This window comes from Episyrphus balteatus, chromosome 4, assembly GCF_945859705.1.
Source record: "Episyrphus balteatus chromosome 4, idEpiBalt1.1, whole genome shotgun sequence".
Taxonomy (NCBI): domain Eukaryota; kingdom Metazoa; phylum Arthropoda; class Insecta; order Diptera; family Syrphidae; genus Episyrphus; species Episyrphus balteatus.
Genome location: NC_079137.1, coordinates 50,542,324 through 50,614,412, shown reverse-complemented (window position 1 = coordinate 50,614,412; position 72,089 = coordinate 50,542,324). Strand labels below are relative to the sequence as shown.

The following is a 72,089-nucleotide window of genomic DNA, read 5'->3' as shown; positions in this document are numbered from 1 at the left end:
AAATAGAAAATGATTGAGGGAAGTTACAAAATTAATTTTTGAGTAACAAATTTTGTTTTTCAAAGGTACATATAATTTCTACAAAAGAAACAAACATTATAAATAAAACTTTTTAGAAAATTTTGACCATTACATATATTATAAAGTTTTGTCTTATTTTAGCGGAATCTTGAATAACAAAATAACTAATCGAACTAAAAAGTCGAAGTTTTAGCATTTGTGATAACCAATTTTTTTTTATTTTGAAAGCTTATTTTTGAGCTTACTTTTCTAAACAAAACTTGAATATTTGAAAAAGTGTTTGAGCAACAAAATTGGGGTTTGCACTAAAAAATTTGTTTTCAATTTACAATTAGATATTAGTTTTTTTTCAATATTTTTGAGCATTTTGCACGGTTTAAACTTTAAAGTCATTTTTCATCCAAAAACAATGTTTCTATTGGTAGCAATTTTGCTCAAACATTATAAACAATTTCCAATAATTTATTTGACTTTTTTTTTTAAATCAACAAATTTCGATTTTTTTTTGCATTATTATCGTTTTATTGTGTTAAGGTGGAATAATTCAAACAAATTACAGCTCCGATTTTGATGATTTTTATTTTAAAACGTCGGTAATTTAAAAAAATTTAACCTCCATTGGTTAAGAATTACGGGTGTTGCCGTTTTATTTTTTTAAACTAAACATTTTTTTTGAATTTCATAAATTAAATGATATTAGAAGATGATCTTCATTATTTAAAGAAAAAAGTAATATGGGAGTGATAGAGTCCTCAAACTTAGAATTTAAAAAAAAATAATATTCAACAAATTTTACTTACTTGTCATTGTTTTTAATTTTTTTCGCAATAAAATATAAACTTATCTTTCAAACATTGTTGGACACAATTATTATAAGTTGACTTCAGAAAAGTTTGTGCAGCAAATTAGTACTAAATATCTAATATCACAAAGATTAAGTTTTTGTATTCCTCAAAGTAAGGGACGTCAAAATTTCTGATAATCTCATTTCCTTCAAACTTATTGCACTTGATTTCAAACCTATTTCTTTTTTTTATGATTATCGCCTTGTCTAATTTAATTTTCCACCATGCTCTAACTCATTGATATTTTTCAGAACTTTTAAAAATCGTTATATAATTTTAGCCAAACTGCTATTTCGTATTGCTGTTTCATCAGCACACAAAAACTTTGGTAAAAATTTAAGTAAGATTCAAAAATTATTTAAAAAATAGGACCTCCTAGAACACTATCTTGTGGCACTTCAGCTTTATTTTTAAATTCTAAAAACTCTCTTTATGTTTCGTAGACTTGCCTGGATACGAATTTGAAGGTGTTAATGCAATTGGCAAAATATTTTTATGAAACCAAAATACGTCTTTATTATTTTCATTCTAAACAAAAAGACAATGCCTTGAGGGATATCAAATAAATACAAAAAAGCTAACTTTTCAATTTAAAAACTGCGCCAAAGTAAGATCATCATTTTGAGTAATTTAATTCAAATATATTTGTATTAAAAAAAAAATAAGAACGTTGAGATAGAACTGAATATTATGAAGTCTCGTAAACGTAAACAAAAAATAAAACAAAAATACACAAAGTTTAATGCGGAGCCTCACAAAAAATGTTATAATATCGTCTATCTTTATTGTCCAAAGTGACAGACACAAAAAGAATGTGACAACAAGCAAAGACTGTCCCATTATCATCGTACAGTGGGAAAGTTGAACAAACATATTGGCATACAAATAATTTTCAGTAGTGGAAAAGTATCCTTTTTTCCTCAAAATTTTATCTATGCCAGAATTTTGTCAATAAGAATCTATCAAACACCCTACTGTTTAAGTGTTTTGAAACAACAATCATAATAATTTTTCAAACTCACTTTAATTCAATGTGGAAATTAGCATTAGAACCTTAAAAATGATGATGAAAAAAATGAACAAAATATAAAAAAATAAAAAAAGGTTAAGAATGAAATGAAAAAAATAAAAATATATATAATCATTGGTGAAATTTTTTGTCTTCCTTTTGTATACATTTTCCTCCTTTTGAATTACTGCGAAAAAATATAGTAAAATATAAAAAAAAAATATAAAAAAGGCAAAACTCTATTAAATTTTATTTGTTAGTAGTACATTCTTTGTATCATCTGCTTTTTTTTACAATTGCCGTATCACCCTACCTCCCACTCTCCTTCTTACAATGATGGGACGCATACTACTTTCACAACAAACTACTATAAAAATACCCGGTTACCCACAACGTGAATTGAGAAAGTGAAAGATGACTTGCTGCTGTCTTGTTTTTTTTTTTTTTTTTGTCTGTGTTGTGAATTTTTGGCTTCCTTGCGGCCAAGGATGATTTAAGATTATTATGGGATGAATTCAAAACCTCAAATGGTTTCCTTCAATAAAATTTTCATCTCAAGAAGAAAAGTAAAAAAAAAACCAAAATAAACGAAAATAATAACAAAATGAAATTTGTTTCGTCTACGTTCTTTACTCTTGAAAATCCAATGTTGATGTTTTATGTTTATACGCGATGAAAGGTTATAAAGAGTCTTCTTATTATTTTATTTTTACTTGCGATATAGGTACTATATATCAAGTTATGCATTCGTACAAAAAAAAAAAGTTGAGATAACATTTTTCCATGACATTACGATGGTAGACAATGCCAAAAAAGTGGGTCCCGGAAGTCCGTCTGTCTGTCAGTCTGTCTGTCAGTCTGTCTGTCTGTATAAGGAGCTACAGCCTAAACGGATGGACCGATTAATGTCAAACTTGGTATGTAGCGTTATTTGGCGACTCTCCAGAGGGGTTTTTGGAATTAATTTTTTTGGACCAAAAATAACGGTACTTGTCATATACCGATTTTAGTAAAATTAAAATAGCTCGAAAACGGCTCGGACGATTTTGTTTAAAAAATTCAAATGTTAGTTTTACGCTAAGGTCTATATTTCAATGAAAAATTTTTTATTTGAAAATCATTATTAACGGTACCTGCCATAGAACCGTTTTTTTAAAATTCGAATATCTCCGAAACTTTCCAAAAAAATGATTTTTGGATTTTTATAAAAATTTTGAAAATTTTTTTTTGAAAAATGAAATTTTCGAAAACGGGACATTGAATTTTTTTGAAATTTTGTTTTTAGATGTTGATTAGTGATTTCTACAAAATGGCATTACAATTTTATTTTTAAACTTTTTTTCCAAAAAATTATTTATAAAAAATTGTTTTTTTAAAAAACGGCTCTAACGATTTTGAAAATTTTTTTTCTAAAAATGCACGTTAATATATCAATCAAAACTGCATACTTGTTTTGGAGGGCAATTTAATTTCAGATTTTATTTTATTTTTTTTTTTAAACGAATTTTATTTTTTTTTCCAAATTTCTACATAAAAAGTCTTAAAAATTTAAGCAACTTTAACTCCAAGAGCAAGTTCGTGCGACCCAGTCGTGCATTTTATTTTTTTTGCAAACCTAATTGAATTAATATACTCAGACCAAAATGAGGCAATTGAAAAATATTTATTGCTTGTAGTTGAAGCTTGACGATTGAATGCAAATTTAATGATGGCTTTTCGGTTGGAATGAGATAGCATGAGTTTGAAAAAAAAAAATTTTTATACAAAGAGAGTACTGAGTAGTGATGGGAACTATCGAATAATTTGAACTATCGATAGTTAGTAACTGAATGATTTGAACTATCGAATAGTTTATTCATTCATTCATTTATTCATTTGAATAAAAACTATCGAATAAAACTATCGAATAAATACTATCGAATAAACTATCGAATAAACTATCGGATACAAACTATCGAATAAACTATTGAATAAAAACTATCGAATAAACAATCGAATAAAAATACTATCGTATAAAAAAATTATTCGAATAAAAAACTATCGAATAAAAATAACTATTCGAATGAAAAAACTATCGAATAAAAAACTATCGAATGAAAAAACTATTCGAATGAAAATAGTAACTAAATAAATGAATAAATGAATGATTTCAAACTATCGAATAAATGAATATTTTACAACTATCGATAGTTTGATAGTTTTTATTCGATATTTCCCATCACTAGGACTGAGGGGTGATTGTATTCCGTTCTTTCAAGACCATCCATTTTTAGAAAATTAAAATAAGTCTCAATTGGAAATATTCAGAGCACATGCTAAATTTTTTAATTTTTTTTTTTGGCTTTGATTTAAAAAGTCAATGAAATTCTTATCGTTAGTGGTTTTATAAAATTTCAACTTCACCTAAGTAAGGAATTCTGAATTTTTGATATCAACAGACTTTAAAAAAAGTGACGTCAGCTTCGATAGTGTACAAATGGGGTGTTATGACTTTTTATATTTATCTTGAAAAGTTTTATGACCACTATAACTTTGAGCCGTTTTCGAAGTTTATAATTTACTTTTTGTTTGTTAAAAAACCTTAACCTCAAAATTTCCCGGACATCCAACAAAAATTCGGACTTGGTATTGAGACTATGTTAATTATAATGTTTTTTTTTTTTTTGTTGATGAAACCGAATCTCAAGTCCATTTTACTTACATTTCACAAAATGTTCAAAGAAACGCAGTAAAAGTAAACCAATGTTTGAAAAAAGTACAGAAAAATAATGGACCTACCGAGAAGTTTTTTTTTTTTTTTTTTTTTTTTTTTTTTGACGGGAGGAAATCTTCAAAAGACACTTGGCAGTATTCGACACCAAGTAGTGTGGGACTCTTAACCACTAAAACCACCTCTTTATCAGAACCAATCTTGAGAGATCGACATCAGATTTTTCTTTCTTAACTTTGTAAAATCACTTTGGGGGAAGTTTAAACTTTTAATACTTTCCCATGTTTTTTTAGACCATAAGCTCATGAGGCTTGGTTCTTCTTAATCTCCGAACATGGTTTCTTGTATTCAAGACGGACACCATTTCAGAATTGGTATGACTTTGCAGTCTCTGATTATGCGATACAGCGTATTTTTTAACAACTTCTGTAACCGTTTCTATTTGTAGGTCACGATGTAGATCGCTATTTCTTATGTACCAAGGTGCATTAACTATTCCACGAAGGACTTTGTTTTGGAATTTTTGGATGATTTCGGTATTTGTTTTCTTTGTACAGCCCCATAATTGGATACCATAGGTCCAAACAGGCTTTAGTACTTGATTATACAGCATTATTTTGTTTTGGGTTGATAAATCAGAGTTGTTACCAAGTAACCAGTACATTTTTCTATATTTCAAGTTTAGTTCTTCTCTTTTCTTTTTGATGTGCTCTTTCCACTTTAGCTTTGCATCCAAAGTCATTCCAAGGTATTTGGCCGTATTGGCGTAAGGTACAGCTTGATTATTAATGAATATTGGAATATTGTTTATCTTTTTATTTGTAAAGTTTATATGTGAAGATTTTGTTTCATTGAGTTTGATACGCCATTTTTCGGTCCAATCTCTGACTGTGTCGACGGCATATTGCAGCTTTACTGCTCCCCTAGAGACACATTTGTCGGGTACCAAAATTGCGGTATCATCTGCAAAAGTAGCCATTATGGTGTGATTCCCAACTGGGATATCCCTTGTGTATAGTAAATACAGGGTAGGACCTAGGACACTTCCTTGTGGTTTTTATTTATTTATTTATTTAATATGTTAAATGCTAACATTAGAAATAAGCTTAAATACTAACAATGGAATCATTTAACTTAAACTCAATATAAGAGTAATAATTGTCAATTAATAATTTAATTGTACTATAATTTGAAATAATAATTTCATAGTACTGTCTGGGAAGATCCCTTTGCAGTTTGTACTCAAGTCCCTCATGCCAAACCTTGTCAAAGGCTTGAGCAACATCTAAGAAAATAGCTGAACATACTTGTTTTTCTTCTAATGCTTTTTCTATTACATCCGTTATTCTATGAACTTGGTCTATCGTGGAATGTTTATTTCTAAAGCCATACTGATGATTTGGGATTAACCTTCTTTCTTCTATAATTTTGCTAAGTCTCTTCAGAAGCAGTTTTTCAAAAACTTTTGCCATAATTGGTATAAGCGATATTGGTCTGTAAGACGTCACTTCTGTAGGTGGCTTAATTTGCTTGGGTATGACAATAACTTCAGCAATTTCCAATGGTGTGGAACATACCGTTGCTTAAGGCATGCATTTATTATATATTGGAGTTTTATGAAGGCTTTCAAAGGCATTTCTTTCATAACCTGAGCAGTAATTAGATCGTAACCTGGTGATTTTTTATTTGATAGTTGATGTAAACACATACTTTTTATTTCTTTTAATCTTACAATTGGTATTTCACTTTCATCTATCTTATCAACTAACTGTAAGCTATTTTCAGCCGCGTTTGTTGGGTATGGCTTAAAAACATTCGCAAGATGCTCCGCGAAAAGGTTAGCTTTTTCTTTTGGGTTACCAATCCATTTCCCATCTTGAGATTTCAAGGGTTAAATAAAATGTGTTAAAAAAAAACATAGTCTTGGTTTAAAACTACCTTGTTCTCGTTGCTAAATCAACGTATAGTCGCCTCGGTTAAGCTAAATTGTTTAAAATTACCATTTTAGAAGGTTATTTTAACCGATAAACTTGTTTTTATTGATCAAGAAACTCGGTTAAAATTTGAGAATTTACTAAAATTTAACCGAGAAAGTGGGTAAGATTAAACAATTTTTAATAACCGAGTCGATTAGTGTAATAACCGGGGTTAGTTTGCAGGTGCTATATTAACAATCTTCTCTTTTAACCTTACACGAGTTTTACGTTATTTTTAACCGATCATTTATCTCCGTGAAGGACATACATACCATTGGGGCAGACGGGCAGTGCCCCGAGATCCCAACGCATGACAGGCCCTAAGGTAGGTTATATGAAGAAGAAACTTGTTAACATAAACAAAGTAACGAAGAAAAAAGATCTAATGTTCACTAGGGTGGTCCAATTTTTTGGTTTTTACATTTCCGTTGTTCCCCACTCAAAAATTGGTTGCATATGTGTTTTGTATTACACACGTGAAATTTCAGCTTTTTAGGTGAAGTGTAAGTGGGCGCTCAACAAGCTCAAAGTTTTTGCTCACATGCTGTTATAGCTGGGTCCTCATGCCTAGTAATTAACTCTTGTTTTGATTTATCAAGTGGATTAAGTTATGATGTGGTAAAGTTTTTCATAAAAAACCAATAGTTTAGTGATATTTTCACAGATAATAGTTTTTGTTCATTTAAATTCGTCTGTAAGTATTTTTTGCTTAAAGTTAACAAAACAGAATTAATCAATGAAATACGAGCTAGTGACTCAAAACCAAAGAAACATGAAAATCATTTACATGGTTGTCGGGAACATGCGTGCTTATCATGTTTAAGCCAAATTCCAACCTCAAGCCAAGTCCTAATACAATATAATCAGATATTAAGGGTAAGGTAAGGGTAACAAAGTCTAATATTCCAAAGCTGATGAGCGCCCTCTTCCTTTTACTTTTGAGGGCTAAAACTTTCAGCATGTGTTGGTATTGATGTCTGTAGCAAAATAATGCGTGGGGAACTAATGAATTATATGGTTTATTTTTTTGCCTTATAACGTGGACCACACTAATGTTCACCCAGGTTCCTGATTTTTACTTAAGATACCTATGTTAAGGATATGAATAACAATGAACATATGAAATACAAATTCGCGTTTGCTTTTTTTGCTAACTGAATCATAGTGGCTGCGCACATTTGAGGACAAAAATTTCTATGGCTGAAATTTTGAGAAAAATTACCATAATTATTTTATTTAAAATATGTATTTTAATTAAAATATTCAAGGTTTTGTTTAAAAAAGTAGCTCAATGCTACAATCAGTAGCAAGAAAATTGGAGAAAGTCATTTTTAAACTTTTCTGCATTGATGCAATGAAATGAAAGTACACTTATTAAACTTCAAATTGGCAAGAAAACAATCGGGTAAAAACTACAAAATGTCGGTCTGTCTGTCATTATGTTTGTCGGATGGTCCGTTCCACTTCAAACTTGGTAGGTAGCAGTTTTTGGATTCTTTACAGAATATTTTTTTGGAATTAACTTTTTTAGACCAAAAATATCATTATTTACCTACCTGTCATTTATCAATTTTGGAAAAGTTAAATTTTCTTTGGTTAAAAAATTCAAATACCTATAGCCCAGTCATTTTAGTCATTTTTAAGCAGAATCTGCGGAAAAATTCCTACTGGGCTGAATTTTGGTATACAGCTTAATGACGGCTTTTTTATGAAGATGTGAAAAATCGACATTGATATTGTGTCCGCGTTAAGAGTTATAGGGGTCAAAAGGTCACGAAAAGTTTTTCGCAAATATCTCGCGACCTATTGATCGGAGGTCATCAAAGGTTATATAAAAATTGATGGTTGTGAAATTATCTACAACATATGATCAGCACATTTTTCTGTAAGATGAACCGTTTCGCGAGTAGAGCGCAGAGAAGTTGACTAGATTGCACTCACATACGAAAAAATACATATTTTTGGTTTATTTTGCTTGATTTTTGAGGTTTTTATCGAAGTAGCTTAAATTTTTTTAGTTTTATTAACTTATCTTAATACGTAAATACGAATTAACTAAAAAAAAATAAAAATGTACACATTGGGATAAAAAATATTATGCAAAAGGGGGAACCATGTTTTTTTGAAATGTTGTATGTTTCCCTTTTTTGTACAATAAGTGCCTTCATTATTAAGAATACACTTTTTGAACATGGGTCAATTTTAGTTTTGACTATCACCAAAATAACTGGTCCAATTTTTTACCCTTTCGGACCCAGCCTTACTCTCATATACCTAACATATTTTTAAAAATTCCATCAAATAATTTTTTAGGTTTCGATGGCTTAATTGAAAGATAATGATGCCTGGTTACTGGATTATTACAAAAAGTTAGTCAAGTACACTTAAGAGCAAAAAAACGGAATCAAAAAAGATAATTTTTATTTAAAACAAAAATTGCAATGGATAAAATAATGTTTCTTCAAGTTTTATGGTCTCATTTAAAAGCTTGAATTTTTTACTTTTAATTGTTGGTAAAAACTTCAAAATGCATACGATAGTATCATAGCTATCTGTCAATAAATTGCACTTCATTTTTTTCTAAATGTTAAATTTTCTTGATATTCTCTGCTTCAATTTCAGTTTTTTTTTCCTACCGTTCCTATTGACGTTATCTGTCAATAAATTGCACTTAATTTTTTTAAAATGTTAAATTTTCCAGATACTCTCTGTTTCAGTTTCAGTCTTTTTTTGCTTACATGCTTCATTTATGTTGATTGGATCCTTATAAAGTGAACGGGTTTTAAGGTTTCTAGTATTGATTTAAAGCCTTTGTTTCAAGCTTTTTAATGGTGCAATTAACATTCATGTATGTCAATTACATCCTGGCCAATTAACGTTTTAAAAAAACGCAAATGTTTGATTCCATTTTTTTGCTCCTAAGTGTATATCAAGAATTATTTATTATTTAGGAACATAACTTTTTGCTATTCATATTTCTTAGTAGTGATGTTTTTGACACGATAAAGCTGAAAAAAAAAACATTTTTTAATATTGATTTTCATAGCTTGGGTTCGAAAGGGTTAACGAATTTTTCATATGAAACCATTTTATATTGGCTTATTATGAACCAAAAACAAAATTTTCAGATTAAAAAAAAATTTTTAATTGTTTTTTTTTTCTTTTTTTAAATCGAATTTTGGAATACCTGACATTGAATTTTTGTAAAGTTTTGGTTTTATTTATTGATTAGCTGTTACAAAATGACATACCAACTTTATTTTTATTATTATTATTAATTTTTTTTTTTTCAAAAAAATATTAATTATTATTTTTTTTTTTTCAAAAAAATATTTATTAGGTATTATTTTTTTTCAAAAAAATATTTATTATTTTTTTTTCAAAAAAATATTTATTATTTTTTTTTCAAAAAAATATTTATTATTTTTTTTTTTTTTTTTCAAAAAATTATGCATTAAACAAAAATTTCGTGTTTCAAAAAACCACTCCATACTTTTTTTGGAGCTCAATTTATCTGGTTATTGAAAAATCGGCTCAAATAACGAATTCTGTTTTAACGAATAACGAATTCTGTTTTAAGAAAAAATTTTATTATTTTTTTCGTATACTTCAACCAAATTTGTATCTTAAAAATGTAAGCAACTTGCGTTCAAAGAGTAAGTTTGTGCGACATGCTGATAAATTAAAAAAGAAACCTTAAAAAATTTGTGTCTTATCAGTTCAAGTGTACTTGTTGAACGTAATTTTCCACCTTCCAATAATGTTTACTACCTACAATAATAACCCTGCGAATCCTGTTTAACAAAAAAAAAAATTAAATTATTTTATTTTATTTTCAACTTATATTGATAAATTTTTCCTGTCAAGTGTTAAATGTTAAATAATAATAATAATAAATTTAAGCTGATTAAAATCAAATTTGCATAATTTAAAGTCATCATCACGCAGTTGATGGTAGATAGGTGACGGTATAATAATAATAATAATATTTTTTGAACAGGATCAATATAATAACACACAAACGAGAGAGAGTGATGAGAAACAGTCGCCTCGTTATACCTTCACACCGAAAATAACCTCATTTTTATATCCAATTTTGAAAATTTGAATGCGTAATAGTGTGCGCTCATTAAAGCAAAACACAATTCAATCAAAATCATGCCAATTTCACATTTGGCAAATATATATGTATATAAAATGTGGATGTTGGTTGACGACGACAAGTGACGTTTCTGACAAAAGCGTGTGTTGTGTTGGTTGACGGAAAACTGAATATCATATACACCACGATACAAGCGAAATGATGAAAGGGGTAGAGGGGAAAAGCGTAGTAATGTAGGAATCGAAAACATCTCATCTGACTCTCTGGTTATATTTGGGGAATGCCATCAGCCATCAAACAGGAGCACAGATCAGAGACGAAAAGGGAGAATTACAACCCCTCGACTGAATGTTCGAATAAGGATGGCAATTCACAGCGCTTGAATTGTATCAGAATACCTCACGTACGATGTATCACTTCTCGCGTTCCATATTTCGTGCATTCACATCAAAGCTATACAAAATCCATGGCATGACTATGATGATGACGATGGAGATAGAAATGGGGTCGAAAAAAGGGTGAATGGTCGATGAAGAGCCATACTATGGTCTGGGGCCTTGTTGTAATTTAATTAATTGACTTTATGAGCACATACACACCTTTAATACAACCTACTCGTACATCATAAAATAATTATTTTGTACAAACTGTCTGTGTTTGTAAACAATTCCATTGGGTAATCTCTGTCTGTGGACTTGAGTTTGCTCTTCTATACGAATATATGTTGTGAATGTAGGTAAAATCTTTAGCTTAAACAAATATAGGCAACAATATTTTGTTTAAGGGAAAATTCTCTTCAAGAGGAAATAACTAATGCGATAATTGTATCGTCATCTATCCAGAGGATAATAATATTTGTTTCCCGTCATTGCTTCTAGCTGGGAGCATTAAACTGATGTACTATATATGCTGGAGGAGGTTATATGATGTTATTTTGAAATTTACAAGAAATAGAGCAACCACCTTTAGATTCAATAAAATTTTGGATGATGTTATGTTGCTAAAAGCTATAAAATTTGCTCTAGTTTTAAAGTTAAAGATATTTATGAATTTTTATGAAAATTGATGATTTTTTGGCAAACAGTTCTTTAAATAACAAAAATAAACAAAATTTCATAGGTAGGTACCTACAAATCTAATTGGTGTGTTTTATTCACCGATTAAATTTTATAATAGAAAAAAATGTTACTCAACCGCCATAGTGACCCGATTCTATACCTAACGATCTTTATGATAAGAAATCCTTGAAATTTACCTATGAATTTTCAAATGAATAGCTTTTTTTCTACATAGGTCAAGAGAGGTAGAAGATAGAGCCAGAAAAATGCAATACCTAATAAATTTGCCTTTTTTTAATGCATTTTTTTCCATCACCAAATAAAAAAAATATTTATTTTTTTTTTAATTTGTAATTATAATTTTTTGCATTAAAAAAACTATTTATATTTTTTAATTTATAATTTTAATTTTTAGCATTAAAAAAAATATTAAGGTAGGTACTGCAACTGAAAAAAATTGCATTAATAAAAAAATTTTAATTGCAACTGAAAAATATTTACATTGAAAATTAAATTTTTATTCCAAATTAAAATATTTTGCATTAAAAAAAGTTTGTATTGCAAATAAAAAAATTGTGTGTTCGTCGAATTTGTTACAATTTTGACTATTTGACCATAGATTTGCTATTTCAACAATAATATTGATCCTTTTGTATGGTCAAATAGCTAAAATTGTAAGAAAATCGATCAATTAAAAAAAAAAACATTTAATGCAAAAGTTTTATGTTGTTTTTTTTTTTAATGCAGAAAATATTCTATCAGCAATAATTTTTCTTTTAATGCAAAATATTTTTATTTGCAACATAATTTTTAATTTCAATGCAAATATATCTCAGTTTCAGTTTTTACATTCATTTTTCTAATGCAATTTTTAATTGCAATAATTTTCACTTGCCTTATTTTTACGTATAAATAATAAATATTTTTTTCTAACGTAGTTTTTTTTTTACAATTATGTTTGTATGATTGGTATCAATGCAGAATTCAACCTTATTTCCCCTTTATTGGAGTTGATGCATTGACCCTTTATTGAAGACAATGAACAATGAACAATGAACAATGATCAATGAACAATGAACGATGAACAATGAACAATGAACAATGAACAATGAACAATGAACAATGAACAATGAACAATGAACAATGAACAATGAACAATGAACAATAAACAATGAACAATGAACAAAGAACAATGAACAATGAACAATGAACAATGAACAATGAACAATGAACAATGAACAATGAATAATGAATAATGAACAATGAACAATGAACAATGAACGATGAACATCTACAACCTTTTGTAAACTGTTCGAAAGCATGCAGCCGAAGTTAAGTAGGCTTTTTTTTTTAATTTTATGAAGATGTCAAATATATTTTCCAAGGATTTCAGTAAAAATAATTTCTTTGGGTGGGTTGTATCCTTTTTCTTCATTTTCCGCAAATATGTTTACGGTGCCCTTTTAAGAATTGAATAAATGGTTCTCTTGCTACTGCAAGAAAACTTTACCACTTTTAATTAATTAAAGTTATCGATTAGATAACAACTTCAATGCAGCTTTATTTAAAAGTAGAAACATAATCCTTTTGTTTTCTTATTCTCTTTCCACCAACCGTTAACTTAAAAAGATTCCAAAGTATTTTACGAGTATATTTATTATAATTAAGTCGAAAAGTTTTAAATCATCAGGTTGCTATGCGCTAGAATTACCAACACCGAAAAAAAAATTATACTAATACAGCAGCAGTAAATTGTACATTTTACTGTATAGGTAGATTTGTAGGTGGGTATAAATTCAAACAAAAATTCATTTTATAAACACACACCAGCTCAACTATCAGCGAAAAAAACTAAACAAAGGATATAAGAACGATGAAAAAAAAAATAATGTTATATCTAAAATTCAAAAAGTTTTTAGTTTTCTCTTCTTGCAACTTTCTCGTAGAAGCAGCACGTTATTCCCAGACCTATAACTCTGGCCACAAAGTTGAAAATCGTAATAAGTAAAAATTAAAAAAAAAAACGAAGAAAAGAAAAAGAAGAAGAAAGAAAAAAAAGAAACAAAATCATCCAAAGGAACGGGTAACACAAACAACTTACACCGATTTCCACCATCATCCTAGCCATCTTTTTTCGTTTTTCGTCCTTGTTCTTTTTTAAACATAACTTTGGACAGCACATAGTGAAGCGTGAACGTGATGTGAAAGTTCTCGCGAGTTTATAAATTGAGAATAATGAAAAAAATAAAAAATACAAACAAATCAGCTATCAGCCATTCTTTCTATATCTTATATCTTTTTTTCTTCAACTCACAATGAGGGCAAGTTATGGGTTCATACTTTTTTGTACTAGGTACTTAGTCGTCAATAGACACAGGCGTCAAATTTTTTTTGCGAATTAATAGATATTTTATGATATTTTAAGAAAAAATGTCTTTCTTTACTACTAACGGTTTTTACATATTCTCAGAACAATTTTAATTTGACCTAATTCTTATAATCTTTTAAATACAAATTAAAAAAAAAAAAAAATAAATTTTTGTAATTTGAAAAATAAAAATATTTTTTTTTCTTAGGTAATCAGTTTTTCGAAAATTAGAAAATTATCTACTTCTACTATCTACCATCTACTTCTCGTTCGTTATTTAAGGGTTTTCGAATCAAGTTCCTAAGAAGTATTTCTTAATATCTTACAAAAAATCGCCCAATTTTTTCAGATTTTTATTTTGACGCTAGATGGCGTCCCACGATGGTTAAATTTTGAAGTAGGTATATACATATATTGACTTATGAGGCATGAAAAATAAAATAAAACCCAAGAGAGCATGCATGTCCTAAAGGGTCCTCTGGTCCTAGAAAAATGGTTTATAACTTTAATTTGTTAAATCCAAAAAATCTGCCAAACTTCTTTGCCAAGAAAATAAAGGCCTGCTGATGATGAGTAATAAAGTTGAATTTTTTAATTTTAAACCATTTTTAAATTTAAAAAAAATCTCAATTGGTTCCTATCAATAATGGTTTTAGAATTTTGGTTAATATTTAATAATATTTTTCAAATAACTAGTTAAATTTGAACGATTTTTTTTTTTTAATCGAAAAACATTTATATTGCCTAAATATAAATAAAAAAAAATAATTATTGGATTTAAAAAAAAGTTTGAATTTTTTTTTTTTTTGGAAAATCAAATTTACGAAAACGTGACATTGAATTTTTTGGAAATGTTGGTTTAACGCGTAGATTATAAGTTTCTACAACTTGGCATACCTATCAAAAAATTTTTTTTTCAAAAAACTATTTATAAAAAATAATTTTTTTAAGAAACGGCTCTAACGATTTTGAATTTTTTTTTCCTAAAAATGCATCTTTATAAAAGAAATTAAACTGCATATTTTTTGGTGCTCAAATTGATTTAGAGAGTTGTTTTTTACATTTGAAGAATAAGAACGAATTTTAAGTTTTTTTTTTATACATTTACCAAATTTTTATACAAAAAGTCGTGCATTTTGTTTCTTTTAAAAAACGGCTACAACAATATATAATTTTTTTTTTTAAACCTTTTCGTTATCCGAGAAAATGAATTGCATCCATTTTTTTTGTGTTCTAAAGATTTTTGTGCAAATTTAAGAACAAATTTTATAATATTTTTTAAGATCTTATGAAATTAATTAAAAAATATACTTTTGTGAATTTTTAAATAAAAAATTTAGGTAAGCAAACTTTTTTAAATGAACAACTACATGCGACCTGAAAAATTAAATTAATATAAAACTTTATTTTTTTTGTCTTAATTTCAATTGATTTTTATAATCAAGAACATACGACTCTTACATCTACTTAATTTTCTTTTGTTTGTAGGTATATTTACATTTTATTTTAAATTTTCTTAAATATCTGATTTAATTTAAACGTTCCTATCCTTTGGCTTATTGACTTTTTTTTGCTTTGTTTTGTGTCGAACATTTTTTCTGGTTAATTGCTAATCAAGTGTTTCCTGTACAAAAAGCTTAAAAGATTTTACTAAACATTATCAATTGCTGGGAGGCCAACTGCAGTTATTTTCACTGAATTAGGTTCGTTTTAAGCGTTCCTGGTAACATTCATACATTATATCAGGGTAAACTTGTTTCCGAAAAAATCTGAAAATTGAATGTCTGAGCTGCAATGTTCAACACATTTTAGTTGAATAACTTTAGGTAAATGTAGAAAAGTAAATATTCCAAAAATTTTTATTTTAATGTAGGGCTCTGAATACTTGGGTTCGAAATTCCTGGACATTTTCAAGTAACCCAGCCTAAGTTGACTATGTTCTTGTTCATGAACCTAATGCACTTATTCCCACATTATTCATCTGTCTTTAAAAAACCCTGACCTTAAGTTTATTTGTACCACTTTCAAGTTATTTCCCTTCCTAGAAACCCTCATATTTAAATTTCATTTCTTGAATTTATCTTTTGCCTTAATAGCTGTCAAAAGGGTTCAAATATGTAGTTGACACAAGCCTGCAAATATTTCTTTATACAATTTTTCATAAATTTGGCTCATATTCAAAATCGATTGAGTTAGCTTTGGCCTTGTCCGCACTTATCTAAATTGTGTCCTTTTTTTAGGACCCAATAACACAGTAAAAGAAAATTCTTAACCCTCTACTGCATGAATTAATATTAGCGGACGAAAAAATTAAAAAATGCTTTACATGGGTTCTTTGGGTTGTTTCAAAACGGTTTTCATTAAAAAAAATTTTTTTAATTAATTTGTTTAAAAAATTTGTTTATAAGCCAAATTTGGCTTCGTATGCATTAAGGGGTAAGAAATTTTACTAATTTTATTTATTCAGATTATGTAAAGAATACAATTAAAAATATCAAAAGATAAATATTTATCATTTAAAAACAAAATAATGTAAAATAAATACATTGCAATACAAAAAGTTAAGAATTAATTCAAATTTGGCTCATTTTAAGCCATGGAACCGAGAAAAGCAATTTGTTTTTTCCGTTAAATATATTTTTTTCTGGTTCACATTCTTTCCACTGTCGAAGTAAGTCTTGCTCCAACATTTTCACCCACTCCCAGATCTTACAAAAGTTAAGAAGTAATAAAATTATTGAAAAATATTATAGGTGAGCCCCCCTTTCCCTGAAATTTGTGTGGTTACGCCGCCGGAAATGGGGTTAACATGTGAAAAATGTCTCTAAAAGCGAAGGGACTCCATTTCTGAATAAAACATAGCTTCCAAGCAAAATAACAATGTAAAGGAACAAAATTTTCCAACAAAAAAGTTTTACATATTGTGTAGATTTATAACCCCTGAATGCATACGAAGCCAAATATGGCTTCCCTACTTTTTGCCCTCCCAAGACCAGGCCAATAACTTTTTTTCAATAAAAATTGGTTCATAGCATACACAATTAGACAATCGATCCTAAATAAATTTTTAATTCCACTTTACTTTCCAAAGAAACGCAGTAATTAACACTTAAAGTATGAATATATTCTACACTTTCGATTTCAATGCACACGACTGATCGACTCACCTGTGATCATAAAATATACCTATAATTTGTGGCGGACACACGAAAAAACTATCTCTATGGGTTCTCAGAAACACAAAGAAGAGGATTGTATTGAATCTTTACCATTTTTTTGTGACAGAGAAGAGAAAAGTGCTTTCAAACTGACAAAACCATATTTGGCTTCGTATGCAGTAGAGGGTTAAAACGAGCTCTTCACTTATCTTCACTATACAACAACTTTTTTTTTACTTTCTCCACTTTACTAGATTTTTTATCAAAATGACATCACAAATGACATGACGATAACGTAATGATCAACTGAAAACGAACAAGTTAAACTACGTTACCTTAATCCAAACGAAGTAGTCACTTACACTAAGACGTAAAGTAGAAGTATAAAGTCAAAGTAAGATTAAGAAGACGGTCATCTGCATTTCTCTCTTTCCTCTTTTTTTTATATTATTCTTTACCATCATCATTTTCCAAGTCCAAGTCCTTCCTTTTTTTTAACAAAGGGTCAACTTTTTTATTCGTCCTATGCAATTTGGCAAGAATACAAATCCACACAGAAGCAAAAACCTTTATCCGAAAATCTGCATATCAAGGTAAAAATTTCAAGACGAAAGAAAAAACAAAAAAACAAAAAAAAAAAAAACGGTACACGTTTCCTTTGATATTCTTCGAGTTTTTTTACTCCATTTTTTTTTCTGTTTGAATATCTGTGTACAAGGAAAAGTCCTATCTCACCTAATTAGGTTAAGTTCCGGTTGCTTTTTTGTGTTAGCCTTTATCATGCCTCTTATTTGCCATTTTGCCATGTTGTGGATTAGTGAACTCGTTTTGATGTATGTTCATTATAATCGTACAACACAAAGTCCCCAACAAAATGAGAATACTACAATAATAACAACAACAACAATATATGTACCACATAGCAAATTGAAAATGGCAAAAGATGTACAAAATATACTATCTACTATGTCATTTGTGCTATTCCTGTGTGAATAGTAATTTTTTTGGAATGTGTACAAATAAAAAATTGTGTAAATTTTTATTTTTTTTTTTAAATTCTGTAGAACATATCGAGGACACAAGTTAGAGTCGAGTCCATTAAGTCCTTTTGTTGTGTGTGTGAGTCAGAAGCCTAATGAAATAATTTTGTTTTTGTTTTGTTTTGGTATCAAATGAATGGGTGAATGTTTTCATGTCATTAAGATTGAAAAGGTGAATTTCACCAACTTATAAAAGTGCAACTTATCATGAACTCTCGTAATTGTAACAAAATGAAACATTAATTTTACTACCAACTATTACTTGATACTATTTGAAACTCAGTTTTGGTCTCATAATATTTATTTGGTATCCAAAAAGCTCTTTTGCCGTTAAAACGACAGTTTTCGAGTTATTTCATTTACTGCGCTTTTGCGCATTTTTAGTTAAAAATTGTGAATTAGAGGTCGGGCTTCTCGATGTAGAAAAATTTAAAAGTTAAGTTAAACTTATAGAGATTTTAGTCTAAAACTAAGAGCCGGTATACATCGATTTTGTCAATTAAAAGTCCGTAAGCGCTTTAATCACTTAAAACTGAAAAATTCACGTTTGTGACAAAAATATTTTTTTTTTAAACTTGTTTATGTTTTTTAACTTGATGCTAAAATCGTGCTATTTTTTCCAAGAGAACCTGCGTCTTAAAAAAAGCTCAACGATCTTCTTAATTTCTTGCAATTAAACAAACCATTTACGGTGCAAAACAAACGCCTAAAATATTTTTGTTTATTTTTTTAATTTCAACAAGAATGCACATACAATTATTGAAATATATGCAGCTTTCCAATAAAGTTACCTACATTTTAAGGATTTTTTTTTGACATTTTAACATTCAGAGACTGAAAAACTACCTAAATATTAATTCCCTTACGTTACTCCCATTAAGGGGGGAAGACAGATTTTTCAATAATTTATTTTGGAAAACCGAAAGCATTTGTTAAAATTTGGAAAAGTATATGATATTATTGACATTATGAAGTATTGATACAATTTTTTTGAAGTAAAAAAAAAAACAAAATGGCGGTTCTACAGCTCTTTGAAGTTGACGCCTCGCGTTTGCGCCGTGCAATGGCCTGGTGCAGAAAACTATTTAGGATCAAAAAAGAATTTTTTTTCAGTAAAATATATTTATACGCATTGCATGAACCTAAATTTAGTAAAAACAAATTTAAAATAAAAATTAGAGACAAAAAACACAATGTTTTTTTATAAATAAATTGTTAAAAAAAAATATTTATTGTAATTATTTTATTAAAATTTTAGGTTCATGCAATGGCCAATTATTTAACGAGTAATTTGCCTTTTATTTCATGTCGATAGCTTCATTAGTTTTTGAGTTACGTTGCACGGCGTGGAAAAAAACCCGTTTCGAGAAAAATGCGTTTAAAGTTTACGTTTTCGTACTGTGGTAGGTTCGGAGCGCATGGGATTCGGGACTATCTAGAAACTTTTGTGGCTTCATTTAAGCCTAAGAAAACTGAAAATAGTTTCTTCGGTTGATAAATGAATTTATTAGACAAAAAAAAAAATAATTCAAAAATAAAAAAAAATTCCAGAGGGATTTCCCCCCTTAAAAGTGGAATGAAAATCACTTTGATTTTAAGGGGTTTAAAGGAATTCCATTTATTTTTATAAGAAATCTAATTATTTTAAGACACTTTTTAAAAACTTTTTTTTTAAAACCATAAACCAATCTTCTTCTTCTTCTTCCTTTTTCTCGGCGCTGTTATGATCTCGATGTCGAGGGGATCATAACTATCCCACGTAACTGCTTCACACTAGTGATCCGCCTGTGGGGTTCGCCGGGTTGACCTCAGAAATCGGCGGCAAGCCTCCCGGTTTTGTATTGTTCCATTTCTAAGGCCAACTGAATGCTGGTGGTTTTGCATTTGCTTGTACCAGGAGTTTTTAGGCCTACCTTTCTTTCTATTTCGTGTTGGAACGTTGTATGATATTGCTTTTTTGACGGGGTTCTCAGGATCTCTCCTTTGAACATGGCAATACCAACTGAGTCGGTCGTGTTCAATTTTTTGGGAGATGGTGTTTTTAACATGAAGGCTTCCTCGGATCTTCGTACTTCTAATTCTATCAAGCTTTGTTACTCCTGCTGTCATACGAAGCATCTTCATCTCAGCTGCCGTTAACTTACTCTCATACTTTTTGTACATTGTCCAACATTGTGAACCGTATGTGAGTGCTGGACGCACAACTGCGGTGTAGAGTCTTCCTTTCAGCTTAGGGGGCATTTTTCGATCACAGAAGATGGCAGAATTTTCCCGCCACTTCATCCACCCTACGCTTACGCGATGATTGATATCGTCATCACAAGTACCTTCGTTATTTATCATAGACCCCAGATATTTAAACTTTTCACACTTGGGAAGCACTACACCATTCAAATAAATGTCAGGAATAGGCCTGTGTGGATCAGAAAATGGGCAGCATAGGTATTCTGTCTTTTTCGCGCTTATGCGGTACCCACTACCTTCTAGAACATCCACCCATACATCAAGTGCTCATTGCAGGGATATCGGGTCTTCACTTATGATGGCTCCATCGTCAGCAAAGAATAACTGATGCACTTTTGGGTCCGTCACTTTGCCTTCAAGCAGGTAATCAAGAACGGTAATAAAGAGCAGAGGACTCAAGACGCTTCCCTGGTGTACACCTACTGTGATTTCGAATTCTTCGGTGACTCCAGCTGCACATCTTACTTTAGTTACTGCTCCATCATACATGTCCATAATTATCCGCACATAGGTTTCCGGAACTCCTCGTTGTCTGAGGGCCACCCATATCAGATCTCGTGGTTGTCGATCGAATGCTTTTTCAAAATCAACCAATACCACATGCAAATCCTCCAAGGAATCTCGATGTTTTTCCATAATGATTCTTATACTCTGGATTGCATCTGTGGTTGATTTACCCGCAACAAACCCGCACTGGTCATCAGATAGCCTTATTATTTTTCGCAGTCGGCTACCCAAGACTCGCTCAACGATCTTCATGGTGTGTGACATCAGCTTAATCGAACGGTAATTATCACAGCTTCGAGTATCACCCTTTCCTTTGTATATTGGAAGAAGGTAACTTTCCCTCCATTGATTAGGCATTCGATCACCTCGTATAAGCTTGGAAACAAGAACCATGAGCCATCTAGACCCGATGTCTCCCATCTTTTTCCAAAACTCTGAGGGTATTTCGTCTGGCCCAACAGCTTTTCCCTTTTTGGAGTATTTTAAAACCATAAACCAATAATGTCAATAATTTTAATAACACTTGTTTTGGATAAAAGAGGCTTAGGATTAGCTCTCTGAATCATACCAATCAGTTTTCTGTGTGTCAGTTAAAATCACCTACGCTTGATTGGAATTTTAGTAGGAACACCAATGGATTAACAAAATTTTAAAAGTTATATGTACATGGTTTATAGTATAGGGGAAGTGGGGGCAAGATTGTTTTTGTACTATTGTAATATAAAATAAATGGCTTCTGCTAAGATCGACCATGTCTGTAAGTATGAGCAAGTTTGGTTGAAATCCGAAAAGTTATAGTAAATTTTGTGAATTTTCATCAAATCGTCATGTTTCGTGTGAAAAGAAATTAGTCCTTTTTTAAATGAAATATTTAAAAGTTTTAACTTTTTCTTTTTTTTGTAATAAAAGATGGTAACCGATGAAAATATAGCATACCTTTGTGATTATTGCAAAAAGATTCCATATTTAAGGATAGAAACGGTTTTATTGTCAACAAAAGTTTTTTTTTAGATTTTTTTTCAAAACGTATTATTTTTTATTCAGAATTTTTTATATACCTATTTTTTTTAATGATGAGATTTCCTTACAAAAAACACTTAAATTAATGAATAAACACTTTATTTTAATTGAAAGATGTTTTTATTGGTTATGAAGACGGTTAAACACTAAAGGGGCGGTCTAAAATTGGATGATTGCACAAATTTTTCGAAGCTAATTTTTTCATGGAATGTTCCTATAATCTATAAAGTTTGAAAGACGGTGAGAGTGAAAAAAAAATTTTAACGATATTAATTAATTAAATTCTTAAATAAACTCAAAAGAATTTGCTTTGCTCATATGAAAGTGATTAGGAAAAATCATTTACAATTACAAAAATGGGGTCTCAAATGTCCGATTCCTTAAAAATAAAAAAGTTTTATGACTAAATCTGTAAATTTGGTAGATATACTAAGCTAATAAAATTAAGTCTTATTTTAATCTTATCGTCCTATTTTGAAGACTTTTCTACACTGATTTCAAATGTAAAATACAACTTTTCTATAGAGAATGGAATAGTAATTTTCAATCTTTCTTTAAACTGTTAGATATTACACACGATACATACACATCAAAAAAACAGGTTGTGTACTTAGTAGTTTTATTTCACTAGAATGTCAAATCGTAAGGAAATTCGTTCATCTTACATTCAATATGAGATAACTTGCGAATTTATCTAATTTAGGATGTAGATATAGTGAAAAAATTAAAATGTTTTAAAATAATTTGTAAGCTAAAAAAAGTAAAAAAAAAAGGTATTGGAATTCGAACCCCAGACCTCTGGTAAAAAAGAAAAATCGTTCGATGGCTTAACACCTTTAAGTTGGACTGTAGTAAGCTGGACTTCGCTGTAAGTATATGGCTTGTCCTTGTCCTTTTTATGAAGACGCATTTCTATAATTTCAATATAAACCAAAAATAAAATTTTCAAAAACATAATTTTTGGATTTTTGAAAATTTTTTTTTGAAAATTGAAATTTTCGAAAACGGGACATTGAATTTTTTTGAAATTTTGTTTTAAGATGCTGATTAGTGATTTCTACGAAATGGTATACCAATTTTATTTTAAAACTTTTTTTCCAAAAAATTATTTATAAAAAATTAGTTTTTTAAAAAACGGCTCTAACGATTTTGAAAATTTTTTTCTAAAAATGCATCTTAATATATCAATCAAAACTGCATACTTGTTTTGGAGGGCAATTTGATTTCAGATTTTATTTTATTTTTTTTTTTAACGAATTTTATTCTTTTTCCAAATTTCTATATAAAAAGTCTTAAAAGTGTAAGCAATTTTAACTCCAAGAGGAAGTTCGTGCGACCCAGTCGTGCATTTTATTTTGCATGCTGCCAGAGTTGATTGATCTATAAGAAGTTATCACGTCAAATATAGGTTTTGAATTTTATTTCAGAAAAAAACTTAATGCTTTCAAAAAACAAATTCTTATTTTACTCAGTTATTGTACCGCTTCTGTGGGGCAAGAGCCCGAAACAGGCTTGAGAAGTTTTTCTTTCTAATATCTTCGCAGAATTGGTTAGGGGTCTAACGGAAACGACAGTTGAATAATATGTAATATGAATTTAACAGGTCTCATACCTTCTGCATTATTAGGGCAAAATATGTATGATAGAAATTTAATAAATTTGCCAAAAAATCCTAAAACACATTTCCGGTGCCAAGACTTTTGAAAGATTATTGTACCTAATAAATTTAAACTTTTAAAAAATACTTATTTTAAGATTTTTGATAACAACCTAAAATTTGTTAAACATGCAACTTAACTTACTCACCCCCATTAAGAACGCAATACTCTTCTTTTTCTTAAAATAAATCTATTGACTTTAAAACAATTTAGCTTTAAACCTTCTTTTATCGCCAGGGACCAATGAACTCTCGACGAAAATCATTTTCTCTTTTCATTAAACTTTTCACCTAGATAAATTTAAAAAAGTGTTTGATTAAGCGTATCATTTCATTCTCTGATACACACACGAAAGAACTATAAAAGAAACCGATAAACTGGCTCATCATTTGTGAATGCTGACGCAAAGTGTAAAATAACTTATTCATAGAATTTCGAGATCGAAACCTCTTAATAGTATAATCTCTTTCCTGGAATCACCTTTCACACTCATCCAGATACGTATTATAAAGGATCTGGTATACAACATCACAACAACCGACTATAGATACCAACTCCCTCCGCATTCAACACTGACCCACATTCATAATCAATACATCCTTCATATAAAAATATCCTCCCAGCACATTGAATTTTTTATCCCCAATGCACCATAAAAAAAAACCAAACTCTCTATCTCATTCCCTAGGTGGAAATAAAAATAAAAAAAAAAAAAAACAGAGAGAAAGAAACACCATAAAACTGTTTTCATTTTTAATCAAATCCTTCTCAGCTTTGGCCAAAAATTCCCACGGTGCGGTGGATGAATGAATGAAATAGTTTTCAGTTGAAACAGTAGCTACAAATCCATGCTGTAATCCACACCGTTTTATAGAACGACAACGACACGACGAGTCGGAGTCGACCGAATATAGCTTCCATCTACAGCCAAACGAATATCTATATCATCTCTTTTCTATGGTTCCTGTGTGTGATTCCCCGGAAGCGGATCTATATAATACACCAACCCGACATATGCAGTAGTGGTTAACCGAAATCCCTTAGCTCTAGATGTGGAAACAACTTAATACGTCAAATGACGAAACTTCTGCCCCATACACTAACTACCCTATCTTCCATCCCCCCGCCCTCCCTTATTCTCTCTCACAACCCAAAATGCAATCTGAATTTTTCCCAGGTCGTTACCCTCTCTTTTCTCCGAAATACTTCACATTGCCTTATCTGAATCATTTTAGGGATAGTTTACAAAAAAAAAAAAAGGATGTCGTGGAATTCCTTAAAATTGCAACTGTCAGTCGTTACGTAACGTATACGGTAGATGGGTAAAAAAGGTGGGTAGTGGGTGGCCAAGCCTCATTTCACTTGGACAATAAAAAAAATGGTAAAGAAAAAAAAAACATTACCGGAGGATTCCGCCCCAAGTCATCCTGAATTGGCTCCATGCTTTTGTTTGGTAGATTCACTTTAAAACCCCAATCTGCTTAGGGGTTTCTAGTTTTTTTTTCTTTTTGTTATTCATCTAATTTTGTAAGGATCTCTTACAACTATCTATCTCGCTTACTCATTTGATTTAAGAAAAGAACAAAAGAAAAAAAAAAACAAAAACCATTCAACGCAATTCATTTCGTTTCGAAAGTTGAGTCGAGTAGAGTTGAGCCCTGAATCATATTGTCCTTTTGTACATGACTGAGGACAAAAACACTATGCCCACTGAAGAGAATCATCATCAGACAGGACGAATATACTAAAAGAATGAAAAAAAAAATTTATATATATAAAGAATTTAACAGGAAAATAGCGAGTGGCGAGGAAGGTTGTGAGTAATTTGTTGATGAAATATATTCCTACCATTTAAATGGAGGTATAGTTAACTTCCATGACTGCAAGGACGAAGGCGAGTAAAGGATAGTAAAATGCTTGGAATGGCACATCAACAAAATGGAATCCCTATAAAAGTGTTAGTGACACTTTCAAGTTGGTGTGTATAATAAATGTGTTGGGGTCTTACGAAGCTTTTAATTTGATTTGTATTTTGTACAAGCTATGTAACTTCTTGGACATGAATTACGAGGTTTGCATACTGGATCTTTGTTTTGAAAGTTCATATGACTTTCGATTTGAAGGTTTTACCTGATTAAAAAAAAATTAAATAAAAATACAAAAAAGTACGTATACACCACAGTGAACAATATTTTTTAATATTTTTTATTTAAATTTGTGCAATGCATGTTATGTAGTTATTTTAAGTTTAATCTGTTTTATATATGCAAATAAAAAAATAAAGTCACTATAAATAGGTTGAATAATTTTTTGTTTGTAAAAATCACTAAGGAATGTTTTTCATTTAATATTTAATAAAAAGATTAACAAAATGATTTTATAATGCCAACTTTTCACGAGTCGATTTTTTCCGTGCGGCGTAGCTTTTCGACATAAGTCAACTCCTGTGAACGTAAGCCGCAGGTGACTAAAGTGACAATCTCCATAGAAGAATCTTAGTCGACTAAAATCGACTCGTGAAAAGTCGGCATAATAAAGACTTTTTTTTTAAATGTGAAACAAAAAGAATTACCTTGACATTTTTATTTTATTGTTTAACAAAAAATTATTAAATTAAAAAAATTGTTAGCTGTTTTGTTTTCAAATTAGATTTTAAACGTTTCAAAAAAAATTTAATTAAAAAAACAAAAATGTCGATCAATCAATGGATTGACATAAATTGGTTAATTTTAATATAGTTAAATTTTTTTTATGTCAGCTATTTGCAAAGATGTATTCAAATATTTCTATTGAAAGTCAAAATAAATAAATGTTAAATAATAAGTTTAGTTAGTTTAAGGGCAACTACAGGCCTGACCTCGAAGGCTTGTCTGCAATCTTATTAAAAAAAAACTGATCTCTTCAAACTTAAAAACAATAAAAAAAAAAATCATAAATTTTCCTATTTTCGAACGACCCTCAGTCTTATTTACAAATTTGGAGGTCAGTCAAACCTATTGTTTAAATCACTTAAAATTTTGTCCTTCAGTATTATTTTGGCGGAAAATTCAAAAGTTCAAAAACCATAGGGCTACAAATTTTTGGTTTGCGCAACAAATTAGCATTTAATTAGGTAGAATTAATTAGATTACTTTATTTTTTTTTAATCCGCCAAAAATTATTGTCGGCCAAAGTGAGGGACGATTTTTTTTTTTTCAGTAAATACTAATCAACATCGAAAACCAAAATTTCACAAAAAACTCAACTCCTTTCACTTTTCGCATTCTAAATTTTTTTTATTGTCATACTTCTTTTTTTGTATCTTCTTATCTTCAAACTTTTTTATGTTCCAACTTCCAACAAAAAAAAAAGGTATCTTCGAAAAAACAACCCTGGTGGTAAATCGTAAACTAAAATCAACCGTTAACAGAAAGTAACGACTTTTTGATAAAAAAATAGAGTTTTATTAATTGTGTTATTTTGCAATAATGAGTAGCTTTTTGATTAATTTTTTTTTGTTGGATCAATTAAAGAAGGTATTTGTCATTTGGGGAAAAATTATATTGCTTTTTTCATATAACTACACATTTAAAAATCCATTAGAAAATGAGCAACTTTGATGTTTTTCATGAAATAATTATTCAAAAATAGAGCCAAAATTGAAAAATCCGCTCAGACCATATTCTAATTTTATTCTTTACCTTTAAATTGGCATAAATATATCATATGTGTTTTCAACTTCAGTTTCTCATAAACTATGCAAGAAAAAAGTTATTTTGGACTATTTTGCAAAAACTGTTACTGAAATATTAAAATAAGGTATGAACAAAATTTAAAAAAATAAAAATGTGGCTAGACCATATTTTAGATTAAATGTCAATCTTTTATTAGCAAATTAGTTTTTTGCAATAAGTGTTCTGTGGACCTCACAAACTGTGCAGAAATTTAGTTTTACGAAAATTGATGGTGGTGAGTAAAATTAACAAAAAACAAAAAAAAAAATAACAACCATCATCAAAAGCATATAATTTGAAAAATTCCAACAGCAATCTTGGTGCTTTATTGCACCCTTTTGCATGGCACGAAACATCCGGCATGCTTTTGAGATAACTGTCTCGAACTCCAACAACAGTATGTACTTGAAGAAAAGTCACACTTAAGCACGCAATGGTGTACAATTTCAACAACTCGCCATATCGTGATAGCGAAGCGACTCAAAATTGCACAAAGCTAACGCAAACCGAGAGAAGACATACTACCTCCTCTCTCTCTCTGTGATTGCAAGCAGAGCACATCCGACCTTATACTATACAGAAGTATAAAGTCGAGATATAAATCACGGAAACAGAATGTTGTATGGGTGTGTATAGATATAGAGTTAGTTTTTAGTTATTTTTGCCAAAAGATTGTTTAGAGTGTTGTACAAAAAATATTTGAAAAAAGAGAAAAAAAAAAAAATACTGAAGTGTTGCAAGTGCATAACCCTTTGGCACGGAATTTCATTAATTCGTTTGAGATTCACCAGCGTGTTATCACTTAAACTGCCTCAAGATAGATAGCAATTTCTGCTGCTGGAAATTTTTTCAAAAGCATCATCATCATCATCATGTCATCAGGAATAGCAGTAATATACTTTGTATAAGTAGTGAATCCATTAGTTAAATAGCTTTCAAAAAATACATCTAAATAAGAAAAAAAAAAGGATATGTAACTCATTATGTAGCGACATAGAACTCGTTTCAAATGTTTTCTGTCCAAAACAAAAAAAAAAAATTATGCAAAAAACTACGACTTCGACTCTAAAGTCCGGAGAAGGAACCCTCAGAGAAAGAGGTTCCTACCCCCTTCAACATGGTACCGGTACCTACTCATGATGCAGGAGGAACAGGATACACACGTTAGTAGTTTGGGTATCACGTTAGTTGAAAATGTATCCGATTTTTGTTTTCCGTCGCATATTCATTTACAATGTTTATGCATTGAAATTGCTTTCGGAAAGAACAAAAGTGATTCACGTTCAGGTTTCCAGTTTTCAGTCATATTTTTGTGTTTTTTTTTTTTAGCTTCCTGTTGGAGGGTATGGATTCTTTGAGCTACATTATTTCTGCTCTGCAGGAGTAACATAAAAATGACTGTCAAGCTCAAATTCATGGAAAATATCGTCATTGCATCATCATAAGGATGGAAATCATTTTTATTCTTTTTTTTTTTGTAAGGGTTTTTTTTTATATATTTGTTGTTGCTTTTTTTGTTTTGTTTCAAACAGTGTAATGTAGTAAGGAAATATTATGAGTTGGTAGGATAATATATTTTTTTGTGAAATTGATTTCCGCTACACTGCCGCCACCGCTACTATACCACTACCATTTTTATTTTTGTTTTGTTTTTTTTATTTTGTCTACTTTTTTGTAGCGATGCAAATGAAAACAAAAAACCTTCAAAAGGTTTATTTTTCGGATGAAGTAGAAGGGATGGATTTTTTTTGTAGGGTACGTATTTTGCAGATGGTACTTTCCAACATTGTTGGTGGAAAGTATTTTTAATGGAAATATTATATTACATATATAATGTATATACATGACTTTTGGTGATTCCTGAGAAAATAGTATTTTGGCTATCTACCATAAATGATAGAGTTTAATAAAGTTGAATTTTATAGAATTTTGAAATTTTTATACTAAATTTAATATATTAAATATTGCTCTCTTCTCACGATGCATTATTCTTTCGATGATATCTCTTCAAATTTGCGTTTTCATCTTAAACGCGATCTGAGTCTTACACCGAAAAAAAAATTTGATAATAACAGCTATCAAATTAACATTTTTCAGTGACAAAAGTCGTCCAACAATTAAAATATCAATTTTGATATTTTATCATATCATTTTGACATTTTTTAATTTCAGGTGGGATAGTGAAAATTTCACTTTGACAATTAAAATATCAATGTTGACTAGATTTTACGCTTTAGTTTATTATAAGGAAACCTATTTCTTTCCTTTTCATTTTTATTATTTTTATTATTTTAAGAATTTTCTTTCTTTTTTCAAAACATTACTGAAAGGGAATATTCTTTACAAAATAATGGTGATATTATTTTTTCTATTATAGGTGATATAATTGTTTTGTTATTTTCTCCCAAACTATGTGAAGTAAAATCTTAGTGCCGATCAAATTTTCTCAGTAAATCATACATTTTACTTCGAAAAAACACAAAGCGCCTTTAAGTTAGTACACATTAAGAATTTTTTATTTAATATTTTTCAATAATTTGGAATGAGAAATTGATATGAAAAAATGATAATAAAATATCAAAAAAAATTTCCAAAATGTGACATTTAAATATCATCCTGATAATAAAAATGTTGTTTTAACATTTTAAATATCATAAAACACATTTTATAGAGCATTTTTGGCTGATATTTAAAAAATGTTAATTTGATATTTAAAAAATGTTAAATTGATATTGGTTTTTTTTTTCGGTGTATTTATGCATATTTTTTTTACAATTCGACGCTATCGCTTTCAACATAATATCGTTTGAATATATATATTTTTTTATTTTTGACTTATAACGGTAATTTGTACCTATGCAATAAAATTTTTAAAATTTCAAATTAAAAAAAAAAGTTTATAGTTTTTGAAAAATAATATTTTTTTTTTCTTTTTTTTTGAAAAATCAATGTTTTGAAAACGAGTTGATGAAAATTTTTGAAATGTTGTTTTTATTTATCGAATAATAATTTTTTAAGAGTGACTAACCTACCTATTTGTAGTTTATATATATTTTTTTTTAATTTATAAAAACTATTTTAGCAATTTTTAAAAACAAAATTCTAATTTTTTTTTTTAATTTTTTACAAGGAATACAATCATTTCCTTTTGTACTGAGTACACGTAGAAAAGTGTACTTAAGGATGTGCATGCATTCGATTTTTTTCGAGTGTCTTCTGAAAAAATGTTGAATGGTTTTTGTGTACGATTTTATGGACTCACTACACAAATATTAAATGAAAATAGTCAAAATAGTAAATAAACAAAAATAGTACATATTGATTTTGTGTCAAAAAAAATTCGAGGTTTTAATCAAAACCAACATGACGATAACGGAGAAGTGTTGGTCCGCGCCGGTCTTTGAGTCTGTGGATCCAATTCAATTCAATTTTGTTTATTGAACTTGTTATTTACCTATAATTGACTTAAAATTATTTATTTCTCAGACACATTGATAGATACAAAATTTTGTTGGCACAGAGGGGGCCTAACCTTATACAATGACTAAGTTATAAAATATAGATAAATATTATACATGGATAAAATTAATTTAAAAAGTCAGTTGTGTGGTTGGTTGAGAGTCTGTAGATTCATATATGCTCATATATCTACAGTCTAAACGGATGGAAGAATTTTTCTCAAATTTGGCATTCCATATGACATCAACAAATATGTCAATATGTTGTGTTAAAATATTTGCCTCTTGATTTTTAATTTTAATAAAAAAAATTGAATACACTCTTTGCAGTACCAAAAATTCAAAATCACCAATATTTTTTTTTTATGGTACGATTCCTGGTAGGTATAGAAATGATTGATGCATTGTTTAAAAGAGTAGTGTATAAGTATTTCATATTCAGAAATAAAAATAAACTGGAATTATTGTAAAAAAAAATGGTGGCTATCTGATATTTTTAACATTTTTCTACGGTTTTAAAATTTTCAACTGGACAAATTGAACAAGTTTCATATTAAGGGTGGTTTTTTTTTTTAAATAAAGTACGAACTTTAATCATTGCCCAAGAATAATATCTCCCAAGAAAAAAAAGCTTTATTTGGGTTTCTGAAAATGAAAATAATATAATTTTTTTTTATTTTCCGAGATATCTTCAGTTGATTGTTTTATTATTTACATCATAGAGTTATAAAATTTGATAAAGTTAATCTTCTTTGTTGGCTATAGGTCTTGATTTGAGTCTATCTTTTCTTCTGTGTCGACGTTTCACGTGTGCTTACACGCTTCTTCAGGACTAAGAAAAATAATTCTAGAAATCTCTAAAAACGTATTGAATAAATACTTATCTTGAATCCTCTAATGATCCCCAATTGATTGCAGTTGATTAAAGTTTAGGTTTTTTTATCAAGCTTATATATTTTGAAAATCAATAAAAAATGTCTTGAAAAAGACGTTTTTAATTATCAAAACTTCAAAACATAAAAACTTTTTTAATTATTTGATAAGAAATTCAAAAATTTTTCTTATCAAATTGAGTTGATAATTCAACTCAAAAAATTCCTTTTAACAAACTGACTATAAATACTACTAAGCCCTTCACAATCTGATCTCTTATTTACGGTGTTGTCTGTATCTAAAATATGTAACATTTCTAATATCATTCTCTTATTATAATGCTTTTCTGATTGTAAAATATCTACATTGTTATAATCTGGCCTATGTAGATATTTTACAATCAGAAAAGCATTATAATAAGAGAATGATATTAGAAATGTTACATATTTTAGATACAGACAACACCGTAAATAAGAGATCAGATTGTGAAGGGCTTAGTAGTATTTATAGTCAGTTTGTTAAAAGGAATTTTTTGAGTTGAATTATCAACTCAATTTGATAAGAAAAATTTTTGAATTTCTTATCAAATAATTAAAAAAGTTTTTATGTTTTGAAGTTTTGATAATTAAAAACGTCTTTTTCAAGACATTTTTTATTGATTTTCAAAATATATAAGCTTGATAAAAAAAACCTAAACTTTAATCAACTGCAATCAATGGGGGATCATTAGAGGATTCAAGATAAGTATTTATTCAATACGTTTTTAGAGATTTCTAGAATTATTTTTCTTAGTCCTGAAGAAGCGTGTAAGCACACGTGAAACGTCGACACAGAAGAAAAGATAGACTCAAATCAAGACCTATAGCCAACAAAGAAGATTAACTTTGTTTAAAAAGAAAGGTCACGGAATAAGGAAGTATTTGTTATAAAATTTGTATCTCTTTAATGATATATTAAGCTTAACTTACTTTCTGAATCTTAAGATGAAGTGCAAGCAATGAAAATTATGCCTTAAAATGTTTTCACAAGTTAACTTTACTAAGCGTTTACTGTAGGTATACACTGAGGGAAAAGCCACCATAAAACAACGTAAAATCAATTAAAACCATATTGATTCAACTATGGTTCGGAATGATTTTGCGTTGAAGATGAACATTTTAAAATCAACGTGGAAAAATGTTTAATTTTTGATGGTTTCGTTTCTTAAAGCAATATAAATCAAAGACGTTACAGCTTCAATTTATTTTTTCCCTCAGTTGTAGGAATATTTACTTAACCTCTTCAACTTTATTTATTAAAACCTTATAAATACCTACATACAATATTGTCAATACATAATATTTAAAACAACAATTGGTTAATTTATAATTGCCCAGAACCAGAAGTGACTTTAGATGATTTCTAGAGGTTTTAAATAACTCTGACACATAATAAATGCTTTAAATATTTAAAGCTCTTAAACATAAAACATGTTTTACTTACTAACCTAATTATTAAATAACGTAGAGCGTAGACAAGAAAGTAGAAATAAAACACCTTCTTCAGCTACCATTCAGCTTCCAATATAGATTCACGTACAATTTTTGAAACCCCCACATGTTCTTGTCTTATTACATTTTATCTCCTATACACTTTAGATTTTTCGTCTTAAAAGTTAACTGATGCACTAATGAGAAGCTTTGAGTACCTACATTTTTGAAACTTGCAGTTAACTTTAAGGTGCGCATATTGCATACTAACTTGTCAACATCTTTAATGGTTTTCTTCTCCATTCCATAAGCACTTTTCGACCAGATGCACGAAGTATGTAAGACTTTAAAACCTTCTTATGAGTACCCAACATCTCAAGAACAGGAAAAACATTTACAAACTTTTCACTCAACTCTTGATGTTGCACAGGCATATTATACTGGGTACACTCAAAGTGCTTTTAAGAATAGTCATTATGGATGGGAAAGTGAAGAACTTCCAAGAAGTAAAATAATAATAATGTATCCATATATTTATATGTGTGCATGTGCATATTATTTATCGACCACAATATTTTATGCAAATATGTGTGTGTATATGAAATTGTAATAAAATATTGATATTTAAATATTTTTGCTAGCCTCTTTTAAAAACTTTGGGATATTGTCCTTAAAGAATTTAAAAAAAAAATCTGCTTCAATCTTAAGCATCCATTTTCAGCCTTGAGTCAGAAGAGTAAATTCATGCAACCAATTTAATTTTTGCATCATTTAATTTTCTGTTTGGTATCTCTCCAATTCTTGTCACATTCTTTCCCAGAAGCCATTGATTTTTTTCTTTCTGTTATTTTTTTTTTTTTTTTGTGAAAATTTGCATTTAATTTCCGTCAAACTCAAATTGCGAATAATTAACACTTACTTTTACATTCTTCTTTTTTTCTATTTTCTTCTTATTTACTATAGCATCTTCTAATACATAAAAAAAACCTAGACCATTGCAACAAAACTGTAGACATATTCGAGGACGTTACTTCATCCGATGTCACCAATCAGAATATCGGACGTCCTTTAACATTTTGGTACCGTTTTCGTAGTCTACGTGGTTCGCCAAGAGATTTTGTCCTTTGGCTACGTTTTAAAAAATTCAAAGTTAACCACTCTCATCAATGCCACCCACTGTGATGGAGGATTTTTACAGGTAATAATGGATACTTGGATGGGTTGTTTTTGCTCTTTTTTTTTGTGTTTAATTTGTTTTTTTTTTGTGCTCCGAGAAAATTCTTGACATTTATTGACAAATGGAAATCGTGTTTTGACGAAAAAGAACACTAAAGGATATATAAAGAACAAAAAGGGTTTTTGAAAAATGAGTTTTACGTGAAAGAACAATTTTTTGTGTTTTGGAAAACCGTTATACTTTTATTTTAACATGGTTTACGTGACTGACTGTAAAAGGTTGGAATTGAGAATCTTTGATATTTCTCACAAATTTTCTTTCGTCAGAGTAATGAACTTTCGAAGAACCTGGAAGGCAATTCTAAAAGAGAATTTTCTAAAAAAATCTTTTAGATGCAGATACAGACAATACTGTGATTAGTGATGGGAACTATCGAATGATTTGAACTATCGATAGTTAGTAACTGAATGATTTGAACAATCGAATAGTTCATTCATTCATTCATTCATTCATTCATTCATTCATTCATTCATTCATTCATTCATTCATTCATTCATTCATTCATTCATTCATTCATTCATTCATTCATTCATTCATTCATTCATTCATTCATTCATTCATTCATTCATTCATTCATTCATTCATTCATTCATTCATTCATTCATTCATTCATTCATTCATTCATTCATTCATTCATTCATTCATTCATTCATTCATTCATTCATTCATTCATTCATTCATTCATTCATTCATTCATTCATTCATTCATTCATTCATTCATTCATTCATTCATTCATTCATTCATTCATTCATTCATTCATTCATTCATTCATTCATTCATTCATTCATTCATTCATTCATTCATTCATTCATTCATTCATTCATTCATTCATTCATTCATTCATTCATTCATTCATTCATTCATTCATTCATTCATTCATTCATTCATTCATTCATTCATTCATTCATTCATTCATTCATTCATTCATTCATTCATTCATTCATTCATTCATTCATTCATTCATTCATTCATTCATTCATTCATTCATTCATTCATTCATCCATTCATTCATTCATTCATTCATTCATTCATTCATTCATTCATTCATTCATTCATTCATTCATTCATTCATTCATTCATTCATTCATTCATTCATTCATTCATTCATTCATTCATTCATTCATTCATTCATTCATTCATTCATTCATTCATTCATTCATTCAATTATTTATTCATCCGAATAAAAACTATCGAATAAAACTATCGAATAAAAACTATCGAACAAACTATCGAATAAAAAAAATCGTATAAAAAAAACTATTCAAAAAAAACTATCGAATAAGAATAACGTTTAAAAGAAAATACTATCAAATAAAAAAAACTATTTTAATGACAAAACTATCGTATAAAAAAACTATTCGAATGAAAATAGTAACTAAACTATCGAATGAAAAAACTTTTCGAATGAAAATAGTAACTAAGCTATCGAATGAAAGATTTTTTTTAACGATAGTTTTTTCATTCAAATAGTTTTCTAAACGTAAGTTTTTTCATTCAAATAATTTTCTTAAACGATAGTTTTTTCATTTGAATAGTTTTCTTAAACGATAGTTTTTATTCGATAGTTTATTTGATAGTTTGTTCGATAGTTTTATTCGATAGTTTTTATTCGAATGAATAAATGAATGAATGAACTATTCGATAGTTCAAATTGTACAGTTACTAACTATCGATAGTTAAAATTATTCGAGAGTTCCCATCACTACTAAAAACGTCTCACATTTCCACATTCAACAAAACATAACTTTTAAAAAAAAAAAAAAAAAAAAAAAAAAATCGAGTAGAATTAGTAAAATAAATTTTGAACAAAATCATTGTTTACTAACACCAAAGCTATTAGTCCTAATCAGAGTTCTCTTTCAGTTTTCTCAGTGCACAAAAAAAAAAAAAAAATAAAATAAACAACATTGACAACTTTACAGCACTATTAAGACTTTGATGAGCCACTTTTCACCTTTTCCTTTTACCTAGTCCAAAAAAAGTAAACAAAAATCAAAATTGAAAGTATCCTTTTTTGTGTGTGTATTTACAGAGTGTTGATGGTAATGCCAAAACGGACGTATCGAATCGACGAGAACCGGAAATGTTTTGCGGTGAAGCCGAACAACCACAAACGTTCATTAGTGAAACGAGCTATGTCAAAGTCCTCTTCCATACCGATAACTTCACGGATCAGGTAAGTTCACAACATTTCTATAATATTGGTGATATGACTGTTGCTGCAAGCTCTAGTGTGTGTTTGTGTGTTTGTGAGGATGTCAAATATTTAACAGGAAACACCCTTTCACGGTTTACTTGTACACAAACATATCGTTTGCTTGTTAAACATGTATAAAGCCTTTGGATAATAAGGCTTTATTTTACCTCGAAGCCTTTTTGGCCAAAACCCCAGCTGCTGCTCTTCAAATAGTCTCTAAACAGAAATTGTGTTGACGAAATGGTCTTTTTGAAAGGAGATTTCAATACCTGAGAATTATTTTGCTCTATGCAAATCTCGTACCCGTAACCGTTCGCCAAAATGAGTCCCAGAGATATCAGGTTGTCCTCTTTGTATGATTTGATCTAAACATTCACAGCGAGCAACGTTTTCGGCTAAATTAATCGTTTGAACAAGGCTATGCTGTGTGGTTTGTTTATCTACAAAATACTATGATCAAATCTGAAACAGTTGAAATGTCCAACATAAACACGAAATGGGTTAATCGAAACAAAAGTTGCTACGTTATGGCTATGTACGGGTATACCATGGGTATGAGTATATGACGAGACCCATTATCTGGTCTGTTGGTTTCCTTAAATATTTGTGTATAGTTGCATTTGAATATTTTAGCGTTTATGTTGTGTTATAACCTCAGGGCCATTATTTAATTGCATTTTGTGTAATATAGAAATGTCATTTGGGTGAATATTTACCCTTTTTAATTGCGGTCCTTTGGTTAAAAATAAATGTCACATTACAGTAATTTTAATTTGGTAACAAAGCAAAGTTTAAAATTAATTGGATTTGTAATAGTATTTATTTCTTAGAATTCTGTTTTTGAAAAAAAAAAATTATAATATGCGTTTTGTTAATATTTTGATTAAATTATAATTAGCTATATGTGCTAGTTTGTATGCTGTTAATTTTTAAGCTTTTTATATTGGCAAAATTCAGTTTTTTTTTGTTCTCTTTTGAAAATTTATTATTACACAAAAATGACTAACAGTATGAAAATAATTTCCAATGAAAATTCAATTAATATAAAATTAATTTAAATTATAATTTGTTTTTATGATAAAATTTATTTAAAAATTGTTATATAATGAAATTAGCGAACAAAACAATTCCCTGAAACTGTCAATTCCCTCTAATTTAAAAGTATCCAATTTGTGTTTGCGATATAAGTGCTATGGATTTAGTTTTAAGAATTTGTGAACTAAATTAAACTTGATATAAAATTAGACAGTATTGAATTGACGCGATATCAATGTCGATTTTTCAAATCTTCATAACAACGCCGTAACGAAGGTCTATACCAAAATCGAGCCCAGTAGGAATTTTTCCGCAGATTGGGGTAAAAAATGCCTAAAATTACTGGGCTATACAAGAAAATTAATTTTTAATCAAACTGTATTAAAAACGTAAAAGAAAATGGAAGCCATTAGATAGGTTCATAGTTCATACCATAAGAAAACTGTTTTACAATTTAATCGTTTATTTCAGAAACAGCATAAGTCCATGATCACTAACTTTTCAGGAGCAACAAAAAACTGTTTTTTTATGTTAAAACTCCACAACACTTCAAATTTAGAGTATGCCGAGTTATAATCTAGCTAAAGACAAATTTAAAAACCTTTAAAATATAAACCTTTTTTCAAGTCTTTGCGGGTTTTTAAGCCTTTAAAGTCGCTGGACTTATGTCGTTTCTGCTCAAAACTACTTTTTGTTGGTAAAACTTTTGTTTTCATCTAGCTATAGCTTTTGAACCCTGCGTCTGATTTTAATGAATCAAATAGCAGTAGATAGATTACCTCTTTATTGATGTTATTGATGTATAATTTTAAAGCTTGCTTGTCATGATGGCTGGCAAAATAATTAAAAACTGGTAAAATGTCATATATTCAAGAGTAAAACACGCTGCCACCGCGAGGAAATCTGGCTATAACTTTTGAACCCAGAGTTAAATTTTAATGAATTAAATAGATATAGATAGAGTATTACCTTTTTAAAAATGTATAACAAAAGGGTGTGTGTGTCAAGATTGCTGCCAAAATAACTTAAAATTGATAAAAAGTCAAGTATTTAGCAGTCAAAAATGTTGTCACCGGGTGAAATATTTCCATATATTTTGAACCCTTTTCTTTCAGTTTTCGTATTTGGGGGGGTCTGACATACAATCGTCAGATTTTTCCAAATTATTTCCACAATGTTCTTATTAAACTCAATAATTTACGAACGAAATTCACCTCTTTGTAAATCTTGGAAATAAATCAACAAATACATTTAGTGCACGCTTTTAAGAATTAACGTTATAATATTGCCAATTTATTTCAACAATTTTTTTATTAAATTCATAAATTTGCAAACCAAATTCACCCATTTGCAAGTCAAACAGAATAACTTTAAAATAAATCAACAAATATAGTCGAGTAACTAAAGCTCAAAAATTGGCAATATTAGTAGGGAACCCGGCCGAACAGCTTAGATTTTGATGATCTTTTTTTTTCAAACGTCGGTAATTAAAAATACTTTAAAGTGTATAGATTAAAAATTTCCGGTGTTGCCGTTTTGATTTGAAGTTCTTATTTACCAAAATCTTTGAGAAAATTAATTATTTCAATGCAAAAATTCAGTTTTTATCAAAAAAAAAAAAACCATTGAAATTATAGTAATTTTTAATTTTGTTTTCAAAAGTATGATATATATTACCCTTTCTGCTTCGGAATTCAACTGATAATATTTATGGCCAAAATTTTAAAAATGTGTGTTAAAATATTGTAGGTGTTGCCGTTGTTTTCAAAATATTTTTTTTTTGTGTTTGAAGTCAGATTATGAGAAAAGTGCATTTATCGCTGAAACGATGGAAGGTTGTCCCTTACTCCCCTATATTTTTTTTCCTTAAATTACCTAGAGAATCTTTAGCTATCATTTGTTTTATGAAATTTAAGCAAAAAAAAATCATGTGTGCAATTCACACGTGGTAGAAGTGAAACCTTAAAAAAAAAATAGAAAAAATCTACCTATTTTTATTCTATCACCTTGTTTTTTATATGACAACCTATATAAATTTTATATCATCTGAAAGCTTATTGTCTAAGCTCAAAATATATATATCGATCAGGTCTATGAGACATCTACAAAAAGAGCTAGAATTTTTGAACTCGATCAATTTCCATCAAGAAAAGCGAAAAACACGTATTTTTATCTTCTCACTCTATTAAATAGATTTTCTTCCCTAACAACCTATAACAACCTACACCATCTGAAAGCTTATTGTCTTAGCTCAAAATATATATATCGATCAAGTCTATGAGACATCTACAAAAAGAGCTAGAATTTTTTAAACTCGATGAAATTTCATCAAAAAAATCAAAAAAAAAAACATTTATTTTTATGTTCTCATGTTATTAATTCAATTTTTTTGTTTGACAACCTATAAAAAAATGTATACCATGTGAAAGATCATTGTTTCACCTTGTATAATGATGTATAAATCTTATTTCAAAGATGTCTAAAAGAGAAGTTAGAATTTTTTAAAGTCAACCATGTCGAATTTCCAGACTGAGATTACGGTACTTCCTACACTGGTAGCTGGTCATCGCCAACAGATCTCCACAGGTGTTTTGAGGTATTTTTCAATTTAAGATTGTGTAACTTGTAGAGCACCAGCACGTACAGTTATGTGTGATATATTAAATAAAAGGTTATGTTATCAGCATGCGTATTAAAGTTAAATAAAATTTGTATGTGCACTAGATCAAAAGATATAAAGTGTGTTATAAAAGAACATCTTTTTACGGTTATCTCCGAATTTTGAATATGAAATTAATTGAAATTTTGTACAATTATAATTTATTTAATTACCTATCTACAGTACAAATTTCATTCATCTATCTATTAAAAAAAAAAAAAAAATAACTCTAAAACGTGACAGAATATGATAATACTATAATTCATTATAAAACTGTTCCTATTTATCTTCTATATACTTTACGCTTTCATCGAATATCTCAGCCATACACCATTTTTTAATATGATTGATTCTTAATACATATTTCATCACAAGATTAAAATAAGCAACATGGTACCACACCACCATACCCCCATGGGTATCTATAATAACTTCGGATCAAAACTTCCGCATTAAAATTTATTGTAAGTCATTTAAGTAATGAACCTGTTAAATTATGTATTACATAGTCCACACAAGAACACAAAACACTTCCGTTTTTATCCCAATTCTTCCTCCAACGCGCTAAAACCAAAAACACACCCACACACACACAAAGAAGATTTATTTTTTAACTTGTGTTATTCTCATGAATATTCCGCACAATTTTCCCATCATCGGACTAACTCTAGACACATCATCATAATATACCATTATACCTTAGTCGTTGTCATAAAATAAAAGAATGAATAGAAAAAAGAAAAAAAAAATTACAAAAATAGAAAAAGCTATAAGAAAAAGAGATGTAGAAAAAATATATGAAAAATCTTTTCACAGCCCCGTGTCGTTGACAGAGAGCAGCAGCAAGCAAAAGCATAAGCTTCATAATGTGTCCTGCAGCTATATAACAGACCCTTTTATTGCTGCTGTCACTTTGGGAATCCATCAGGTGCAGAATTTTATGCCAACGCAATATTAGCAGGCTGTTGAAAAGAACATACCCTTAAACTATAACACCACGTCAAAATGTCTGTCGTGAATTTTCTTTTTTTTTTTTTTTGTTGGCTTGGTTTTTTGTGTCTTTTCAAGGTACCTATTTTGAAAACATTTTTCAACGTCAAAGAGAGCGAACTTCACAGAGAGAGGTTAAGATCCTTGAGGACATATAGAATCGTTGGCGGTGGCGGCTGTAGCGTTGGCGGCTTGTTGAAAAGCGAGAATACAAATCACTGAAAAGGTGCGACAGCGAAATAAGTGCTTTGGGTATTTGCGCGTGAAGCTTCAAGTTTCACCTTAGGGATTCATTCTCACGCGCGTTGGCGGTTTGATGTGTCCCTGAAATACACACACACACAAATCATCTATTTCATTGTAATGGTGGGTTTACTGTGTGTTAATTCTACTACCATTTTATTCAAACAACAACAAGTACAAAAAAAATTTACCTGATTGTGAGTCAATTTGTAGCAATTGACTCCACAGGCTTTTCATTATAATATGCCGCAGTTAATTAGCATAATTATAATCATCACACTCTCATTGTGTGTGTGCAGGATTCATGCAAATCTACTTCAGTCACAGATAATAATATCAAATTTATTTAATTGCCAATTATTATTGATCACTGACACTGGCTTTGTCACTGTTGGGTGATGTAAGACTTTTGAATTAAATATACGAGATATAAATTATGTAAATTAATTTGACAAATTGGCCGGAAGTGGAACTAAATAATCAAAAATATACACCTTCTCATCTTTTAAGGACGAATAGGTGAGTTTCAATTCAATCTGCTACTTTCTGGTTCTTCCACCTCCTCCACTCGCCATGAAGATTTATAAATACAAAAGCGAAATAGAAGGAGAATGTCATTATAATAGCGGTTGAGAAAAATAATACTCATACGCCACGTATGCCGCCAAGACTCATAAGAATTTCATTAATATTTATGAGTAGCTATATCAAGTGGAGTAAATAAACGTCTTTATGTACTTTCTCCATATCTTTTGAGCTTCATTCAAACGAAACGAAGCGATGATGCCCTCTCTCTTTGTGTGTTGGCTTTGTGGGTGGAATGGTGGGTGTGTGTTTGTGCGGTCAGGATATATCACATGAAGATAACATGCTATTCTGTCAACAAGACTACCCCACATCCACACCGGTTGTGTGTGTATGGAGAATAAAGAAGTAGTTGGAGAATGCATATTATTATTTAATTTTTATGTACTTGTCTCTTGTGTTCAGCGCATCTGCATTTTCAATGAAAGACAGCTTCATCAAATTTATTTTTATTTTATTCCATGTTTTATATGCATTGCTTTTTCCGCTTTTTGTCCTTTGAAATAACGAAAAATGGAAAAATAAAAAAAAAAAACAAATACTTATAAAAAAAAGTAGATTGAGATGCAGAAGAGACAAGAGTAGTGTTTCAAGAGGTCTTTGGATAAAGCAATTTTCTTCAAGAGTGCAGACTTACTCATATGATGATGATGTTGATGATATAGAGGTCCACAAACGTATCTATCTACCTTTTGAGGATATACCTACTCATACAATCTTCTACTCTATTTCTCTCTGTTTATGTGTGTATTTTTTAATATTTTCACAAAAATAAACTTGTTAGTCTTAAGTTAAAAGCAAAAACAACAACGACAAAGCTAAAGATAAAGATAAACTTTTCATAAATAGTTCTTGTTTTTGTTGTTTTTGTTGCTACTGATGCTTCGTATACTCTACTCATGCATCTATGCTCACAATGTGGGAAGTGCAAATATTAGATGAACTATCGTTTCAGATTGCTTTGAATGAATCTGTTTTTTTTTTTTTTGTGTAAAAGATATTCATAGGATATTGTACATTGTACACGTACATAGATATTTTTGAAATGTTTGTTATTTGGCTTAGGAAATTAGTTTTCTTTTTTTTTTTTGGCAACATAAATCAAAAATATTTTGGGTTGTCTCCTTTTTGGGCCCATCTCTCCTTTTTTACTTTACGATGATGGAGAAGATGAAAAAAGTGGTTTTCGTCATGCCGTCCGTCGCACAGTGGGGCAAAAGTAGTGGTTTTGTGCGATTAATTATTTTGAAGAGTCTAAATAGACTTTTTGTGTTTAATAGTTATGTAAAATAGTAAAACTGAGCTCAAATTTAATTTTTACTAAGAAAAGACAAAGTTGCTTGAACATAAACTTGCGTGTTTACACAGGAAAAAAAGGCACGAGTACGATTACTTAGGGGAAAAGAATGTAACGTTTGAATTTATATATAAATCTTCTTGCAACTATCACGTGATATTATTGTTTGCGCATCTAAACCTTTCCACAAAAAAAAAAGTTGTGAAATAATCGATCCTTAAATTTCAATACCAAAAACACCGACTTTTAAATCGATTTGAAATCAGAAAAGATTCCAAAACAAAAGAACCCAAAATTCACGCGCTCTTCCTTTCAAGATTCCCACTAACAACTTTCCCCACCTCTAGGACCGATGTCTACAGACCCACCGGCCCGTCCAGGCAGGTGTTGATAGTGGTGTCCCATTGTCGTTAATAACCGAAGGCTTGCTGGTTGCCATGCTTAGCTCGTCGATGGGGGGGATCTTGTTATTCGCCAAGGGACTAGGTTACTTTTTTTTCCAAGCCTTAATCTACGCTGTTATTCGATTGAAAATGTTTCCATCTACTAAAGAGGGACCCGAATCTAGCTACCTATTTCTTTAAATCTTTTTTTTTTATGACTTCATTTTAGAGGAGGACATAGATTTTTGTGTCCTCGGAGCTTTTCTTTACCCACCCTTACATAATATTCCAAAAAAAAATAATGGAATATTCCTATGCCATTACGCGCTCCCTTAATGTTGGTAACGGCCCTCAATCAAAAGGGGGAAATCTTTGACTTCCCCTCAAAACATTTTTAGGAACTTCCCCTCACTCTCACCAACCTCACATCCACTTCCCGAATTAATTTCTTTAAACCTCCATATTTAATCTTTTTCTAAATCAAATAACATAAAAATCTTCGATAAGTTTACAAATCCAAGTAAACATTATTCCTTTTGAACTCGAATTCCAAAATTCTTCTTCATCGGAAACTGAGAACCCGTTCAAATAATTAAAAATCAAAAATTTAATTTATCTCGATCATTTCATCGAAAATATTTCGTTTTATTCACTTTAAAAAAAAATATATATGTAAGTGACTGGTTCTTAAAAACTATTTACATTAATAAAAAAAATTTCTTAATGTCATCACCATACATCGACCATACTATTCATGTAAGTATACAACCGTATATTTAATAAAAAAAAAAATTAATAATTAATTTTATCTTTCCTTTTTTTTTTTAGAATTTTATCACTCCTGATAACCCCAATATTCAATTTCTTTTCTTTTAATTAACTAACTTATCATCTTTTTTGTATGTATCTTTTCATTTAAATGTCATGTCCATATAAATTTTATACAAACATTCGCATATAAAAATCAAAAATAAATGTAAAAGCAAAAACAAAAATTCACTTACCCAAGATCCTTAATGATGTGCACAGCATTTGATCTGGTTTCTGCTAAACGTCGTTATTAAATGATTTATTTTTTTTTTTTTTTTATATTAAAGGGTATCAAGGATTAAAAAAAAAGAAAGAATCTCTACTTCACTTTTCAAAATAAATTATTTTATCGCGATGGATGGGATGTTACACCTGGCATTACTACTTAAGGATTATCATTAATTTTTTTTTTTTTTTTTTTTTTTTTTATTATGATTCACTTTCGGATAAGACTTTACCAAAAAAAAATTGAAAATATCTTCTCTAAGAAGATCTATCTTTTAACTCTACTTCAAATCTAAAACTCTTCATCTGATTTATTTTAAATTCACTTGTTGTAAATTTACTTTAAATTTCATTAATTTTTATTGAGCTTCCAAAATTTATCGTTTATCGAATTTGCTTTAAAAATCAAAAGTTGATTTAGTTTGATTTAATTATTTTCTCAAATTATTTTTTTTTTGTTTTATCAAAGCTAAACGATTGTTATTAATTAAAATTTTTTCCTGGTAAGTATCTTTAACTTTCACTCCTATCTATTTATCTTAATTTCTAACCTTATCCTTTTTTGTTATCTTTTGCTATTTCATATTTCTTTAATTCAAATTATAATTCTTTTCTCATTTACTTTTTGTTTAGTTTTATTAATTCTAGCTTATTTTCACTTTCTTTTCAGGTTAATTTGTTTTCATTAATCAATATTAATTCTAAATTCTTAATCAAACTTTATTTCCTTTAAATTTTTTTTACTAGGTACTCTAACTTTCTTTTTTTCAGGTTCTTTAATTTTTTCTGTTTAATTTAATTTTTTTTTTTTTTTCAGATACTTTAATTTTCTTTTCAGACTTCTTTAACTATCTTTAATTTAATCTTTTTTTTTTTTTTTTTTCAGATACTTTATGCACTATACCCTTATTTTTGTTTTTCTTTTATTACTGACTCAAACCTTTCTTTTTTTTTCTAGCTTTAATTTTGAACTTCTTTCACTGAATTGGATTACTTTTGTCACGAAGGGATGCTTTAAAGTTGACGTTGGAGTCACTTGTCGACTCAAATAAAAATCGTTGGTTCAATTGGATTTGTTCGATGATTGTTGGGTTATACCAAATCCCTAAAGAATAAAATTCAGAGTTAGCTCTACCTAATTTTGGTTTAATTATATGATATATTTTCGAATTCTTACCATTTGGGATCAATGAATAGGAGTCTCTTACAGACACTGGGTCTGATGTTTTCTTGAAGAACCGAATCGGACTCGAATTCAGACTTCTGAAGACGGTGGCTCTTCAAGACCAAAGTTAATTTTTGCTTAACGGTACGGAGATTCCAGATTCCAGAAGATTTCTGTGTTCAGAACACGGAAAGGAACTCTGAATGACAACCGCCAATCAGTATGGATTTCAAGACAAATTCCTAATAAAATTATCCCCTAAGGAATGACATTTTCGGATTAAACTACCGTTTTTCATTCACTTCTAGAGAAATATTAAGTCTTACCAATTTTTGGGGATGGTTCAGATTTGAGAATCCGGTATTCGAACCAACTGATGGTGGCGTTCTATCGAGCCAAGATCCTGTTTGGGGTTAATACAACCCGGTAAAAAAAAGAAGAAGCAGACTCTGGTGTCTTGTTGCAACCACTGGATGAATTTTCAGGAAGCTTGAATGCCTTACAGGGTAACTGGATATGCCTAAGGGAATAAGTTTTTTTTTTTTTTTTCTTAGGTTGTTGGGGCGATGCAGATTTATAAAATTCTTACCTAGTTGGGAAATTATTTTCCTGATTTGGTTTCAGGATCACTTCAAGACGAGTTTGTCTAATTTTGGAAGTTCAACCCCTCCCTTTATTGCAACAAACCTCTTCAGAATCGTAATCCTGAAGATATAATCGATTATTGTCCCCTATGGACTGGACTAAATTCGATTTTTTTTTATTTTTTTTTTTTTTTGTTTTGCCAATATTGGAAAAGAGGGCCTCGTTTGTCCTGACCGACAGGACGGAGATGACCTCTAATCACACGATCAAGGATTCCCTTTGGTTTCCTAAACCGAAGAAAAAAATTACTTAATTCTTTTACCTTTTTTTTTTTATTATGTTTCGTGTATACCTTTCTTTTTTTTTTTTTTTTGTTGGATTGGGGATGAAATAATCACTTGGATTGTTCTTTTTGTTCTTATAATTTTTGATTTATTTTACTTTTATGTAAGTACTTGTTACTTTTGTTATACTTTTTGTTTTTTTGTTTTACACAGGCGGGAGAAACTTCTTGTTCGCACTATGACTCGAATTGGAAAGAATTTGTCGTGTGCATTTTTGCAACACGAGGACTTGCATAAAAATTCTTTTACATTGGGACGGATGGCAATGGGACGAAAGCGGATACTAATGGCTGATCGGTATGATATGGTATACTCAGCGAAACTTTCATCCCACTACACAATGGGTTTAAGCTCGATGCGCAAGTTTTTTGTTAACTTATTAGGACAGGGTGTGTCGGTGATTTTTTTGGCGAGTGAAATTATTTGTTTAATGTTTTTTTTTTTTTTTGTATTAATGTAATGTTTGATTTTATTTTTTTGAAATAAATTGCATTTCTTTTTATGAAATTAATCTTTTATTTTAATGAAGCTGGATAAAGAAAACCTTTTGGTCAGTTGGCTTCTGATATGTTTTGGTGGATCATTTGTAGGCTGGGTAGGTTTAATATTTTGATACGAGGTTTCCTACAAAGCATATCCTTTTAATAACAGGCTTCCTGTAATAAAAAGGATATGAAAAGAAACTTAGAAGTCTTTTAATATATCTTAAACCAAAGAGTCTCATGTTCAGCTGAGAAAGCCGGGCTAAGAGAAAATTTTGGGGCATGATTTGTTTATTTATTTTTTTAAATCTTTAGAATGTGTAACGGTTTTATAACCTTTTTCGTCTATTACTTGGTATAAATTGTTTCCAATTATTTTGCAAACAGTAACTTTTACAAATTTCGGGCTGAGTTTAGCATTGAAGTGTTTGGTTGCGTCACTCAAAGTAAAATTTCGCTTGAAAAGTACATCACCAACCTGGTATGACACTACTCTACTTCGTAAGTTATATTTCTTTTCATAAGATTCGTGAGTTTGCTCTAGGGCTGACTTAAGATACGAGTGTAATACATTCATTCTAGCAACTTTGGGGATATAATCTATTTCAGAGTGGTTAAGTCCACCTAGTTCACGCAAGAGTTTGTAATCAGCTCCGTGTTCAATAATACGATGTCCGAAAAGGGCTTCGTAGGGTGACATACCGATAGCGGAATGGATCGTGGAACGTAAAGCACTTCCAATGGACGATAGGTTCGAATCCCAATTCGTCTGTCTTTGGTCTACATAAGCACGGATTGCTGCTAGTATTGAGCGATTTACTCGTTCGCTTGCGTTAGCTTGCGGGGAGTATACTGCAGTTCGATAATGTGTTATACCGAAAGTCTTAATCATTTTGGCAAATTCGTGTCCGATAAATTGACTACCATTATCTGAAAGGATACTTTCAGGGACTCCAAAAACTAGAAATATTTCTTCTTGCAAAAATTTTATAACCGATTGTGCGTTAGCTTTTCGGAGTGGTTTAATGAAAACGAATTTTGTCAGCTGATCTAACACTATAAAAATTTGAGTGTTGCCGCTTTTTGATCGAGGGTATGGACCCAGGAAATCTATATAAAGGTGTTGGAATGGCCGGTCTACGGAAAAAGATTTTCCCATTTCTGCCCTTAAAACGGTATTAGGAGCCTTAGTTGTTTTGCATACTTCACAATTTTCAATATACAGTTTGACCTGTGTTGCCATATTCGGCCAAAAGAACTGCTGACGCAATCTATAAAGGGTCTTCGCGATACCACCGTGGGAAGCTCTTGGTGGACAATGAGCTAGAGAGATCAAACAGTTTGTCAGCGCAGCTGGAATCCATAATTTCCAAACCAAACCGTCTTGGAGTGGATTCCCTGTACAATGCCTGACCTTCTTATATACGAAACTGTCCGAAACTTGAAGGTCAGGAAGCTGGTCTTTATTTTGTCCGATATGCTCGATGATTTGGAGGTATTCATCCGATTTGAAACTCGGATCCTCTAAATCAATATGAAGAACATCGGTGTTCGACGACATCGGCTCCGGTGGACATACTTCTGATTGTAGCGCCTCTACCTCAAAAACTCGGGATAGAGCATCTGGCACTACGTTCAGAGTACCCTTCCGGTGTTCGATGCCGAAATCGAACCCTTGAAGTTTGAGACTCCAGCGCGCTAACCTCCCCGTTGGATCTCGCAGGCTCATCAGCCACTTCAGGCTTGAATGGTCTGTTATAACTAAGAATCTATATCCTTCTACATATGGACGAAATTTTTGAATTCCTCTCACCGCCGCTAAACATTCCCTTTCAGTAACTGAGTAGTTACGCTGGGCTGAATTTAATTTTTGTGAGAAGTAATAAATGGGTCTTTCGTTTCCGTTTTCGTCCTTCTGACACAAAACGCACCCGATACCAGATGCTGACGCATCGCATAAAATGATAAATTGTTTGGAAAAGTCCGGGTTTACAAGGACTAAATCAGAAGTAAGAGCTGCTTTTATCGCTTCAAAAGCTGCCTCTGCTTCTTTATCGAAGTTAAACTTTTTACCTTTTTTTAAAGTGTCGGTTAAAGGGGTAGCAAGGGTTGAGAAGTTATTCACAAATCTGCGGTACCACCCTGCCATACCGAGAAATCTTCTTACTTGTTTCGAAGTCTTAGGGATTGGAAACTCGAGAATGGCAGAAACTTTTCCAGGGTCGGGTTTTAAACATCCTTGTCCGACCACGTAGCCTAGGTACTGGAGCTCCTTGAAGCAAAACTTCGACTTCTCGACGTTTATCGTCAAGCCTGCTTCAAGTAACCTTTTTCCAATTATATCTAAAACTCTAATGTGCTCTTCAAAGTTCTTCGAGATGACAAGAAGGTCGTCCAGATAAACGAAGACTTGATCGCGTAGTTCACTCGGTACTACTAAATTCATCAGATAAGTCAGAGTTTGTGCTGCGTTGGAAAGACCAAATGGCATTACTTTGAACTGATAAAGTGGCCTTCCCGGAACCGTGAATGCCGTCTTCTCCCTCGAACTTTGCTCCAGCGGTATCTGCCAGTACGCATCTTTCAGGTCCACACTTGAGATGAAGTGTGTCTCTGAAAGGCGTGCTAACAATCCCTCTATATGAGCAATTGGGCTCGCATTTTTCTTTGTTACTTGGTTCACCTTTCGAAAGTCCAAGCACAAACGGTTCTTTCCAGGCTTTCGTACAAGTACGACTGGAGAGGACCACGCGCTGGAACTTTCTTCAATGACCCCCAAAGAAAGCATGCGATCCAATTCCTCATAAACAAGGGCTTGTATCGCTGGAGAAATGGGATAATGACGTTGTTTTATCGGCGTTGCATCTCCCGTATCTATAAAATGTTCTAATAATTTGGTCTTTCCAAGGCCTTTTGTTGTGAAAGACGGAAATTTTGCGATAATTTCATGCAACTTATGACGTTCTTGATCGTTTAGATCGCATTCAATCGCAATGTCCGATTTATTTACAATTCTGGTAGGTGGGGTAATTTCGGAAATAAGGTGAGGAGCGATTTGAAAAATTCTCCAAAAATCGACGCCTAGGTACAGTTGCTGAGTTAGAGATGGTACGACGAACAAATCTATGTCATTGGCTTTGCCTTTGTAATAGATTTGCATCGTAACCATTCCAACTATTGATTGTCTCTGGCCGCCAGCGGTAGAGATATACGAAGAAAACTTTCTTAAAGGGATTTTATTTTTTTCCAGGAACTCTAGAGAACCCACCCCGAGGCAACTCAAACTAGCTCCTGAATCGAGCAAACCGCGGATCTTTGTTCCACATATTTCTACGGTGACGTATGGTCGTGGATCTTCTTCAGAACAATCTAAAGTTGTTGCTGCTATTGTTCTATGTAAATCTTTATTTTTCTTTATTCTTTCTCTCAATTTTTTTATTTTGTTAGAAGTAGACGGAAAAGTGACTATTCTTTTCCTTGCCTCATAATAATCTTTGATGCGCTCGTGTAATGATTTTCTAGGAAGAAAAGTTTTGACTGCATTATTTTTCTCGAGATCATTATGAGACTTTTCTACATTATTTGTTTCGTCAGGTAAGTGTTTTAGCAGGGTTATTTTTTTGGAAGTAGGTTCTAATTCTCCGGGTTCTCGGACCTCGGGCACCTCCCCCCGGTTGCAGGGTTGCCCGGTTGTCGGTTTCCCGAACAATTATCGCATCTAGGAGTGATTACATTTTCACGCCCACACCTATAGCAAAATAAATTTCGTTTAGGATTATCGCATTCTCTAAAAGAATGCCCTTCTACTCTACAATTCCAGCATCTCAGTGTATTCGCTTCTCTATGGTAAGCTTCTATTACACCGGGTGCTACTTCACTTAAAACTTCTAATTCCGATTCAATCTCATTTATTTGTCGCTGTGGACGTTGTAATGGAGTACTGGATTGAAATTTAGGTTTATTGGATTCGCCTCCATTCAAAAACTTTTCGATGGTTCTGCATACATAGACCATCTCTGGTAAACTATGTGTGCTGAACGTAACTAGGAGCTCTCCAATCCTACGACGGACATTGAGTTTGATTAACTCAATAATCTCTTTAACAGTTTTAGGTACTCGCAGTCTCGAATTCAATTGTATCAGGTCATCGTAAAAGCTATCGAAAGACTCATTCAACAACTGTTTACGATCTGACATTTTTCTATATAATTCGGAGTCAGTCTCTAGACTCCTGTATTGTTCGACTAGGGCTAAACGCAAAGTTGGCCAATTACACGTTGGATTACTCTTAATAAATGTCCAATACCAAGTCATCGCGCTGCCACTTACAAAGTGATGAAAATTCTGTACCACTTCTGGCCAAGTAACATAATAACTATCTTTAACTCGTTCCAACCGAAACAAGAAATCATCTATTGACATGTTCTTGTTGTCAAACTTAACTCCCCACTTGTGATAGTGTGGAAATCGAATTCCTGAAGATGTAGACGGAGTCGGGTTAACTTGACTGGCAGGTGGAGGGGACACATTAAAATTTAAATTGCTCAATTGAGCTAAGAAGTTATCCACGTTTGAACCACGGGCCATATCTACCGGATGAACGGCTGGTTCATTCGATGGATTAACATTTTCATTATTGTTTACAATGGGTTGTTGTATAGGATAATCTCCAACTCTATCGAGAGGAGTGTTCATGTTCAACAAGTTTCTAGCATCTTGTTGATTTGCAGGGACAGCTGGTGTGAAATTCGTAAGGGTTTCCCTAACCATCGACCTAACCTGTCGCACTAACTCAGCTTGAGTTCGCTCTAATTCTTCGCGTATGAAGCGTTGATCTTCAGTACGGTTAAGTCCTACGGTTGCTGTGACAACTTCTCTTACGTACGACTCAAATTGTTCACCATCTTTAGAGGTGTCATGATCCCTAACGCTCGAAGTTCTGGTACGGCTAGAATGACCAACCTCATTTGCACCTACTGGGTCAGTATGACCTGACACGGTCGCTGCGGGTTCAGTGTTTTCTTGCTCACCCTCATTTACCTCTTGCTCACCCTCATTTACATCATTATCTGTTGCTTCTGATGGGGGCCTTTGCTGACTACTACTTCGTGTATTATGGGTATTACTACTGTCTTTCTTTGTGCGACCCATAGCTTTAAACTTGAATTAAAACTTTTTCTAATACCTTATTTCAGAAATAATTAGTTTTATTCTAATTCTTAACTATTTAACTTCTAAATTTATTTTATTTTTTTGTACCTTTTATAACTTTTCAAAGAAACTCTTTAATCCTTATTTAATTTCAAATCAATTCTTCTGATAACTCTATCAAAAAAAAGAATAAATAAAATTCTTTAGCTTTCTACAAAAACTGGTTTAAAAAAAAAATATAAAAATTCTAAACCTCAAAACCTCAACAAAATTTTAAAATCAAAAATCAAAAATAAATGTAATATTTGTAAACTTTTTTTCATAAACTTATCTCAGGAAGTGAATGTGAGATGAGAGAAGGTTAGTTCCTAAAAAAAAATACCAAAATATGGTTTCTCAATTTTCTTTTAAAAGAAAACTGAAATCCCAAAAAAAAAATGTTAACTATTATTCTTTAATATATTTAAACTCTTAAAACGAAGTTCCTTTAAGCTTAAGTCCAAAAACGAAATGATCTCCTTCTTAACGTAACAACTGTCGATAGCCAAGAATAATTTATAAATCTAGCCATCCGGATTACGCCCGAAATTCTTCATTACTCTTTGAACAAGATGTAATAACAAATTTTCTAAGTTATTTTTGTAAAACTTTAATATCAATTGACGAAATAATTTCCTAAATCAGGTTTTCAACTTTCGCAACAGTCATAGATCCAAAATTATTTCCTTTAATCTACCGGACAAAAGTCTTAAACCCTAATTAAAAAAAAATCATATCAACTAACTGCATTCCTCATATTAGCTCTTGTTTTCAAACGCAATCATATACTCAAAACTAATAATGACCATTTAAGTAGGGACATTGAAAAACGCCAGCATAATATGTGTGAAACATAATAACATACCACGTCGCGACAATAGGAGTCCTAGATAAATACCTTAACCCCTCGGACGACGATGGCTGCTCATTACGCACGGTGATAATTCACAAGGAATCAAAACTTTCAATTTTCAAAAAAATTTTAAAAAAAAATTTTGAAATGAAATACTGAATAACTTTTATAATCTGACAAAAAAAAATAATTCGGTTGCTAAATTCGGGCCCCACGTTGGGCGCCATCTGTAACGTTTGAATTTATATATAAATCTTCTTGCAACTATCACGTGATATTATTGTTTGCGCATCTAAACCTTTCCACAAAAAAAAAAGTTGTGAAATAATCGATCCTTAAATTTCAATACCAAAAACACCGACTTTTAAATCGATTTGAAATCAGAAAAGATTCCAAAACAAAAGAACCCAAAATTCACGCGCTCTTCCTTTCAAGATTCCCACTAACAACTTTCCCCACCTCTAGGACCGATGTCTACAGACCCACCGGCCCGTCCAGGCAGGTGTTGATAGTGGTGTCCCATTGTCGTTAATAACCGAAGGCTTGCTGGTTGCCATGCTTAGCTCGTCGATGGGGGGGATCTTGTTATTCGCCAAGGGACTAGGTTACTTTTTTTTCCAAGCCTTAATCTACGCTGTTATTCGATTGAAAATGTTTCCATCTACTAAAGAGGGACCCGAATCTAGCTACCTATTTCTTTAAATCTTTTTTTTTTATGACTTCATTTTAGAGGAGGACATAGATTTTTGTGTCCTCGGAGCTTTTCTTTACCCACCCTTACATAATATTCCAAAAAAAAATAATGGAATATTCCTATGCCATTACGCGCTCCCTTAATGTTGGTAACGGCCCTCAATCAAAAGGGGGAAATCTTTGACTTCCCCTCAAAACATTTTTAGGAACTTCCCCTCACTCTCACCAACCTCACATCCACTTCCCGAATTAATTTCTTTAAACCTCCATATTTAATCTTTTTCTAAATCAAATAACATAAAAATCTTCGATAAGTTTACAAATCCAAGTAAACATTATTCCTTTTGAACTCGAATTCCAAAATTCTTCTTCATCGGAAACTGAGAACCCGTTCAAATAATTAAAAATCAAAAATTTAATTTATCTCGATCATTTCATCGAAAATATTTCGTTTTATTCACTTTAAAAAAAAATATATATGTAAGTGACTGGTTCTTAAAAACTATTTACATTAATAAAAAAAATTTCTTAATGTCATCACCATACATCGACCATACTATTCATGTAAGTATACAACCGTATATTTAATAAAAAAAAAAATTAATAATTAATTTTATCTTTCCTTTTTTTTTTTAGAATTTTATCACTCCTGATAACCCCAATATTCAATTTCTTTTCTTTTAATTAACTAACTTATCATCTTTTTTGTATGTATCTTTTCATTTAAATGTCATGTCCATATAAATTTTATACAAACATTCGCATATAAAAATCAAAAATAAATGTAAAAGCAAAAACAAAAATTCACTTACCCAAGATCCTTAATGATGTGCACAGCATTTGATCTGGTTTCTGCTAAACGTCGTTATTAAATGATTTATTTTTTTTTTTTTTTATATTAAAGGGTATCAAGGATTAAAAAAAAAGAAAGAATCTCTACTTCACTTTTCAAAATAAATTATTTTATCGCGATGGATGGGATGTTACACCTGGCATTACTACTTAAGGATTATCATTAATTTTTTTTTTTTTTTTTTTTTTTTTTTATTATGATTCACTTTCGGATAAGACTTTACCAAAAAAAAATTGAAAATATCTTCTCTAAGAAGATCTATCTTTTAACTCTACTTCAAATCTAAAACTCTTCATCTGATTTATTTTAAATTCACTTGTTGTAAATTTACTTTAAATTTCATTAATTTTTATTGAGCTTCCAAAATTTATCGTTTATCGAATTTGCTTTAAAAATCAAAAGTTGATTTAGTTTGATTTAATTATTTTCTCAAATTATTTTTTTTTTGTTTTATCAAAGCTAAACGATTGTTATTAATTAAAATTTTTTCCTGGTAAGTATCTTTAACTTTCACTCCTATCTATTTATCTTAATTTCTAACCTTATCCTTTTTTGTTATCTTTTGCTATTTCATATTTCTTTAATTCAAATTATAATTCTTTTCTCATTTACTTTTTGTTTAGTTTTATTAATTCTAGCTTATTTTCACTTTCTTTTCAGGTTAATTTGTTTTCATTAATCAATATTAATTCTAAATTCTTAATCAAACTTTATTTCCTTTAAATTTTTTTTACTAGGTACTCTAACTTTCTTTTTTTCAGGTTCTTTAATTTTTTCTGTTTAATTTAATTTTTTTTTTTTTTTCAGATACTTTAATTTTCTTTTCAGACTTCTTTAACTATCTTTAATTTAATCTTTTTTTTTTTTTTTTTTCAGATACTTTATGCACTATACCCTTATTTTTGTTTTTCTTTTATTACTGACTCAAACCTTTCTTTTTTTTTCTAGCTTTAATTTTGAACTTCTTTCACTGAATTGGATTACTTTTGTCACGAAGGGATGCTTTAAAGTTGACGTTGGAGTCACTTGTCGACTCAAATAAAAATCGTTGGTTCAATTGGATTTGTTCGATGATTGTTGGGTTATACCAAATCCCTAAAGAATAAAATTCAGAGTTAGCTCTACCTAATTTTGGTTTAATTATATGATATATTTTCGAATTCTTACCATTTGGGATCAATGAATAGGAGTCTCTTACAGACACTGGGTCTGATGTTTTCTTGAAGAACCGAATCGGACTCGAATTCAGACTTCTGAAGACGGTGGCTCTTCAAGACCAAAGTTAATTTTTGCTTAACGGTACGGAGATTCCAGATTCCAGAAGATTTCTGTGTTCAGAACACGGAAAGGAACTCTGAATGACAACCGCCAATCAGTATGGATTTCAAGACAAATTCCTAATAAAATTATCCCCTAAGGAATGACATTTTCGGATTAAACTACCGTTTTTCATTCACTTCTAGAGAAATATTAAGTCTTACCAATTTTTGGGGATGGTTCAGATTTGAGAATCCGGTATTCGAACCAACTGATGGTGGCGTTCTATCGAGCCAAGATCCTGTTTGGGGTTAATACAACCCGGTAAAAAAAAGAAGAAGCAGACTCTGGTGTCTTGTTGCAACCACTGGATGAATTTTCAGGAAGCTTGAATGCCTTACAGGGTAACTGGATATGCCTAAGGGAATAAGTTTTTTTTTTTTTTTTCTTAGGTTGTTGGGGCGATGCAGATTTATAAAATTCTTACCTAGTTGGGAAATTATTTTCCTGATTTGGTTTCAGGATCACTTCAAGACGAGTTTGTCTAATTTTGGAAGTTCAACCCCTCCCTTTATTGCAACAAACCTCTTCAGAATCGTAATCCTGAAGATATAATCGATTATTGTCCCCTATGGACTGGACTAAATTCGATTTTTTTTTATTTTTTTTTTTTTTTGTTTTGCCAATATTGGAAAAGAGGGCCTCGTTTGTCCTGACCGACAGGACGGAGATGACCTCTAATCACACGATCAAGGATTCCCTTTGGTTTCCTAAACCGAAGAAAAAAATTACTTAATTCTTTTACCTTTTTTTTTTTTATTATGTTTCGTGTATACCTTTCTTTTTTTTTTTTTTTTGTTGGATTGGGGATGAAATAATCACTTGGATTGTTCTTTTTGTTCTTATAATTTTTGATTTATTTTACTTTTATGTAAGTACTTGTTACTTTTGTTATACTTTTTGTTTTTTTGTTTTACACAGGCGGGAGAAACTTCTTGTTCGCACTATGACTCGAATTGGAAAGAATTTGTCGTGTGCATTTTTGCAACACGAGGACTTGCATAAAAATTCTTTTACATTGGGACGGATGGCAATGGGACGAAAGCGGATACTAATGGCTGATCGGTATGATATGGTATACTCAGCGAAACTTTCATCCCACTACACAATGGGTTTAAGCTCGATGCGCAAGTTTTTTGTTAACTTATTAGGACAGGGTGTGTCGGTGATTTTTTTGGCGAGTGAAATTATTTGTTTAATGTTTTTTTTTTTTTTGTATTAATGTAATGTTTGATTTTATTTTTTTGAAATAAATTGCATTTCTTTTTATGAAATTAATCTTTTATTTTAATGAAGCTGGATAAAGAAAACCTTTTGGTCAGTTGGCTTCTGATATGTTTTGGTGGATCATTTGTAGGCTGGGTAGGTTTAATATTTTGATACGAGGTTTCCTACAAGAATTGATAACAGTATTTTGTAGAAGAGTTCAATAAAATCATTTTTTACTATGGGAGGGGGGGTCTATCTCCCCCCGTTTAGGCGGGAGGGGCAATTTTCTAAATTATGACGAAAAATTAAAAAAAAACTATTAAAAAACAACGGCAACACTTACAGGTATAAATGATACTTTTTTCAAAAGCAGAAACTGTACACTTAATTTGAGTTTTAAAATCAAGTTATTTCAATCAATTGTTTTTGAAATAATCGATTTCAAAGTCAAAATTTGTGAAAAAAAATTTGAAAAAACAAATTGAATACTATTTTAATCAAGACTGTGACTTTAAATATGAAATTAATCGATGAAGTAAACTGCCTCAACTAATTTTTTATCAAAAACTGAAAACCATTTGCTTCAATGCCTTCTAGTTTCCGAGAAAATTGAAAATAAGAGTATTATCTTTGTATAAGATTTTCATTTTCTTGGCTATTTTCGCTAATATTAACACCTTTTTAACTTAACTCCCTTTTTGGGACCCTCTTTGTCCCGCATGCTATCCCCCTGCAACCCCCTGCTTGGGCATAATAAAAGATTTGGGGTGGGGGCAAGGTTGGGTATGTACAAAGTTTCTTTTGGATTCGAAAAACTTAAATTTTAAATAAAATTTGGCTAAACCCAAAATCGCACCCACCCGAAATATTATAATAGTAAGCCTAAGTAGGGGGGTTGCTAGGGGGCATACTGCTTGCAAACATTATGTTTGTGTAAAAACGAAAACAGCTAAAAAATACAAATCTGATAAAAAGGTAGTTTTTTAATTTTCAATTTTCTCAAAAACTAGGAGTCATAGAAGCATATGGTTTTCAGAATTTGATAAGAAATTAATTGAGGCAGTTAATTTCATCGATTAATTTCATATTTAAATTCACAGTCTTGGTAAAAATAGTATTGAATGTGTTTTTTTTTTATTTTTTTTTCCCAAATTTTGACTTTTTAGTTGATTATTTAGAGAACAATTAATTTAAATAATTTGATTTAAAAATTAGAATCAAGTATATAATTCTGGCTTTTGAAAAAAGTATCGTTCATAACTGTAAGTGTTGCCGTTGTTTTTTTATTATTTTTTTTATTTTTCGTCATATTTTGGAAAATTGCCCCTCCCGCCTAAACGGGGGGAGATAGACCCCCCCTCCCATAGTAAAAAATGATTGTATTGAACTCTTCTACAAAATACCGTTATCAATTCTTGTCGCCTAAATTATCGTATTTTCCCCATCGCGAACACTATTTTTCAAAAATGAAAAAAAAAAATATAGGCGGCAGAAGTTTAGCACTTCTGCTTTCACATTCATACTAAGGAAGTATGTCTTAGTCTTCGCCAATTATTAGGTTTGCTAAACTTTTGCCGCCACGGAAGATATTGTACAAAAACTAAAACAACGTCTAAAAAAAAACACTCGCACTTCATATCCCTTAATTAATTACAACAATTCTTTTTTTCATTTTTAAAATAAAAAAATTAATCTTCACACCTTAACCTTCCATGGACATATTTTATATTTTAAATGGCACAATAAATAACAAAGTTATTAAAAAAAACAAAAGGAACTTATTTATGTACTATTTCCCAATTGCAAATTTCACAACGAACTTATCAACTTTGACCGCGTGTCTAACATAGTGCAAGGCATCTAAATAAAAAAAAAATGGATTTTTCATATCATAAATACTGTATACTTTCAGAAAAGAAAAAGTTTTTTCTTCTTTCGACAACATTTAAAAGTGACCTTTTGCGCACTGATCTCTATGGAGCTGCCCCAGTGTGCGTCGGTCTGTGCGTCTGTGCGTCCATCTGTACATCGAGCTAGGGCCTAAACGAATGGATGGATTTGCTTTAAATTTGGAATTGGTGATTTTTACTTGATCCGTGATCCCTAGATCCGTTTTTTTTTATTTTTCAATATCTCTTTTTTTAAGCATACCTCCCATATAACGTTTTCGAGGTATTGCAATTTTCTCAAAAACGGCTCTAACAATTTTGATTAAATTTGGTGTACATAATACTCTTATTGATTCTAACAAAACTGCGTTTTTAGTTTTTCTCAAAAAATTCGGAGAACGGAAATATGGCGTTGCCGTTTTTCAAAAATTGATATATTTTTTAAGTTCATATATTTCATTAAAGCATAAATCAATTTTATTCAAAATTTACAGACATTATATTAAAGTGTAAAATGTAAAATAAAAAGTTAAAAAAAAAGTTTTTGAAAAAAAATTTTAAAAATTAAATTTTTTTAACTTTCGATTTTTTTTTTCCGCACACTAAACAAAATCTCAAATTTCCAATAGATATTTAAGATAAAGATACTTTGAACTACAAGAGAAAGTACGTGCGACCCAGTCGTGCATTTTATTTATTTTTCCTTATTGATTTCTTGACAAAAACTTCTAATTCTGGTTTTTCATCATTTGTATTTGGTTAAAATTAAAAACAGAATAGTTCCAAAGCTAAGCGCTTGTTTCTGGTAAAGTGAAATACTCTGGTGTTCAAAAATAGAGAAACGTTACCTGAGGGCCTGCGACCAAAAACTCTAGTTGTCCTTCCCCACAAAAAAAGACTCTTCTTTTGTACAGGCACCTTGATTTTTTTTTGACAGAAAAAGGATCTAAAACAATTTAGTATTATGCGAAGGGCCTAACTTAAATATAGGTACTGTTTAGTTAAAATAAATTAAAAAAAAAAAAAAAAAAATTCCAAAATTTTTTTGTTTGATTAATTTTAAACATAATAGAAATACATTTGTATTAAAATTTTTATTGTAACTGAACTATTCGTTTTGGAATTCAGATTATAAAAATACGGTTCTATAGCAAATAGTAAGATAGATTCTTTGGGGAGTACCGTTAACAATGATTTTCGAAAGAAAAAAATCAAAAAGTTTAACTTCCTAAAAATTATTTAAATTTTTTTCATCACAATCCTTATTGCTTTTTATTGGACGTATGTGCGTCCATCATTGATCTAAAGCCTTAATGTGTTCGCTTGAAGTTTTTTACAATAGGCTTTTTAAAAACGGCTCCACCGATTTCGATTAAATTTGGTCTTCATTATATCGTTCTCGTTTTTTGCTAAAATTGCCATATATTTTGGTCAATCGCTTATACATATGTAATGAGGCGTTCAGAATAACAAAAAAAAAAAAAACAAACATATAATTTTAAAATCTTAAAACATCCGACTTATAGAGAAGTGGACTTGACCCATTTAATAATTCTGAACGCCTCATTATGGCAGAACAAACCGGTATTTCATATCATTTTTTAAGTTAAAATTTATTGAAACATTCAAAAAAAAGTTACGGCAAAAAATAAAAATATTTTTATTCTGATTTTTTTGAAAATTTGGCATAAAGATATAACAAAAATAGCCACTTTTTGTAAAAAGGGGCAAATTTACAAACGTTAAAAATTTGTTTCTTTCAATCGCATTGCAATTTTGGAAAAAAAAACTTAAAAAATTGTTTCAAAACCAAGCTTTTGCATCATTTAATAAATGTAATATTCGTCGTTGGTTATATAGGTCTTATTTTGATTTTAATTTATAATAATTGTTTTAAATTTTACGGTCGAAAAAATTGTCAAGCAAAATTAATTAAAAAATTTTCATTTTTTGCTAAATGTGGCCGTTGTAGTACCTACTAGAATATGAAAAAGCTTTAACTTTCTAGTTTTGAGATCCTGTAATGTAAAAGTCTTTAGATCAATTTAAAAATCAATAAAAATAGGTTTTTCATGGATTTTAAGATAATTGGACTCCAAGTTAAAAATATCGATTAATGTTGGTTGTGACTCTTACAATTTAATATACCTACCTACAAAGTTTCGATTTAATGTATCAAGTCGTATTTTTGTTTAATTCCATCATCTGAATAAAATGCATTTATGCATATTTATTGATGTTAATTTTTGAATTATTTATGGACAAAAAATTACAGAGAACAAATTTCACAAACTTTTTTTTTTAATTTTTTTGAAATTTTTCAAATGATTAATGTAAAAATCATAAAAACTTTTTTTTTTTTTTTGAAAATAACGTGACACTTGTTCGTTATCTATCTAATTAAAGCTATCTATAAATAAAAAAAAGGTTGAATACCAATTTTATTTTAGTCGTCGACATTTTTTCATATCATTGTCCTGCAAATTATTTTCTTTCTAAGTTAGTAGTAAATTTTTTTCATTTGCTGTGCGCCATAACTCTTTTTATTCGTATACAGTATTCATAGGTAAAATATATGTAACTAATATACAAAATCATATTTATAGGTCTTGTGAGTTAATCTTAAAGTTGACAAGTCGATTATAGTAATTAGGTAGCAACTGCTTTTAAGCTTTTGTGTGAAGTTATGCGAGACTGTTGTCAAAATGTTGTCGTTATTCTATGAATTAATTCACACCCTTATAAAAAATCATTGTCAAAAACTTTATATTATAATATTTTTTTTTTTACAATTTCAGACCTACTTTGCCTTCGATTCCAGAGCTGAACAACAGATGGAAGTCTACCTGCGCTATGGCCAACATCCAGAGCTCTGTCCCAACCGAAGGGGTTAAATTGTTCAAGGGTAAGTCCGGTATCCGTACCGTACCCTTTTGTTGACAAATAAATTAACCCAAAATTTTCCAAATATCATTGTCTATTCTATCCTTTTGGGTAATCTTTTCCCCCACCCCGCTTTTTCTCTCTATCTCTGTTTCTTATAACACAAATTCCTCACTTAATAAAAAATTTTAACAAAAAAATAAATCTTCTCTTGATAAATGATAATAAAGAAAACATAACTTTTTTGACTTTGGGTCCTTATTCACAAAATGATTTTTTATATGTATATTTTTTTTTTTTTGGAAGTGATGTCGTTAAGGATTATACGAACAATCATTATTTCAATTCAATAGCATCACTGATTTATGCGGACTGTGACATCATTTGTTTTGTTTTTTTTTTTTTTGAAGAATGATATCTTAGTTTTTCACATTGAATGTCCTTTGACGTCCTGTTGTAAAAAAAACCCTCTCTCTCTACAGACCCACCCTAACGCATTAATTATTCAAATGTATACAAATTTCAAGACAAATAAAGGGATGACAAATCGTTGTGGTGGTTCCTTTTTGGAGGAGATCTCCTTTAAATAAGTTGTATAAAGAACGTTGAGGGTGGTACTCCTCGTATTGTTGTTGTTGTTGTTATTGTCTGTAGTGGTTGTGTTATGTGTAATTATTCTCAACTCGGAATTTCTGAAGTAGTGTGGTTAAAGTTTGATGTCGTTACTGACTTTTTTTTCTTCTGTTTTTTTTTTTTTTTGTTCCTGTCTTCAAGGAAACTTGTTATTTTATTTTTTTCTTTCTTTTCTGCTTTTTTTATTTGGTGAAATTAAAAAAGTTTTTTACCTACGTCAGAGAACAAGAGAAAGACAAGATAGAAAAAAAGAAGAGGGCGGTTGAATGGTCTAAGTTGTCTAAGTTAAGTTTTTGTGAAGTCATCATACGTCGCGGTAAAATAAACTTTACCAATTGTTCGAAAGAACAGTTTTTCCCCAACCTCTCTATTGTACCTTCCAGAGAATGTATACCAACATAAAATGGGATACGGATTTTGCATTTATAAATATAAATAGATGGGAAAATATATATTTTATATCCTGATTCGAGTACTACGAAGACGATGACGACGAAGGATGTTGAGAGAACATAAACTTTATTGTAATAACGTAGTTGGCATGAAAGTTTTTCAGTGACAGTATGACTACCAATTTGAGTTATGGCTTATGGAAATATTTATAAAATATAATAATAATCGTAATAGTTCAAATTCAAGGCTGAGTGTCATACGATGCCGTGTGTATTTTACGTTTATTTTATGTTTTTCTTTTCTCACTCAATGAAATGATTTAACCCATTGAAGTGTGATAATTTGTGGATATTATCACATTCAATTTTAACATGATTTTTATTAATAAATGGAATCAGAACTTTTTATAATACGGTCTTACAAGTTTAAGCTGGAATTAAAAGCTGAAAACAATAGAAAATCATGTTTTGAAAATCATGTTTGAATGGAGACTCAGCTGGACTGAAAAAAAAAAGCCTAAGTGGTTTTCATATTTATTCTTTATAATAATCCTCCTCTTGAAAAAAAAAGATGACGGGATAAATATAATTTCATGAAATCTTCTAAATAATGTTGTCCGATAAAGCAATAAACAATTAAATATTCAGAAAATGTAATGGTTCTTAAAAATATCCCTGCAGTAGGTGTTCTTGTTTATGAGCTTAATGTCAATAATTACACCTTATTATCGTACCATTTTGAAATGCCGCAGCTTTTTGATGTTAACATTACTCACAAAAGTGGTTGTCTGTAAAGTCGGTTTACGGACGATGATTTTACGTGAAAACGTCATTCTTAAGAAAACAGGCAGTGTGCTTTTGTTAAAAAAAATGATCTACTGATGATCAATAATGATCATTTTTATTGTAAAAAAAATGTACCCATAAGATAATAAATCTTATAGTAAAGTACTTAAGTTAAAGATTAAGATCTTACATATTTATATCTGTACCTATGTTTTGTAGAAAAACGGAATAACTGAATTCATCATTTACAAGAAAAAGCTTTAAAAAAAATACCTTTTTTTATCATTATATCAATTCGTTTCGAAAAAAAATTTGAGGTTTAAATCAAAACCAACATTACGATTCCATAAAATTGGGTCTCGGAATTCCGTCCGTGTCCATCCGTGTACGTCCGTGTACGTCCATCTGTACACATTTCCACAGCCGAAACGGGTGGAAGGATGTTTTCAAATTTGGTACAAATGATTTTTATGGAATTCTGAAAGTTGTTTTTTTTTTTTGTTTTTTTTTATATCTCGCTTAGAAAGTGTATTTTTATACAAATTTTTCAATTCAAACCAAATAACTCAAAAACGGCTCTAACGATTTTGATTACACTTTACAGACGTAATATTCAAAGAAATTGCAATAAAACTGCATTTTTATTTATTTATTTTTTTTTTTTTTTTCAAAAAAAGTCAAACAAAAAATATATATTTTTTTCAATTAACAAAATTTTACCCTAAATGTCGGCTCTTCCTTAACACCAATAAAATTTCTTTAAATTTATATAGAGGCAGCTCTTAAAATCTACAAGTAAACTAACATAAAAGTGTTTTAAACTGCAAGAGCAGGTACGTGCGACCTAAGTCGTGCATTTTATTTTATATGAAAAGCTTACCACTAAAAATTACGCCATTTGGCTAGGCGCACAAATACGATTTTGATCGCGCGATTATTCAGTCGCAAATTAGATGACAACAATTTCAATGACTGTAGACACAATTTTCAAATTTTCGCGGGAAGCATGTGTGTGCACAGGCATTGAAATCCTTGTGATCCATTTTTGCGACTGAATAATCGCGCGACTAAAATCGCATGTGTACTTAAAAAGTTTATTATTTTTTCTAAAGAATAAAGTCACTATTTAAATTTTACAAAATTGAATACACATTTGATCGTCTGTTTTGGTATTACCCATACTCCAACCTTTTCCTTGTCGATGTTAATGAAATACGAAATTTTAATTCCATGCGTTTATAGTCATTAAATAATAAACCAAAGAACGCTAAATTGAAAAAAAAAAAAAAATAGGTAACTTTAAAGTTTGTACTGCATCAATATATTTATTAATTTTCAAAGTATAAATATAAAATGTCACTGTGGTGTATGCGTAACTTTTTTTTTATTTTTATTTTGCTTTGTTTCGAATTTTTACGTTTGCTAAGCACATAGAAATCTAGTGCACCATTTTCTGATAGTTAACATTACCTATTAGCCAGTCTGTTTATATTATATTATTTATATTAATTGCTGGTGGGTTGGGGTCGAAATTCTGTATGGGCCAAAATTCGGATTCCAAAATTCTGTATTCCAAAATTCTGTATTTTAAAATTCTGTAAATTCAAAATTCTGTATTTTAAAATTCTGTAAATTCAAAATTCTGTATTCTAAAATTCTGTAAACACAAAATTCTGGATTTCAAAATTCTGTAGGTATTCCAAAATTCTGTACTCCAAAATTCTGTAAATGATAAAAGAAAAATTGTTTTGATAATGAAAAAAGTGCGCACTTTTTTCATTATCAAAACAATTTTTCTTTTATCATTTACAGAATTTTGGAGTACAGAATTTTGATATTTTCTATGCAGAACCTTGAAGCAGTTTGCGTTCGCCAGCTTAAGTTAAGTGTTATGAGTTAATCGTGATATAAAATGAATTCAGAAAAATGGAAAATATTAAATTATTAAAACCTAATAAAGGAAAGGATAAATTGTGTGTCGATGGTTTTATGTTTAATAACGAAGAAAGAATTTTTGGAAAATAGGGTACTTAACTCAAATTAGTCATGCACTTAATAACTCCATTCGAATTTTGTCGAAAAAAATTGAATTTTTTGAGAAAAATGAAATCAAGATAGCAGTACATGAAAATCTCGGAAAACTTATCTGAAAATGGAGCGCTTAATTCAAATTAGTCGAACATTCGATTATTTATGTCCAATTTTTTTCGAAAAAGTGGAATTTTTTGAAAAAAAAAACAAATTCAAGTTAGTAGAACATGAATTTATATGGAAAATGAAAATATTTTTTTTTAATGGAAAATCTCGGAATTTTTTTCGAAAAATTGGTACTTAACTCAAAGCACTTAATTATTCAAGATAATTTCAAAAAACAATTTTTTTTCAAAGATTACAGAAAAAAAATCATTTTTGTAAAAATTTTTTTTTTTTGGATTTTTGTTTGGCACCTAAATATTAAACCAAACCCGAATTTTTTACTAACAGTTTAAGGCATTTTCTGGTAATTGCTCTGCTAACTTTAAATCCAGTTAGCAGAACATTAAGTTTTTCCAAAAGTAGGGGAGCACTTGATATAATTTTGGGGTACTTGCTCTGCTTACTTGAGGGACATGTTTTAATGTAGAGATTTAAAATTACAGAATTTTTAAAAGCAGAATAATGGATTTGCAGAATTTTGAAAAACAGAATTTTGGATTTACAGAATTTTGAAATACAGAATAATAGAAAAGCAGAATAATGGAATACAGAATTATGTTCATACAGAATTTTTTCTTCAGATACAGAATATTGGTCATACAGAATTTTGGAATACAGAATTACGACCCGTTCCCATTGCTGGTCCTTCTGTTTTTATTAGGGATTAGAACCACAGCGAACACAAATCAAATAACTACAAAATCTTTTCATATTTATAGGGGAAGTGGGGGCAAGACCGCCCCTTTAGTGTTTGATTGTCTTATTTGGCGGTAAATAGCAAAGAAGTTCTTTTCTGTAAAAGTAATTATTGATTTAAATACAATAGTCAAGATCAATAGGAGCTCATATTATTTCACCACTCAGACCATTTCTTTAAGTGCAGCTAAGCACAAAAATCCATTTTTAAGATATTTTGAGTTTTTGCAAATATCTAGGCTCCAGGATGTCGTACAGTTAAAAGTTGTAGTTAAATGTGCTTCTCACAATAGTTTCTCTTGTTTTAGTGTATTTAAATAGGTATTCAAATACAAAATCGTATAGCCAGTTAAAGTCATATTTTTCTTATTTTTATTTCATTATTTTAACAGAATATCTTATCTTTTGGTTAACTTTTTTTTACCGACTTCCAAAAAGGAGGAAGTATTCAATTCGCCTGTATTTTTTTTTTTTTTTTTATGTTTGTTACCTCATAACTTTAGACTGAGTGAACCAATTTTGATAATTCTTTTTGTATTCGAAAGCTGGTGGCTGCAATGTGGTCCCATTTCAATTTCGTTCAGTTATAGCCATAGTAACTATTAGAAAAACCAGAAAACCCAGTTTTGATCCATGGAAGTCGGTTTTGTTTTTTGATAAAAAAAGTTTATTAATGATTAGTAGTCCTCTTAATATCCTACATTTTATGAACTCTTTATGGCCAAATATAAAGTAGCAATTTTATTGATAATACTGAATACAAATTAAATCGGTACAGCGAAATTTGGTGTACTTTTTTTTTTTGTTTGAACAAGTATTGAACAAATTAACGTTAGACTTGAAATCTAGCGAGTATCGAACTTTTTGGACAGCATAAAATAGTCAAAATAATAAAAATAGGTATAAAAAGAGCACACTGAACGAAAGCACACCTTTCTTATTGATGTTAAGAACTAATCAAAGCTAAAAGAATAACTACAGCTCTTTCTTATAATTCGATCGTCATGAGTGTGCGATATTAAAACAATACAATCAAATTTAAAAGTTATTAGTATATTTCTAAAACATAATTTTTTTTCATTTATCATTTATGCATAAGGACATTGTGCTTCATATTTGAAAAAATATTAAAACAGTAAATCATTCAAATGAATTTTTATATGAATTACCAAATTCTAACACCTGATGAAATATGCAAAATAACAATTTCACACCTCAAACTTACCTATAAAAACTGAATATACAGACGTATTTGATTTTTCAATTCTCACGAAGTGATTGAAATAAATTGGTCTTTCGAGACACCTCTACACGCATATTGCCATATTCTGCTTTATGAAGAGTAATCTTTTCAACATAACATATTCCTGCAGTCAATACCCACTTGTAATGCAAAAAGTTAACGAAACAAAATAAATACAATCAAATCCCCGAAATTGATAAATTATTTCATATGTGTAAGCAAAATGGCTAGCCATTATTTTAACTTACGATAAAGACAAGAAAATATCGTTTGCACTTATCGGTATTTGTTTACATATATGTTCTGATATACAACACATATGAATAAGCATGTATATTAGGGTGGGTCAAAAAAATCGAAATTCTTTTTTTTTTTGAGTTTGTACTCCGAAAAACCGTTTAAAAGATATTTGATGTCCAAAAATCCAGAAAATCTTTAAAAATTTGTTTTTGTAATTTTTTTTTAACTTTGACCTCGAATATCTTTAGAATGGTTAGATTAATGAAAAATGGAATAATCAATTTCCTACAAAAATATGTGTTTCGCGTTTGATTTATTATAATTTTTCAATTTGTTACAAAATTAAGAACAATAAACGAATTTTTAAAGATTTTCTGCATTCTTGGACCTCAAATATCTTTTAAACGGTTAGATAAACGAAAAAAAAATATGTGAGACCTTTTTTGTAGAGCGTTCAATTTCCTACAAGAATATGTAAAGAAATTTGCAAAAAAGTCGATTTATAAAAAAAATGATTTTTTTTAGTAGAAGCTTGATTTAAAAATAGAAAATTGCGAAGCGGAGGACCTTCCTATTAATATAAAGAGCTGATATTTGGTATGTGTATTCTAGAGGTGTCTAGCAATCTATATTTTTCGGAGTACAAACTAAAAAAAAAAAAATTTCGATTTTTTTTTTACCCACCCTAATGTATACCATCATTTATGTATCTACTTATGAAATTAAATATTACTCCCACAACACGCACCCCTTTTTGGCTTTGATTCGTTTCCCTATATGAGGTTCTGCGTGCCTCTCTCCAACCCTTATTCCAGCCAGACAAACAAAATACTAAGTTATTTTGTAAGATGAATAATAAATCGTTCATTCATGACACATCACCCCTATAGCACTGTGGGCCCCAACCCACCACCCACTTTGACGGTGAAAAGCGGGTTAAAGGACGATGAACAACAAGAAGACTTTTATTTATTATTGTTTCATCCTCCTTTGGCGTAGTATCGTCAGAGAGATAGCGAACTGGTTATATAGTTTTGCCCTCATAACACATTCCACTGTATAGTTATCCTGACACCCATAACTCGCCATCCTATATCCTGTTATTTCTGATCTCGATCTACATATTGTATTCGTCTTTTTAAAGGCTCAAGGAATAATATACGATATATCTCTGTGTGTATATGTGTGTGTACAAAGTAGTTAATATTCCATGCATTTCGTTCAATTTCAGATCATACTACTACTGTGAGCGAGAGTTTCGAGATTGCCGCCTGTAGACCTGCTACGTGCAGTCACCAGCATATCCAGGACTAGCTATATCCTCGGGTATTAAATTGTCGCTATAAACTTCACACCAGACAACCGTACATCAAACTTTATCTTCAAAATGAGCAATTTTCGGTCAATGGGCAACAGTAAGAAGAATTTTATAAAAATAAAAAATTTTCAGGTCATACTTTTAGATATTTATCATCCTCTAGGTCCAAACTCTCTTCGTGTATTTATAGAACTTTAGGAGTTCTTTAGTTTGAATTAGATAAATGTATGCTGGTCATCATATTGTTGTATACGTGTTTATTTGAGAGCAATGCAATTTAAATTGAAATGGATATAGGTTTTAAGTTTCCGTGACGTCTTGAGATGAAGAATACTGGAATAGCAAGGCTACTCAATGAAATATTCATTTTTCATTTTAACCTGTTTCGAAATTTTGAAATATATTTTTGTTTAATTTCCTAAACCACTTGAAATTAAACGAATGTTCTTGTTGTTTAGAGGCATAATGTATGTCCTAAAAAAGTAAAATACTTGCTCTTAGGTAAAAGTTGCTCAGGATCAGGGTTGTAAAATGTATTTGTTTTCCATTACAAATAAAAATAAAATTGCATAGGGATAAAAAAATATTTGTTGAAACTGAAAAAAATTTGCATTCAAAAAAAATTTTATTGCAACTAAAAAATATTTGCATTAAATAAAAATATTTATTGGAAATAAAAATATTTTGCATAAAAAAATAAATTTTATTGCAAATAAAAAATTTTCTGCATTGAAAAAAAAAAATCAATGGAAAGTGCAAAAAACTTATTTGAAAAAAAAAACTTAAAATTCGATTATGGAAAAATACATCATCTGAAATCGTTAGAGTCGTTTTTTTTTTATTTAGGTGATTTTAAAACTAATACAAATTTGGATGCAATTTTAAAAAAACATCTAAAACAAAAATTTCAAAAAAAATTAATTTCCGGTTTTCGAGAATATGATTTTTCAAAAAACTAAATTTCCAAAAACTAATTTTTTGAAATTTTATTTTTGGCTTAGGTATATTAAAATTATCTAAATTCTTTTTTACATGAAAATTCGTTGTAATCGAAGCAGTAGTTTCGGAGAAAATCGGATAAAAAAAGAACGTATGGAAAAATGTTTTATTAAAAATAGACCTTGTCTTAAAACTTAGGTACATTTGATTTTTTTTTTTTAAATCGTTTTTTTAACGTTTTTTTTTTTCTTAAACTTTTTGACGTGATAACGTCTTATAAATCGATGAACCATCAACCATGGCAGCCACCACAAAAAAAGTGACACCATTTTCTAGCGTTACACTCTCGCACTTTCGCAGTGCGGCAAAAAATTTAAATTCAAAATTAAAAATAAACCATTAGAGATACAAATATCTCCTAAAGCTTATTTGAAAGATAATAATCTAAGGCCTAATCTAAATGAAGGATTTTTAAAAATTCCGTCATTTAATAGGGTAAACAGGGGTAAAACGGAAAAATAAAATTTGGACTTAAATCTAAACGCGTGGTCGTAGAGAGTTGATTTTTTTTTGTTATAGATAGAGGAGACTGATTTAAGGATAACTGCATTTAAGAACCAACACTCTGCGTTTCGAAATATGAATTTTTGAAAAATACCTACTTTTTAAGGGGTATTTTTGAGTAGTTTTTGATTATTAGCTTTTTTTTGGAGCGTTCAAAAAATCTCAAGTTATATGGGACATGTAGGGCTGATAAATGCGCATACATGTGCAAAAAATTGGAATCGTTAAAAGAGTTTTGACTGAATACGGATACGGAGAAAAATAAGTTTTTAAAAAACACGTTTTTTGGCCCTGTTAACCGATATTCATCGTTTTTTATTTTTACCTTTTTTTCTTTCATAGATAGAGGAATATTATATATGGAGTAATGATAGACCATGACTACGACTATATTTGTGCGAAATTTCAATCATTTTCGTAACCACAATTTTAAGATAACGGTAAAATAAAATTTTAGAATTCAACAGATTATAACTTTTTACCTAGAGCAGATAGAATTTTATTAAACATTTATGAGCATCCTGATACAATTACCTTTCATTTGGTATATCACACATAACGCTAGACTAACTACAAGCCACACAATGTTAAATCAAGAAACTTGCGAAAAACATTATACCACCAGTGGAGATCTATTGCGCCATGAACACGAACAGCCACCAGTGTGGGAAGTACCGTAATCTCAGTCTGGAAATTCCACATGGTTGACTTTAAAAAATTCTAACTTC

General features: G+C 30.1%; 1 protein-coding gene across 1 annotated transcript; it reads left to right on the top strand.

Moving 5' to 3' along the window:
* Positions 1 to 34,225: 34,225 nt before the first annotated feature.
* On the top strand, positions 34,226 to 62,621 carry LOC129917919 (uncharacterized). The gene is made up of 3 exons (XM_055998150.1): positions 34,226 to 34,427; positions 36,500 to 36,643; positions 62,270 to 62,621. Exons 1-3 carry the CDS (start codon positions 34,396 to 34,398, stop codon positions 62,409 to 62,411), a joined length of 318 nt encoding a protein of 105 aa, XP_055854125.1. The 5' UTR covers positions 34,226 to 34,395; the 3' UTR covers positions 62,412 to 62,621.
* The last annotated feature ends 9,468 nt before the right edge of the window (positions 62,622 to 72,089 follow it).

Coding starts and splice junctions, on each gene's coding strand:
- LOC129917919 (XM_055998150.1), top strand. CDS start 34,396: ATGCCACCCACTGTGATGGAGGATTTTTACAG. Junction 34,428..36,499: donor GTGATGGAGGATTTTTACAG/GTAATAATGGAT, acceptor GTGTATTTACAG/AGTGTTGATGGTAATGCCAA. Junction 36,644..62,269: donor CCGATAACTTCACGGATCAG/GTAAGTTCACAA, acceptor TTACAATTTCAG/ACCTACTTTGCCTTCGATTC.